Here is a 72,089-nt window from a genome sequence, read left to right on the forward strand (position 1 = left end):
TTAGTAGCCTTAATCTCCAGTGCAGCTGTTTTTGTAACCACTCCCCTTCGCTATAGGAAGTCACGTGTCTTACCATCTTATACCGGTTATAGATTCTCGTTCTATGCTGACCACTTTGAAAGGTGCCAGTCTCTGGAAGAAGCTGAAGAGTTGTGACTATTGCAGCTGTAGTGTTTAGCTGCATTGAAGGAGCTTGAAATGTTTTCCTTCTTGTCTATTTTTCCTCTGTCTGTCTCCCCTACCTCGTGTTGTATTATTGTAGGGGTGAGACTAGTGTTCTTGCTGGCTTTCTCACTAGCCAGGGTGAGTTCAGGGTTGAGTGAGGGCCTAGGCATGTGACAGCGATGCGGGAAGGACCCATATAGAGATGTTAGGGAGCATAGGGTACAGATTTTGGTTAGTGGCAGGAGGTGTCCCCTTTCCACATCGCCAGGACCTTCCTTCCATACTATGCTTGTTGTTACACTCTGCGCGTCTGTATGCCCTGGTGTGACAAAAACAAGACTCAGACCAATACGTTATGCTAAAGTTGGAGGATTCTTATAAAATTATCACTGCTGATTCAACAAATTTTGCGTAAGTAAATAGTACAAGCAAATACAATAAACTTTGTAATATATCTTATCAGAGAAATATGTTTTGGTATCCATTTATGAGCCTCTTCCCCCCTCATTGCCTCCCCTCTGCCTAAATTTATTGCTCATTCTGAAAAAGAAAACAAAGAAGCTCAAATACATTTTGGTCAAAATAAGATGGGCCTTCAGTTCAGCCTAGATTACTGATGACTTAAAGGGAACATGTCAGGTCCAATATGCACCCATAACCACGAGCAGTTCTGGGTGTATATTGCTAATCCCTGCCTAACCGTCCCTGTATAAACTAATAGTGTTGAGCGGTCTGTCTCTCTCTCTCTCTCTCTCTTCTCTCTCTCGTCCCCGGATTCTACTCCCCATTGACATATATGTGTCACGCTCCCCGTGTCCCAGCACCACTCCTTACCCACTGATCCAATCCATGTGTCCACCAGTCATGGCTGCCGCTCCCGCTCCTGCTCCCCTGAGTCCTGCTCCTGGTCTCAGGAGTCTGACTTTGAGTATTGGCCTCAGGATTCTGTATAGGACCGGGCCGCGCCCACTCTCCTGGTCTTATAGGCCCAGCACACCTGCAGCAGGAAATGACATGAGGCTGTGCTGGGTATATAAGACTTGCCTTTCCATAGGGGCGGGGCCTGATCAACGTGTCCTTTAGCTTGTCTTTAGAGCTAGATGCTCAGGTCCCCTTGTGCTCTCTCCTGTGACTGTTTGTTTGTTGCTACCGGGTACCTGTGCCTGTTTCCTGCATTATCCCATAGAACTCCGTGATCCTGCTGACCCGGTTATAACCGTCCCGGCCACGTCAGTGCTCCGGCTGCCGTGTACTCTGCCACCTGGTGGCGTACTCGGTCCAGTGGATCCACCTCCTGGGCCCACCAGTCCTCCCGGCCGTGACAGATTGATCAGGCCATGGATCCCGCTGGAGCACAGACATCTGAGCTGGCCGAACTACGCCAGGAACTGGTGCAACAGCGTGACACCTTACACCGCATACTAAAGTTCCTGACGTCTGTGGACCACCGGTTGTACACATTACAGACTGCCGCCTCGTCTCGGTCCACGCAGCAAACGGTGTCCGGATCTGAACCTGCTGTCTCCGCAACCTCGCAACTTCGCCTCGCTGCTCCGCCTCGCTATGCTGGGGACCCCAAGAACTGCCGGGGGTTTTTGAACCAGTGCTCCCTGCATTTCAAGTTACTTCCTCATTTGTTTGTCTCAGACCAGGCTAAAGTGGCATTCCTGATGTCACACTTGGAAGGCGAAGCTCTAGCCTGGATTAACCCCCTGTGGGAGAATGAGGATCCAATGATCACTAACATCCGGGACTTCTTGCACGCTTTCCGAAGTACATTCGATGAACCCGGACGTACCACCACAGTGACTTCTTCGCTCCTCCGGCTACGCCAAGGGACCCTGACCGTCGGCCAATACGCCATCCAGTTCCGCACACTCGCCTCTGAGCTGGGCTGGAACAATGAGGCCTTGACGGCGGCCTTTTGGGAAGGACTCTCTGGCCGCGTCAAAGACGAGCTTGCTGGCCGTGACGTTCCACGCACCTTGGACGCCTTAATATCTTTAGCCACCCGGATTGACCTCCGTTTCCAGGAGCGAACCAAAGAGGTATTCCGGGAGAAGCTACCACCCCGTCACGCCTTGTCCCCGCAGAGGCCTACCGCCCCTTTGCCCCTGCCCTCCTGTGACATGTTCCCGGAACCCATGCAAATAGACCGGCTGAGCCAAGCCGAGCAACGCCGCGCAGAGCGACTCGCCCGGGGCCTGTGTTTCTACTGCGGAAGCGGTTCTCATCTGCTCCGCTCTTGCCCGGAGAGACCAGGTAGACCCCAAGTCCAAGGGATGGTGGGAACCGCCACCCTTGGTACCGGAATTCCTTCAGTCCCGGTTACACAGACTGTCCAGGTCACGACCGAGAAGACCCAGTTCACGGCGGAGGCTCACATTGATTCGGGAGCAGCGGCTAATTTCATCCGACAAGCTACCGTGGATCGTTATCGGATACCGGTCATCCCGCTTGCAAAACCCCTCTGGTTCGCCTCCGTGGACGGAAAACAATTATACGAACCTGTCCGGTACACCACCGAACCCGTGAGACTTTGTATTGGTACCCAGCACACTGAGACTATTGCGTTCTACGTCATCACGAGAATGACTCCTGCGCTCCTGCTGGGTCTGCCCTGGCTGCGACTACATGACCCTGACATCAGTTGGCGCTCTGGGGCAATCTCTCGCTGGAGTCCCTCGTGCCATGATACCTGCCTACAGCCTGTTCCTCGGTCCCTGTCACCTGACCCTATCATGGCACAAGAAGAGGAGAATCTGACGCAATCCAGCGTTGTACCACAGCCCCTGGCACCTGACCCTATCATGGCACATGAACAGGGGAATATGACGCAGTCCTGCGGTGTACCACAGCTCCTGGCACTTGTGCCTGTGGTGCCGCCAGAACCGGAAGTGACGACGCTCTCCAGCGTCGTTCCACCGTCCTTGACGATTGAGACTCTGATGCCAACGGCTGCCGGGGATGAGTCCCTTTCCTGTGTCCGGTCCGAGACGCCCGGGCCGGTTGTCCACGCTGCCAGTCCTGTTTCTGACGGTCCTCCTCTTCCCGTTGCCCCCGTTGCCACTGCTGGGAGATCGGCTAAGCGCCGTGCCGCTAAGAAGGCGGTACGGGGTCAGCGGTCCTTCCCCGCCTTTGCGTTGGGTCCCGATCCGGTGTCTCGATCCGGGGTGCCCCTGGGGTTCTGTGCTCGGAGGGGGGGGCTTAGAGGGGGGGGTACTGTCACGCTCCCCGTGTCCCAGCACCACTCCTTACCCACTGATCCAATCCATGTGTCCACCAGTCATGGCTGCCGCTCCCGCTCCTGCTCCCCTGAGTCCTGCTCCTGGTCTCAGGAGTCTGACTTTGAGTATTGGCCTCAGGATTCTGTATAGGACCGGGCCGCGCCCACTCTCCTGGTCTTATAGGCCCAGCACACCTGCAGCAGGAAATGACATGAGGCTGTGCTGGGTATATAAGACTTGCCTTTCCATAGGGGCGGGGCCTGATCAACGTGTCCTTTAGCTTGTCTTTAGAGCTAGATGCTCAGGTCCCCTTGTGCTCTCTCCTGTGACTGTTTGTTTGTTGCTACCGGGTACCTGTGCCTGTTTCCTGCATTATCCCATAGAACTCCGTGATCCTGCTGACCCGGTTATAACCGTCCCGGCCACGTCAGTGCTCCGGCTGCCGTGTACTCTGCCACCTGGTGGCGTACTCGGTCCAGTGGATCCACCTCCTGGGCCCACCAGTCCTCCCGGCCGTGACAATATGGGGCCGAACTCCGAATCGGATCCGGACTTCTTTCTCAACCCGCCGGGTAGCCGCTGGACCCGGATTTTTCCCTATCCGCTCAACTCTATACACTAACATAGATAAAGAGATCTTTTAAAAAAAGTATTTCTGAAGATCTTATATCGTATGCTAATGAGCGAGGGGACTAGTCCCAAAGGCGTTGCTTCACTTACTAGTCAGCCCAATTAGCATGTTAGTACACCCCTATGGGCGTGCTAATATGCTAATGAATGCGCAGCGTCACAGGATGAGCTCACTCACCTCTCCGCTGCCCGACGTTAAATTTTGTCTCAACGCGCATGACCCTGGAGTTCCGGGCGAGCGCACTATGAAGCCGGGTGTACGCGTCCCGGCTTCCAACTGAAGTAGTGCTCATGACCCAAACTACGGGGTCATGCGTACTGAGCTGAAATCCAGCGTCAGGTGGCAGAGAGGTGAGTGAGGTCATCCTCTGACGCTGCACATTCATTATCATGTTACCACACCCACAGGGGTGTACTAACTTGCTAATGGAGCCGACTAGCAAGGGAAGTAACGCCTTTGGGACTAGTCCCCATGCTCATTAGCATAAGATAAAAGATCTTTAGAAATACTTTTTTCTCAAGATCTTTATCTATACTAGTGTATACAGGGACGGTTAGGCAGGGATTAGTAATATGCATCCAGAACTGCTCGTGTTACTGGGTACATATTGGACCCAGAACCACCTTTCTTTGGAGATGGGAAGGAAAGGAGTAAGAGAACAGGCAGGAAGAGATTGTGCTGCTGCTTTCTAATAAGCATTTTATCTCATCCCAAGGCTGGATTCACAGCTGCACTGCTCCTTACTGATGAATAATGTCCTCCATGCAGCTTCTTCTGAACATATGCAATAAATAGACAGAACAACAGGGACCCCTTGTCTGGAAAACATCAAAGTAACCTAGTCTCTACCCACCAACGCAAAATCAGCTAAAAATTAAAGATGGAGTCTGTAGAGGTAGACACTTGTGAAAAATGCAAACTAATGGGTGGGAATATTGGAACTTCTCCTGTAGACTAATATGACTACCAATTCTGAACAGTCACCTACAATTAGAGGAACGTGTTAAGTACATTGTTTCCCCGAAACTAAAGGGGACTTTACACGCAGCGATATCGCTAGCGAGCGAACCCATCCCCGTCATTTGTGCGTCATGGGCAAATCGCTGCCTGTGGCTCACAATATCGTTCAGAGCCATCACACGTACTTACCTGCCTAGCAACGTCGCTGTGGCCGGCGAACCGCCGCCTTTCTAAGGGGGTGGTTCGTGCGGCGTCACAGCGGCGTCACATAGCGGCCGCCCAATAGGAGCGGAGGGTCGGAGATTAGCGGCCGTAAACATCCCACCCACCTCCTTCCTTCCTCATTGCCGGCGGCTGCAGGTAAGCTGTGTTCGTCGTTCCCGGGGTGTCACACGTAGCGATGTGTGCTGCCTCGGGAACGATGAACAACCTGCGTCCTCAACAATCAACAACTTTTTGAAAAAGAACGACGTGTCAACGATGGACAATAAGGTGAGTATTTTCCATCGTTAACACTCGCTCGTTGGTGTCACACGCAACGACGTCGCTAACGATGCCGGATGTGTGTCACAGAATCCGTGACCCCGGCGATATGTCGTTAGATACGTCGTTGCATGTAACGGGGCCTTAAGACCTTATCTTATATTATTTTTTTCCCGCAAAACAGGTTCCAGGGCTTATTTTTGGGGTAGGGCTTATTTTTGAGGAAACACGGGTTGGGGGTAAGTTTACACCCCAAAAAAGCAGACCCTCTCCAGAAGAATCTATGCCCATAATAGCTATGAACGGTGCTGAAAAAGGGGTGTTAGCTTTCTGTACAGTGCTTTTTGGGTTTGGTAGCTATTAGTTGTTGAAAAAAGCAAACCTCACTAAGGGGATTCTCTCCTAGGCATCTATAATGAATACATTTCTGATATCGGATATTTTAATGGACATTTTGTTTAAAAGCAAATAGTGATTGGGCAGGTACAAGTTAAACAAGCTTTTTTTATTTGTTTTTTTTAAGCAAACTTTCATGTTTAAACCATTGAGAAAGTGACATCTAGTGGCCAAAACAGTCATCAGCAATTAGCCGCCAGTAGACAAAAAACCCACCAAAACATGATTATTACAAGTATACCGAAACATTTCTGATGACTATTGTTTGTAAAATAATCAGGGCTGAATGATGATGCACTGTGCAAATCTGACCTTTGGTGCTCCCATCACATTGTTCATTTCACTTAGTTTACACAGGACATCTGCTTGGACAGGAAAACTGATTGAGGACTTTTCTGCTGTTTTTTTAAAATGAAGGTCTTTTCCCCAAAATACGCAATAGCAATTTGTTTTAATTACTTCTTTTTTCTTACATTTTTTCTAATTTTGTTCTCGTCTTTTCTGATGTGGTTTTTGTGCCAGCTAGACAAAGTGGATAGCAGTGTCAGCAGCCTCTTCCTACCTCTTCACTCTGGATATCTCCAATATATTATTAGTCAGACAGGGTAGATAAGCAATGTTAGCAGCCTCTTCTTACCTCAGCACCCTTGGAATCTCTAGTATTAGAGCAGATAGACATGGTAGACAGCAGTGTGAGCAGCCTCTTCTTACCTCGGAACCCCTGGAATATTCAGTATTAGAGCAGGTAGACATGGTAGACAGCAGTATGAGCAGCCTCTTCTTACCTCAGCACCCTGGAATCTCCAGTATTAGAGCAGATAGACATGGTAGACAGCAGTGTGAGCAGCCTCTTCTGCCCTTAACACTTCTGGAATCTCCAGTTTTCGGTATTAGAGCAGATAGACAAGGTAGACAGCAGTGCAAGCAGCCTATTCTTACCTCAGAACCCCTGGAATCTTCAGTATTAGAGCAGATAGAGATGGTGGACAGCAGTGTGAGCAGCCTCTTCTTACTGGAGATTCCAGCGGTGCTCAGTTAAGAAGAGGCTGCTCACACTGCTGTCCACCATGTTTATCTGCTCTAATACTGGAGATTCCAAGGGTGCTGAGGTATTAGAGCAGATGGACATGGTAGACAGCAGTGTGAGCAGCCTCTTCTTACCTCATCACCGCTGGAATCTCCAGTATTAGAGCAGATAGACATGGTAGACAGCAGTGTGAGCAGCCTCTTCTTACTTCAGCACTCCTGGAATCTCCAGTATTAGAGCACAATAGACATGGTAGACAGCAGTGTGAGCAGCCTCGTCTTACCTCATCACCCCTGGAATCTCCAGTATTAGAGCAGATAGACATGGTAGACAGCAGTGTCAGCAGCCTCTTCTTACCTCCTCACCCCTGGAATCTCCAGTATTAGAGCAGATAGACATGGTAGACAGCAGTGTCAGCAGCCTCTTCTTACCTCAGCACCCCTGGAATCTCCAGTATTAGAGCAGATAGACATGGTAGACAGCAGCGTGAGCAGCCTCTTCTTACCTCATCACTCCTGGAATCTCCAGTATTAGAGCAGATAGACATTGCAGACAGCAGTGTCAGCAGCCTCTTCTTACCTCATCACCCCTGGAATCTCCAGTATTAGAGCAGATAGACATAGCGGACAGCAGTGTGAGCAGTCTCTTCTTACCTCAGCACCCCTGGAATCCCCAGTATTAGAGCAGATAGACATAGTAGACAGCAGTGTGAGCAGCCTCTTCTTATCTTAACACTTCTGGTATCTCCAGTATTTGATGAAATAGACATGGTGGACAGCAGTAACCAGTAACCAGAGCCCAAATTCAACTATTATATTTGCATCCACTATAACTACTCATCTGGTTCCTTTAAACTAAAACACACATTTTTGGACAATAATTGCATTTGGGGCCGGCTTATCTTACTGCTATTCTATACAAGTACTTAATTAAGAAATCAAGTTTAAGGCCCAATTTACAAGTCCATATTTCACATATATGCTCTGTGTTTCTGACCGATAGAACACATGCCCGTTACAGTCTACGGGCAGGATCACATCTCTTTTTTTGCAGACTAATTACCATAAAAAATTGCATTATTATTATTATTTTCTTCCTTTTTTTTTTTTTTTGCAGAAGAGAAAAACGGATGCCGCACTGATGGAAAACTTTGGCACATGGTCCAAAAATGGATGAAAATCAAATCCTGAAAAATGATGAAAAACAATCTGGATGTCTGAATGAATCCTACAGTAATGACTAACCGCAGAACGCTGACTGTGCATTTTCCATATTAAATAAGTTATTGAAGGAAACTTTAGGAAACGACTGGGAACAGATGACATATCTGCCCTTTGTGGATAACGACTCTTTCTCTACCTCCTTGAGGAATAATTGGGTATTGTAGGTGAATATCTATTTACTGCGAGTGCACCAAAAGCGTCATTGAGTGATTTTGGCACGGTACCGTGGGAAGTTGGCTCGCGTGCCGTGCATACTCAATCCACTCAACCGTAGAATGGAACATTTTCCTTCTTCCAGATCACTGCTCCTCCAATCAATTTTGATTTTAAAGTGACCCCGACCAGCCCTCCCATCAATGTTCTTCCACTACACTATGCAGGAGGTCTGGGGAGGACCGGAGATTACGTATTGGAAGATATCAGATACGCAGAGGACACAGATTATGAGCAGATTTGTAGGGCAATGTTAGTAGTGTGAACTGGATATGTTGGATAATTTGGAGCCAACGAAGGGATTTGCGGTGGCGTAGCGAGGAGGTGGATTAAGGCGGTTTACACGCTGCAACATAGTTAGCGATAACACCCTCCCCCGCCGTTTGTGCGACATTTGGAGATTGCTGCCGTAGCGAACATTACGCTACGGCAGCGTCAAACGCACATACCTTTTCAACAACGTCGCTGTGACCGCCGAACAATCCCTCCTTCAAGAAGGAGGTTCGTTCGGCGTCATAGCGGCGTCACTAAGCGGCCGCCCAATAGCAGAGGAAGGGCGGAGATAAGCGGCCGGAACATGCCGCCCACCTCCTTCCTTCCTCATTGCCGGTGGACGCAGGTAAGGAGATGTTCGTCGTTCCTGCGGTGTCACACATAGCGATGTGTGATGCCGCAGGAATGACGAACAACCAGCGGCACGCACCACCAACGATATTATGAAAATGAGAGACGTGTCAACGCTCAACGATTTTTGACGTTTTTGCGATCGTTGATCGTCGCTCCTTGGTGTCACACGCTGCAATGCCGCTAACGGCGCCGGATGTGCATCACTAACGACATGACCCCGATAATATATAGTTAGCGATGTCGCAGCGTGTAAAGCACCCTTTAGTTGGGCAGCAAAGTTAAGGACGGACTAGAGAGGTGCAAGAATGATAGCAGGGAGGCCACAGAGAAGGATATTGCAGTAGTTGAGGCGAGAGATGATGAGGGCATACACTAACATTTTAGCAAATTCAGGGTTAAGGAAAGGATGTATTCTGGACATATTTTTTTTTTAAGTTAGAAGTAACAGGACGTAAAGAAATCTTGGCTGTGTGGTTTTAAAGAGGTTTTCCTCTACTAATGTAACCCTCTTTCATTTGTGTGGCGCCCCTGAGGCTTCCGTCGCCACAGGAACATTGCACCCCAGCCAGAGGTGTGATGTCCCATTCTGGGTAAGGAAAGGAGTGAACGCCGGTACTCAGGCAAATCTACACTACACCCATTGTTAGGTACACACTGGGACCAGGGACAGTGGCAGCAACCCTCCCATGCTGCCTGCTGGGAGGGGCCGTAAGACCCATCCCTGCTCCTATAGGGTACAGCTTAGCAACTGGGGAGGTGGGAGGAGCCACCAGAGAGCAGACAGAGAAAGGAAGGTCAAGTTTAGTTAGTTGAAGTTGGAGAGTGAGAAAGTGAGGAGAAGAGGAAGGAGTTCTGCGGAAGGCAGAAGGGTGGAAAGAGTTGTGCTCTAGTCAGACAGGAGCAAAAGAAAGAAAGAGACGCTTCCTGGTGAAGATCCTGGGACTCAGAGAGTCCAGGTGACACCAAGTAGAGAGAAGAAGGGATTCCAGGGCCACAGATAGCTTTTGAGTTGGTGGCCTGTTCCAAAGGAAGATCGGTGGAGGGATCAAGCTGCATCAGGGGACGGTCCCTAGAAACCGGAGGAGTGAAAAATCATCTCCAACAGTAAAAACCGAGGCCCAGGGAAATCTGCAAGCTCCCCAGGCCACAGCCCACAGCAGAACCTTTGGAAAGGGGGCAGAAAACCGACATGCGAGCCCCTGGCCCGGAGGCTGTAGTGGAGGCCGAGCCAGGTTCATCCTACAAAGGCAAGGCTTAAGGAGACAGCTGAAGACAGAGACACTTTAGAACAGGGTACCGGCTTTCATTCCAAGATCTACCCGGGATTGGCGGAGGTCCCTGATAGTGGGTCCCAGCCGCCCAAAAAGCACCAGTGTGCTGCAGCCCAGGAAATGTGAGTAAAGACCTTGGAATTGCACCCTCTGGTGTTGTCTCAGTTATTGTCGCCTGCATAGACTTCCATCACTCCACTTCAGCACCAACTGTTGCCCCGGGGTGCCGCTGTGGGGAGCAGGACCATCCAAGCTGCCATTCCATCAGCCCCAGAGGCCCCATACAGCAGCGGCGGCTTAATAGCCGCAAACCACAGGTGGCGTCACGACATCCATAAACTTTATTCACCAGCCCTATTTAATTGACACCCACCAGGGCCACGGAGTCGGGCCCCGCCACCACTGACGACCCCCGGACTAGTCCGGCCCGGCACCGGGTGTCCCATAGCCCTGGGGTGGGCGATTCATTTCTCCTTACTATTCCTAACTAACATTTTCACAATTTACTTCTGTTACATACCTTGCTCCTGTAAGTTTATCTCTCTGTGCCATGTATATACCTTTACTGATGTTCTAACTCTGATCCTACTAGGTCAAAAATAGGGCCTCTAATGGTGATGACAGGCTGTGCTGCCGGTAGACACAAGGTACCACTCCAGGACAGTCCCTGGGACTGCAGCAGTTGACAGGAGGGCGAGACAGAGGTGTAGTCAGATGGTCTAAGGTCAGGGCAGGAAGCACAGGGTTGGAGCACAAGGCCATGGTTAGGAGAGGAGAGGTCAGTCAGGTCAGGTATTCAAGCTGGGTCAATACCGGAAGAATCAAAACAGGTCTACGCAAGAACTGAAGACTATTATGGCAGCAAACTGACTAGAAGTGGTGCGAGTTGTCTAAAATAGACCCTGCTCACCCGGGATAGGTCAGGGAACCTAATTCAATACACAATAGGGATAAATTCTCACAGAGGCCAGCCATGCCCCTAAGGGAAAATAGAGGTTACAACAGAAGCAGCAGTGCAGAGCAGTGCTGCAACAGGCACCTCAGTGGGGACACCTAGCACGAGGAGCAGCCACATGGTGAGCATGGTGGGTGGGGCAGCGCTGAGGAGGTATGTGAGTTGCCACCATGACAATTACATGGCTCTGGGTGGTATCACAGATGATGGACATTAGATACATGGCTCTGGGTTATATCACAGATGATGGACATTAGATACATGGCTCTGGGTTATATCACAGATGATGGGCATTGGATACATGGCTGTGGGTTGTGCCATACAGGGTGGCATTAGATACATGGCTCTGGGTAGTATCACAGATGATGGTCATTGGTTACATAGCTGTGGGCTGTATTACACATGATGACATTAGATACATGTTTCTGTATTCTATTACTCACGATGGGCATTAGGCTACTTTCACACATCAGTTTTTTGGCATCAGGCAAAATCCGGCGTGTGCCTGATGCAACGGATCCGGCGCAGAATATGCAAAAACAGATGTGCCGGATCCTTTTTTTTTTATGGATCCGGTATACCTGATCCGTCAAAAAACGGATCCGGCGCATCCATTTTTGCATCCGTTTCATCCGTTTTGGGTTTTTTTTTTGCTGGATCCGCTTTTTACAATACATTGGAGCATGCTCAGTATAAAAAAAAGGATCCGGCGGCTGCATCCATTTTTTGCCGCATTACGCCGGATCGTCCATACGCTTCCATTGTAAATCACGCCGTATGATCCGGCGCAATGCGTTTTTTTTGTCAGTGACAAAAAACATTACAAGAGACGTTCCATCCGGCCACTGCATTAGCCAATTACGACGGATCTGGCAAAAGTCGGATGCAACGCAAGTCCATCAGGCACAATCCGTCGCTAATACAAATCAATGGGGATAAAATGGATCCGGCGCCGGATCCGTTATATCCGTTTTTTTCCGGATTGTGCCTGATGGAAAAAAACTGATGTGTGAAAGTAGCCTTAGATACACGGCTCTAGGTTGTACCACACATGATGGGCATTAGATACACAGCTCTGGGTTGTATCACACATGGTGGCATTAGATACATGGCTATGTGTTGTATCACTGATGATGGGTATTAGATACACGGCTCTGGTTTGTATCACACACAGTGGTATTAGATACATGGCTATGTGTTGTATCACAGATGATGGGCATTAGATACACGGCTCTGTTATGTCAGTGTAAACCTCCTTCAGATGTCTCAAAATATCTCAGTTTTTCAACGTCTCAGAAAGCTCCGTCTGCACATGGCCCTTGTGCCTTCCACAGTGCTGATCTCGAGTACCACAAAGACCAGATATGAGAAAAAGCAAAGGATTCCAGGGTACAAATGTTCACAATCAGCGGCTACTGGCGCAAATAACAAGCTGATTGGTGGGAATGCCTGATTTCAGTCCCTTATATTGATGACCTGTTCTGTGGATGATTGGAAAACCCCATTAATTCATGATGAAATCTATTGGATATACTGAGGGTGCCATGACTTCACAGCAAATCTACATGCGAAGATGACAGCAGCGTCCTGTGTCAAAAGCAACATAGCTGTCACGTTGGGGCGTGGGAACAAATGGCATGTGGCACAACAGGAGGGGTACAACAGGGAAGATGTAAAGGAAGGCCCTGGCCATAGGGAGAGGAGAGAGAGATCACCATCTCACTTTCATCTGTAGCTAATTTCTGAGCTATCTAACAGCCTAAACCAGGTCCTTTCTCCCATGTGATATCATGTGCCTAGGCCCTGGCTGACCCTGTACTAGCCATGGCTAATGAGCAGGCCAGCAAGACACTAGTCTTACTACTAATGAAAAGATAACACACTGGAGGGGAGACAAACAGGGAAACATGAAACAATAGAACTCAAAATCTTCTCCAGAGATGGAGATCCACCGCGTCCACTGGAAAGTTAACAACAGCTTTCACCAGAGACAGCTTCTTCACAGGTCAGCATAGAATGAACTATCACTGGCATATGGGAGAGCCAGGAGTGAGTTTAAATAATGAAGGAGAGGGGCATTAAGGTGCAGCAGCTGACATTACAGCTAAATGGAATCTCAGAAGAATCAACAAAAAGTCCTTAACCCTTTAAGCTCCACATGCAGTTAAATCCACTCATGACTTTTTAACCACTGATAATGCAACCGTCTCAGCCAAACGTGACACAGTGGTGACAATAGTAGTGTCGCGGGCGGAGGGGACGCGCTCACCACGCTCGGGTCCGGGGCTTCTGCTGCTGCTGCTCGGTGGCTCAAGCGGTGGGCCGGACCCGGGGACTCGAGCAGCGCTCCTCGCCCGTGAGTGAAAGGGGGATGGTTGGTTTGGGGGGAGAGTTCGTGACACCACCCACGGGACGTGGTGATGATGGCACCACCGCTGCTGGTGACGGGGATCCCGGGAGAGATGGTAGGGAGCAGCGAGGATGTTGTTCCCTCCATGGGTAGGGGGTTGGTGATCCCGGGGCCCGGTGGTGTAACAGGGAGGCTGGATGGCTGGGGTGCAGGGTTGCAGGGACAGCACGGCGCGGTGCCGGACGGCACTGGTGTACTCACTCAGGCAATCAACGATAGAGTCTCTGGTAAACCAACGGCCGGATGGACGGGTCCCGCAGCCGGCTGTAGTGTTGTTGTGCTCTCCCCGGACGGCCGATGGTGGCTGTCTTTCCCTGCACCTTTTAGAATGTTCTGACTCCTGTATTTGCCCACCGGTAGTCTGCTCCCCGGCGTATAGGTGCCATAGGAGCCCGCTTTGCCCGCAGGCACTGGCCCTTGGATCTCTAGCCTGTGGCGGTGGCTGTATATCCTCACGGTGTGGACTTTTGCCTTCTGTCGGGTCTTGGTTGTTGGGAAACCCCTGGGGTTCCTGTCACACTCGGATTTGACTATTGTCGGCGGCTCCAAGCCTGGTCGGGGTCCGATGGCCCTGGCTGTGTGCTTAGCTTCACTCCGCTCCCCGGTTCGGCACCAGTGGGCCACCGCCCAGCCCCGGTCCTACGGCTCTGCAGAGTTCCACTAACTCCTGCAGACGGCCACCACCGTCTGCCAACCTTGCGGTCAGTGCCTGGGCTCCGACCCAGACACTTGTAGTTTCTGACCTCTCACTTTCACCTCCTAAACTCATCTACTGCTTTTCCCGCCTCCAGGCCTGTGAACTCCTCGGTGGGTGGGGCCAACCATCTGGCTCCGCCCCACCTGGTGTGGACATCAGACCCTGGAGGGAGGCAACAAGGGTTTTTGGTTGACTGTTGTTACTGTCTAGGGTGGGGGGGGGGGTGTATGGTGTTATGTATGATCCACTGGGTCCGGGGAACCCCTCGAGCCGTACCGTAGACCCCGGATCCGAGCAGCGCTAGCTGCTGGCACGAGGGCGGCACACGAGCGTCTTGAGCAGCCCCCTGCCGTGGTCTGTACCCCGCCCGCAACACTACCATCTATATATGTGCCATATTTAATATACCACAAATGAATGATAGGTAGCACAATGTCTAATGAGCTCTGCAAATGTTCTCCCCCGTTCACACACACATTCCCCGCATGAACTCGTCTACATCTGCCCCAAGGTATCAACCAAATAAGGCGGAAATATTCATGAACTAAATCCAATCAAATATATTAATACTGTAAGGGCTGTTTTATTTTCAGAATAGTAAAGTAATATTAATTTTAGAGACTAGAAATATAAGGAAAATATCCAGAGTTGGAAGCAGCTGCTCCATGTTTAGTGGTTCAGCCCCGATTGTGACATCACCCATGTGTAGCCACGCCCCCTGTGATGTCACAGTTGGATTTCAATTGTTATGTCACGGAATCTTTGGGTATAATGAGGGATGTTACAGAGCGAGGCTTTGTCTGGAGATTCTCATTGTGTGCTGCGCAGTAAGTGATATTCCTCCAGGCTGAAATGCTGTTTAGGCTACTTCTAATACTGACTGTGCTATTAGTATCTGTGGAAGAAGCTCCCATCGATTACAATCAGTCAGGAGCGCAGAACAAGATCGCTGCAGGTAAGTACAGTAGGAGGTTTTAACTAATTTTTAGTAGGTTCCTCTCCACCTATAAAGTGGAGGGGTTGTAATACAAAAAGAAGCATTAGACTAAATAGGGACCCAACATAAGAGATACGCCTTGACGTTGGCTTTTAGGCTCACATAAAATTGTCTTTTTTTTATATGTTAAGTATCTCAAGTTTTATATGCATTTTCTTAGCAATATTCCTATGTTTATTGCTCACATATCTTAGCATTTCAGAGTGCAACTGTCATTCTTTGTGATAATATATCTCATGTTCAGTATGCACCTATTCACACTTGCATGTTAGGAAGTGCCATCAGTCTTTTTACCTACATAAATAAGGGGCACATTATTTGTGTAATGAGGATCCATCATTGCTCCAGTCATACTCAGCCTATAGCAGTGACTACTTATCCCCTGATCAGGCTCATGTTGTAGCATTAATCCTGTGTAATGTTATGACCAGAGATTCAGATCCGAGACTAGAAATATAAGGAAAACATCCAGAGATGGAAGCAGCTGCTCCATGTGTAGTGGTTAAGCCCCAATTGTGACATCACTCATGTGTAGCCACGCCCCCTGTGATGTCACAGTTGGATTCCAATTGTGATGTCACGGAATCTTGGGGTATAATGAGGGATGTTACAGAGCGAGGCTTTGTCTGGAGATTCTCATTGTGTGCTGCGCAGTAAGGGATATTCCTCCAGGCTGAAATGCTGTTTAGGCCACTTCTAATTCTGACTGTGCTATTAGCATCTGAGGAAGAAGCTCCCATCGATTACAATCAGGAGCGTGGAACAGGATCCCTGCAGGTAAGTACAGTACCGGATATACACTCACTATGGGGTTAACCCCTTCCCTCCGCAGACAATTTTCACTTACATTTTACACTGCAATAACAGTATTATCTGCACAAACCTCCATAGAGCAGAGATATCTTTCATCTAGGGACATAATCCTATAGAAGGTCAACATCAGTATAACAAAAAGTCTTGTAGGGCGGATTACTCCAATATTTAAGCCTACACATGACCAAGGCGCTTAGAAAACACCCACAAATATTAAAATACAAATATAATATTACTTGACAATATTAAACTATATATCCATTAAAAGAATAAGATCTTTATAGAGGATCAAGTAGAGTTTGGATCACATAGCAAATATTATCCATAGATACACATACAGTGGCCAAACTAGAGTCCAATGGGCCCCGGTGAAAAATTTGGACTCGTTCCACCCCCTCCAAGTTGTCAGATGTATGGGCCCTTGTAGCTTTCTAAATCCTATAAAGACATGAATTGCCAACCCCCCACCCCTTGATCATGTAGTAATGTCACCAAACATGTACTACTGTCCCCAATCCTGTATTACTGTCTCCCATCCTGAGCCCCTTCCTGGTAAATATGCCCCCCACGAGGTATATATGTCCCCATCCTGAGCCCATTAATGGATAATATGTCTCTCATCAGGGTCGTAATGAGCGTGCTCACAGTGGTCGTACCATGCCCAGGCCCGAGGGTGGAGGGAGACAGCCGACCCAACACCTATTATTGTGATATAAAGAGATTATTAAATTAAATCATGGTGACATCAGCTGGGATAAATAAAAAGTGCATTGTGCTAGTGCAAATGCTAATAAATTAGTAATGAATCGGTGAAGTGTTACAGCAAAGGTCAGAAAGAAATATAGGAATAGTGATATGAATTAATGTGCAAAATGTATCTAATATATAAAGCTGAATATGTATGTGTGTGTGTGTGTGTGTGTGTGTGTGTGTGTGTGTGTGTGTGTGTGTGTGTGTGTATGTCCGGGATTGGCATCTGCACCGTTGCAGCTACAGCCACAAACGTTTGCACACTCACACTTTTAGACCCCGAGAGCGTTATAGGCTATGATTTGAGGGGCAATTTTAACCCCGCGCTTTACAGTTATTCACCAAAAAACCTGCCTCCATTAAAGCGAATGGAGCTGGGAGCCACAGTGCAGCCAGAACTTCAGAAGAATGCGCAGCCACGCCCTTAAATTGAATGTTGGTGTGTCACAATGCAGCCAGGGAAAGAGACAGACACAGACAGGGAAAGAGGCAGACACAGACAGGGTAAGAGACAGACACAAAGAGACAGACACAGACAAAGAAACTGACAGGGAAAGAGACAGACAAGGAAAGAGAGAGACAGGTTAAAAGACAGTCACAGACAGGTAAAGAGACAGACACAGACAAAGAGACAGAGACAGACACAGGGAAACAGACAGACAGGGAAAGAGAGGGAAAGAGACAAACAGGGAAAGAGAGGGAAAGAGACAGACAGGGAAAGTGACAGAGATAGATAGACAGACAGGGGAAGAGATTGAGACAGACGGAGAAAGAGACAGAGACAGTCAGAGACGCAGATAGGGACAGAGACAGGCAGACAGGGAAGGAGGAGACAGCCAGAGAGACAGACAAAAATAGATGGGGAAAGACACAGACCTTGACAGAGACAGAGGGGGAAAGAGACAGAGAAATAGAGACAGACAAGGAAAGAGACAGACAGAAACAGGCAGACAGGGAAAGAGACAGACAGGAAAAGACACAGACAAAGAGACAAAGAGACAGACGGGGAAAGAGACAGACCTGGGAAAGAGACAGAACTAGAAAGAGACAGATGGGGAAAAAAACAGAGAGAGACAGACAAAGAAAGAGACAGACAGAGACAGACAGACAGGGAAAGAGACAGACCTGGAAAGAGACAGACCTGGAAAGAAACAGACCTGGAAAGAGACAGACAGAGCACATTACTTGGCCAGTTTAGTTAAATCTGTGTGGAATATCTGTGGTGTTGAAATATATGTTGTGAAATGCTTCTATTAGCTTAGTTTTTTCCTTTTAATAATTACATTTCTATTTGTTTTGTGGTTTTTGTGTGCAGAATACATTTTTGTTAATACATTTTGTTAACAGCAGTTATTAACCCGGGCGAAGCCGGGTAGTACAGCTAGTAATATATATGATAACTCAACATTATATTATACAATTACCTGGTAATACATACATGTAATAATATAATAACAAGGATTACATGCAATATTGAAAGAAACCGTTCGTAGCAAAAATAAAGAAAATAAATATTGATGAAAAAAAGTATTGAAAATCTTATAAAAACTAATGTTTAATTTAGTCATGTTTAGTCAAAATTCTTAATGTTTCTGCAGAAAATTCAAGAATGGCTCACTGAGTTACAGCAATGAATGAAGAATACAGAATGAAGTGACGACTCCGCTACAACTCCATTACATGGCGGCTACCATGTTAGGATCAGGCAACCTGTGAGTAAGGCTGCTTTCACACATCAGTTTTTTGGCATCAGGCACGATCCAGCGAAAAAACTGATGCAACGGATCCGGCAAAAAAATGGATCACTTGCATCAGTTTTTTCCATCAGTTCCTTCAGTTTTTTGACAGATCCGGTGTGATTCTGAGCATGCTCAGTTCAAAAAAACAGATCCGACGTCTGGATCCGTTTTTTGTCGCATTACGCCGGATCCGGTGTCCATAGGCTTCCATTATAAAACACGCCGGATCCGGCGCGATCCGTTTTTTTGCCGGACACAAAAACGTTCATTTTAACGTTTCATCCGGCCACCAGACAAGTAAATTTTGCCGGATCCGGCAAAAAACAGATGAAACGCAAGGCCATCCGTCACAATCCGGCGCAAATGAAAGTCTATGGGGGAAAACCGACGCCGAATCCGTTTTTTCATGTTTTTGCCGAATTGTGCCTGATGGCAAAAAAACTGATGTGTGAAAGCAGCCTAAGCAAGAGGAGGCAGATTCTGGGCTCGGTCTCTGCTCTCACCAATGGACATGACACCTACTGGGGTCCCTGTGCTGCAACACTAAGGCTATGAGCGCACGTTTCGTATTTACATGCAGTTACGCTGCGATCTGCACCGCACCGTAACTGCATGCGTCCTGCGTCCCCAGCATAATCTATGAAGATTATGCAGGAGACGTGCGCACATGGCGTCTTAGAGTGCAGCGCTTTGGCTGCTGCCCGAAGCGCGCGTTCTAAGAAGTGACATGTCACTTCTTGCCTGCGCTCTGCCTGCAGTCCCCGCTCTGTCTATGCGAGGGGCTGCAGTCAGAGTGCATGGAATCGGCTTTTTTTCATTACGGACTGTTTCTGCAGCGATTTGAAGCGCACGTGTGCTGTTCAAATCGCTGCAGAAATTTCTGCAGGGACAGTGCGCACATAGCCTAACTGCCAAAAAGTCGTCGTCAGAGGACGTCGGCATACACGTAACTAGTGGTTGCATGACAGTGACGTCATGTACCATGGTGCGCTGGCTACAGAGGACGCCGCACAGTGTGTGAGTGGAGGGAGGTGAGTAGAATTTTTTTTTTTATGCGTTAGAGACAGAACTGGGACTGTATTTACTAGGATGGGTCCAAGATGAGAACATATATACCAGGATGCAGGACAGATATACCAGGATGAGGACATATATACCAGGATGGGGGACAGATATACCAGGATGGGGGACAGATATACCAGGATGGGGGACAGATATACCAGGATGGGGGACAGATATACCAGGATGGGCCTAGGATAAGGAACATATACTTTATACCAGGATGGGTGACATCTATACCTGGATGGGCCCATAATGAGGAACATATAAATATACCAGGATTGGGCCTATGATGGGGACAAATATACCATAATTGGGGTCATACATACCAGGATAGGCCTTGGGACATACATACCAGGATTATTATTATTGCGCCATTTATTCCATGGCGCTTTACATGTGAAAGGTATATCCTCATCTTGGGCCTATTCTGGTATATGTCCCCAGGATGGGGTCACATACCAGGATAGGCCCAAGATGAGGACATATACCAGGATGTGGAACATATAAATCAGGATAAGGACATATATACGAGGATGGGAAATATATACCAGAATGAGGAACATACATTCCAGGTTGGGAGACATATATACAATGATAGAAAGCATATATACCAGGATGGGAATATATTTACTAGAAAGGGGCCTAGGATGGGAGACATATATACCAGCATAGTTGCCCAGTTTCGGGGACATTAGTACAGGATGGGGACAAAACTACATAATGAAGGTGCAATGTCCTTATAGGATTTAGAGTACTACAAGGGTCTATACATCTCACCAACTTGCAGGGAGAAAAGGGAGGGGAAAACACCCAAATTTACATCAGGGACCATCGAACTCCACTGCAGAAAAGTGACTTGGGCCGGTTTCACATTTGTGTCGTTTTGACGGAAACTGAATCCAGCACACATGCAGTACAGATCATTCATTTACAGTGGAAGCGTGACACCATGTGGACATATGCGGTTGTGTATGAAGCACATAACCACATGGTGTCGCGCTTCCAATGTAAATAAAGGATCTGTACTGCATCTGTGCTTTATTCCGTTTCCGTCAAAACGACGCAAATGTGAAACCAGCCTTACCTGCTGCATGAAGAGACAGATTCCTGGTTCAGTCTCTGCGCTCACCCATGGATATGACACTTACCGGACTTTCCGCAGTCAGATGTGTTCACTGAGAAGTAACTTACCTGCTGCATAAAGAGGCAGATTCCTGGTTCGGTCTTTGCACTCACCCATTGATATGACACTTACTGGACTTTCCGCAGTCAGATGTGTTCACTGAGAAGTGATTTTCCTGCTGCATGAAGAGGCATATTCCTGGCTCGGTCTTTGCGCTCACCCATTGATATGACACTTACCGGACTTTCCGCAGTCAGATATGTTCACAGACATGTGATTTTCCTGCTGCATGAAGAGGCATATTCCTGGTTCAGTCTTTGCTCTCACCCATTGATATGACACTAACCGGACTTTCCGCAGTCAGATGTGTTCACAGACATGTGAGTGATTTTCCTGCTGCATGAAGAGGCAGATTGCTGGCTCGGTTTCTGCGCTCACCCATTGATATGACACTTACCGGACTTTCCGCAGTCAGATGTGTTCACTGAGAAGTGACATACCTGCTGCATAAAGAGACAGATTCCTGGCTCGGTTTCTGCGCTCACCCATTGATATGACACTAACCGGACTTTCCGCAGTCAGATGTGTTCACAGACATGTGAGTGATTTTCCTGCTGCATGAAGAGGCATATTCCTGGTTCGGTCTTTGCTGTCACTCATTGATATGACACTTACCGGACTTTCCGCAGTCAGATGTGTTCACTGAGAAGTGACTTACCTGCTGCATGAAGAGACAGATTCCTGGCACGGTTTCTGCACTCACACATGGATATGACATTCACCGGATTTTCCGCAGTCAGATGTGTTCTCTGAGAAGTGACGTTCCTGCTGCATGAAAAGGCAAATTCCTGGCTCGATTTCAGCGCTCACCCATTGATATGACACTTACCGGACTTTCCGCAGTCAGATGTGTTCATTGAGAAGTGACGTTCCTGCTGCATGAAGAGGCAGATTCCTGGCACGGTTTCTGCGCTCACACATGGATATGACATTCACCGGATTTTCGGCAGTCAGATGTGTTCACTGAGAAGTGACGTTCCTACTGCATGAAGAGGCAGATTCCTGGCTCGGTTTCTGCGCTCACCCATTGATATGACACTTACCGGACCTTCCGCAGTCAGATGTGTTCACAGACATGTGATTTTCCTGCTGCATGAAGAGGCATATTCCTGGTTCGGTCTTTGCTGTCACTCATTGATATGACACTTACCGGACTTTCCGCAGTCAGATGTGTTCACTGAGAAGTGACTTACCTGCTGCATGAAGAGACAGATTCCTGGCACGGTTTCTGCGATCACACATGGATATGACATTTACCAGACTTTCCGCAGTCGGATGTGTTCACAAAGAAGTGACGTTCCTTCTGCATAAAGAGACAGATTCCTGGCTCCGTTTCTGCGCTCTTTTATTGATATGACACTAACCGAACTTTCCGCAGTCAGAGGTTTTCACAGAGATGTGATTTTCCTGCTGCATAAAGAGGCATATTCCTGGTTCGGCTTTTGCTCTCACCCATTGATATAACGCCTACCGGACTTTCCGCAGTCAGATGTGTTCACTAAGAAGGGACGTTCCTGCTGCATAAAGAGGCATATTCCTGGTTCGGCTTTTGCTCTCACCCATTGATATAACGCCTACCGGACTTTCCGCAGTCAGATGTGTTCACTGAGAAGTGACGTTCCTGCTGCATGAAGAGGCATATTCCTGGTTCAGTTTCTGCGCTCACCCATGGATATGACACTTACCGGACTTTCCACAGTCAGATGTGTTCACAGACATGTGATTTTCCTGCTGCATTTAGAGGCATATTCCTGGTTCGGTCTTTGCTCTCACCCATTGATATGACACTAACCGGACTTTCCGCAGTCAGATGTGTTCACAGACATGTGATTTTCCTGCTGTATGAAGAGGCATATTCCTGGTTCGGTCTTTGCTCTCACCCATTGATATGACACCGGATTTTCCGCAGTCAGATATGTTTACTGAGAAGTGACGTTCCTGCTGCATGAAGAGGCAGATTGCTGGCTTGGTTTCTGCGCTCTCCCATTGATATGACACTTACCGGACTTTCCGCAGTCAGAGGTGTTCACAGACATGTGATTTTTCCTGCTGCATTTAGAGGCATATTACTGGTTCGGTCTTTGCTCTCACCCATTGATATGACACTTACCGGACTTTCCGCAGTCAGATATGTTCACTGAGAAGTAACTTTCCTGCTGCATGAAGAGGCAGATTCCTGGCACGGTTTCTGCGCTCTCCCATTGATATGATACTTACCGGACTTTCAGCAGTCAGATGTGTTCACTGAGAAGTGACGTTCCTGCTGCATGAAGAGACAGATTCCTGGCACGGTTTCTGCGCTCACACATGGATATGACATTCACCGGATTTTCGGCAGTCAGATGTGTTCACTGAGAAGTGACGTTCCTGCTGCATGAAAAGGCAGATTCCTGGCTCGGTTTCTGCGCTCTCCCATTGATATGACACTTACCGGACCTTTCGCAGTCAGATGTGTTCACAGAAATGTGATTTTCCTGCTGCATGAAGAGGCATATTCCTGGTTCGGTCTTTGCTGTCACCCATTGATATGACACTTACCGGACTTTCCACAGTCAGAGGTTTTCACAGACATGTGATTTTCCTACTGCATGAAGAGGCAGATTCTTGGTTCGGCTTTTGCTCTCACCCATTGATATGACGCTTACCGGACCTTCCGCAGTCAGATGTGTTCACTGAGAAATGACGTTCCTGCTGCATGAAGAGGCAGATTCCGGGCTCGGTTTCTGCGCTCACCCATTGATATGACACTTACCGGACTTTCCACAGTCAGATGTGTTCACAGACGTGTGATTTTCCTGCTGCATGAAGAGGCAGAGTATATGCTCGCTCTCTGCTCTGACCCATGTATATGACATGTACTGGACTTTCCACAGCTAAGCTTACTCACTACACAAGTGATGTACCTGCTGTATGAAGAGGTAGATACTGGGTTCAGTCTCTGCTCTCAACAATCCACAGCCCAAGGGAAGGGCTCTCCTTTAGCCATGGTTCCCTAGAGGTTTCCTCCATTGGGGGTTTTTCCTCTCCTGAGTGCTGAAGGACGACTCTTTGTGAGTCAAGGGCCCATCGTCACCAGGGCCACATTTAAGATTATTTCCCTGACTTCCCAATTATACAACTTAAATAAAGTTAACAAAGAAGTCGGTATATATCATGTTTATCTGAGTCATTTTTGGATCTGCACAGTATAGCAGAGAATATACATAGCAGTGGACTATGCTGTGCTGTCATTACCATCACAAACAGCTGCTTGTGATCCTGTTTCCTCATACACATGTAAACTATGGTACAAGAGATGTGCTTAAAAACAATATAAGCCCCCTCTTGTGAGATATATATATATATATATATATATGTATATATGTATGTATATGTAGATCGTATGACATTGCTAATGCATTTCTGTAGAGAAAGTTCTGGAGCATTGCCCAATTCATATATAGTAGGTGCTGGCTGCGTTATACAGCTGGCGCCTGCTTATAGCAACCTGATTTAAATTGCTGCTTCTTAACCACAAACAATTCTATTATCCCCATGGTGTATCATATACCAATATAAACTTTATCTTGCCCCACAAAAAATATGCCTTCCCATACATTATCATCAGAAAAAAAAAAATAAATAAAAAAAACTGGATAAATGGTGATAAAAAGCAAACAGTTTTTAAAAACAAAACTAAAAGGAAAATAAAAAACCCCATAGAGGTATGTAATCACAAAACAACAAAACTATTTTTGTGTCCAATAAAGGCTTAACCCCTTCGCCCACCGGTAATTTTACATTTTGGGTTTTCTTTTACTTATACTCGGTCCTTCGACAGGATCTGTCAGCACAGAATGACTGTTCAAACCAAGAATGAGTGATGGGTACACCTTTGGGGTGGCCAAACATTTAAATGCACCTTCCCACCCATCTCCACTCCCCCACTTTATACTGACAGGGAAAGGCTAAAGGGTGCTTTACACGCTGCGACATTGCTAGAGATTGCTAGCAATGTCGCGAGCGATAGCACCCGCTCCCATCGTTCGTGCGACATGTGGTGATCGCTGCTGTAGCGAACAAATATTGCTACGGCACAGTCACACGCGCATACCTGTTCAGCGACATCGTTGTGACCGCCAAACAATCCCTCCTTCAAGGGGGAGCTGCGTTCGGCATCACGGTGACATCACAGCGGCGTCACTAAACGGCCGCCCAATAGAAGAGGAGGGGCCGGAACATGCCGCCCACCTCCTTCCTTCCTCATTGCTGGTGGACGCAGGTAGGATGATGTTCGTTGCTCCTGCGGTGTCACATACAGCGACGTGTGGTGCCGCAGGAACGACGAACAACCTGCGGAATGAAAACACCAACGACATTATGATTAGGAGCGATGTGTCAACGATCAATGATGTTTTTGCGATCGTTGATCGTCGCTCCTAGCTGTCACACGCTGCGATGTCGCTCACGACGCCGGATGTGCGTCACAAACACGGTGACCCCGACGATATATCGTTAGCGATGTCGCAGCGTGTAAAGCACCCTTTAGATAGATGGAAAACAAGTAGGTGGGAAAGTGCACTGAACTGTTTGGCCTCCACAACGGTGCACCGAGCGCCTGTGCTTGAGTTCAGTCATTCTGTGCTGACAGTGGATTTACTGTGTGAACTTTTTCCACATTTAGGCGCAGATTAATACATTTGCGCTTGTTATTTTCGACTTTTTAGTCTTCTCCACCCATTTTTTTGATTGTGCTATATTCATCTCTTCATTTAAAACTTTTTTTAAAGTTTATTGTGTTTGCTTATGTGGGTGGAATTTAGAGGTCACAGATGTTTCCTTAATTATCATTTGAATTAAAAAAATAAAAAAAATAAAAAGCACCCAATCCCCTCAAATGATGAATAGGGGCCATAGTTTCAACAAGTCATTCAATAGTTTACATTTGCCATTTAATATTTTGGGGTTATTTTGAAGATTTTTGCATATAGCATCTTTACAAACTTGTCTGAATGGGATGCAAATGGGTCCAAAATATTTAACACATGGATGGACAATAAGGAAAGCCTCTGAATAATAAGGTGTGGGAAGAGCTGCCAAGATGAACAGCCTTTACTTCTGCAACCCAGCTCTTTGTGTAGGAAACATTCGCTGGATTTGGCCATATTTTGTTATGCGGGAACTACAGGAGACAGGACTAGTGTACGGTAACCAATGAGAAATAGGTATAAAGCAAATTTTAAAGAAGAAGTTATCCACTACCCTAACTATTCATCAATCGTGCTATTATGTGCTACCAAATGCATCCATACTCTTATTATAGTAATATAAACCTTTTATCATGCAGATAGCTGGCAGACACAAAGTGATGCTACCTGCAGCTCTGATGTTTTACATCCATCACTTCCTCTCCGCAGGCTTACTGTGATTTAATACTATAAATTCCATCATGCTATGCAGTAGCCTGTGATTCAGCACTTAGCATGCCTCCACCATTCTTTACCCTGCACTGTTGAAGATATTGGGAGATACCAAGTGTCAGAGCAGCCCAGGGTAGGTACCAGTCCAATTGGCAATGGTCAGAAGACCAGTACAGCCCTGTCACAGTTTAAGCAATTTTCTGTGCTTTTCAACTGTCCACATCAGTGATTGGATTAACGAAACCCTTTGCTTTTGAAATGCAAATTGCAGCAATTCAGTAGCAAAGGTGTCAGCCCATCCTGTTTTTTGATGAAAGCAGAATGGCAGCTTAGCTTGTGTGAGGCAGACTAATTGTGTCTTAAGGACACATGCTCAGTCAAGCGGTCATTCAGGAGCCTATGATGACTTCCTTTCATTTGGTCTGAGTTCTAGACCGGAAAAAGTAGTATCAGAGGAGGAAGAAGAATCTGCATAACAATCCAGTACTATGTGATCCCTGCTAAGATGTGCTCATAGAAACTATACATCTAATACAAGTATATTACAAAAGGTATTGTTTAGAAGAACTATGTTATATGGCAATGGGGTGGAAAAAGTAGTAGAAAACGCCTTTAATACTAAAGTCCCAGAGAGGGGTCATTTAGCATGTTTACCATTGGAGCTGGAAATTCCTGGGACTTCTAGTGTTAAAGGACATTATCTGACCAAAAAGTGAATCCAGTCTTGAGCTGGATCTCGGATCACATCTGGACTTGCACACGGGGTCAGTGGAGCAGGAGACAGCAGCCATATTAGCGCAGTCTATAGCAGCACAGATTTGGAGGTACAAAAGGTTTCACAGATTATTTATTCACTTTAATAATGACAAACTTTAGAATTATCACAGTGCTGCTTTATTTTACTATAAAATATTTTTTTTTGTTTCCAAAGACATTTTACAGATTGAAATTTGTCTGACTAACATATATACAAATATGTGAACACAAGCGACGGGGACTTGTCTTCATATGACAGGAACACAGGGCAGAGCCGGGATCTTGGTACAGTCTCTGAAGGCACTGGTGTATGGAAGCCTCACACTTCCACGTGTCTCTATGGCACAGAGCTCCCCCCTCCCCCACCCTATGCTGAACAGGAGGATATACCGTATCACCACCCACATACAATGATGCTATTCAATTAAAGAAAAAGGATTGTGCATTTATAAAGGATTGAGAAAAGTGTTGTCTCTATTGATCCTCTTAACCAAAGGTGGCTCCACAGTTGGGACATCTTCGTTGCCTCAAAGCAAAACAGAACAGGATTCCAATTGGGAAGAAAAACACGGCACAGAAAATCCCCAGACAGGTGAAGGAGTCCTCCAAAACGCCAACCCTGGGGCAAACCAAAACATAAGACACAATGTTAGGTTGTATAGAAGATAAAGACTATTATATTACAATGCACAGTCCATCAGAAGGTTAAAAAATACAATATATACTAGGCAGACACGATGCATTTGTAGCACCCAGGGATATGGGGTACTCAGTTCCAGGCAGTGTACGTCTTGGGAATGTCACGGTGGTGGCCGTTACCCGGTTCCGTGCCCTGGGCTCTTTTTCTAATGGGGATATTTACAGGGGGTTGGTGAATAAAGTTTATTCTTGACGCCACTTGCGGAGTTCTGGCTAAGTGTAGGGAGACGCCGCTGCAAAATGTCTCTACTGGGGCTGATGGTATTAGCAGCTTGCATGGTAGTCCCTCCGCAAGTAGGGTATTGCCCCAGCGGCTGTATGGTGCGGTGGGCATCAGAAGAAGGAGTCCAGACAGGTATTCAGTGCAACTGGTTTACTCACTTGGGATGTTAACTGGTTGCCCGAGGTCGGCTGGTTTCGCCTCCAGATTCCCTTTGTCTCAGTGCCAGTCTGGTTCTCTGGTACCTTCTTCCCCTGCACCTGTCTCTGGTAAGTGGGTCCCCATGGTATGGAACACTGGGGTTCCCCGGTCTATGGTTGTCCATTTCTGTCCGCCTGACAGTAGTCCCTGTGGGGGTTGGAGTCTCTGGTCCTGTTCCCGGTTCTCCCTTTGCTACTGAGTCTTCAGATTCTTTAGGATCAGCAAGGTCCTTGATGGTCCCCTTTGCTGTGCAGGTGTTAACAGGTTGGCTTGAAGCTCTTTCCTGTCCTAGGGTCCTGTACCCCGTCGGTGCGTAGTTCCGGGAGTATTCCACCGACAACTACTCTCCTGGGTACCAGATCACCGTCAACTGAAGTCAGGACGTTGCTCAGTCACACCTTTACACTTCCACTGTCCCTGTTCTCTACTGACTACTGTCTTCCCGACTACTCTCTAGTCTGCCCCTCCCACCTGGTCAACTGGTGGACTGGAGTGGCTCCACCTCTAGGCGGCCATCCATTGGTCCCACCCTAGGTAAGTACCATTGTATGGGGGGGTTGTTGGGGAAAACTGGGTTTTTGGTATTACCGGCACTGGGATCTGGGTCCCTAAGGGGGTAGGCCCTGCATCCTGGTGGGGATGCAGAACCTTGTAGCACCCTGAGGTGTTCAGGGTTGCTAAACGTGTGGAAATAAAAAAATCCATCCTAAGAGTAACTGTCGACAAAACATTTTACTCGTCAAGGGGACACATCGGAAGTTTTAATCATCTGATCCAATATCTGTATCGGTTTGGGTTGATAAGCAAAGATGCACATGAAGAAGAAAACAAGTAACATGCTACAAGAAAAAGCTTTATAAGAGATGTAAAATATTTGTGCTATGCAAGACTCCATGAATATTTTGCAAATTTTCACAACATTTTCGTTCAGCTTGGATCAACTGGGAGGGACAGGGATATGGTGACCGCTGCTCGTCAGATTAACCGAGGTCAGTGGCATTTATTACACCACAAATCTTATTCCAGTCTCTGACTGGAGTAATATTTGTGATTAGGTACACTAAGACGCACGTCACTTCGCACCTCGCCCAATTCATTAATAGGCTAGGATGCACTGTTTAAGAATTTGGCGCAAACACTGTGTGGGAGTGTAAAGTCCAGCAATCCCATTCACCCAGCTACACTGTTACCTAACCAATTTTTTGGGCATAATATAGGTTTTCGAGAACCAAGGTTCCCACTTTTGTGTCAATATATAAAACATTTCATGGGGCGGAGATGAATAGTTGTTCCTATTTTATCATTCAGTAACTTGATCACCTGATCCTAAAATCCCCGAATTTGAAGCTCCAGAGAACGTATAGAATGGACCGTGGATCTGCAAAATCACTCATTTATTCTCTATAGTGGGGATGTAAGTGTATCGAATTTCAGCACAAATCACTTCTCTCCTCCAATTTCTCTGTATATTAAACGCTTCTTTTAAAAAGGGAAAACGTCAGCAGTAAATCACCCCCCAAAACTATATATATGTGCATGTAGCTCTTTCAAAGACAAGTCCAGCAATATCTTTACATGGCCGTTCCATTCCTCTGTAAACCGAGAAATCAGGGTTTGAATAAATATGCAAATGAGGCTGAAAAGCTATGGTAGATCTGAAGCCTCCACCACTCCAGCTCTATTCCCAACCCTGCATTGCCGCCTCCTATCCTAATCAAGGAAACAAAGTCATGCTATGCCCAGGAGGTCACCACAAAGAGAAAGATAGATGAGGAGGACTGTTTAATACCAATTCTAAAATTTGAGTCTCATGGCTCAAAACACCTGTTGTGAATTTTGCCATTAAGTTCCTTGTTACAGAACAGCGAGTTGTGCAAAAAGTCCTGAAACATTGAAAAGTTGGACGTGTGCAGTCAAAAGTTTAGAGGTGGTCACATTAAGTTCCCCTGAAAACGTTAGAGGGAAGGTTAGAATCATTCTAAAATTTCACCAGAAACCAAATATTCCTAACTTTCTGTGAGTAGTGTATATGGGACAAGGGACAGGAGAAGTTGAAAATACAAAATAACTGGAGACGAGGGAGCTAGAGGCCATCTATATAAAATCTTATCAGTAATGACTGCCTTCTACCTCCGCAACATAAAAATATGTCTTCACTGAATACAGATTTTATCTATGTATTAAGAATAGTGATGACTGTTCATCAGCTTGGGTGCTCGTAACTAGTGATGAGTGAGCACTACCATGCTCAGGTGCGCAGTACTCGTAACTAGTGATGAGCGGGCACTACCATGCTCAGGTGCTCAGTACTGGTAACTAGTGATGAGCGGGCACTACCATGCTCGGGTGCTCAGTACTCGTAACTAGTGATGAGCGGGCACTACCATGCTCAGGTGCTCAGTACTGGTAACTAGTGATGAGCGGGCACTACCATGCTCGGGTGCTCAGTACTCGTAACTAGTGATGAGCGGGCACTACCATGCTCAGGTGCTCAGTACTGGTAACTAGTGATGAGCGGGCACTACCATGCTCAGGTGCTCAGTACTAGTAACTAGTGATGAGCGGGCACTACCATGCTCAGGTGTTCAGTACTGGTAACTAGTGATGAGCGGGCACTACCATGCTCAGGTGCTCAGTACTAGTAACTAGTGATGAGCGGGCACTACCATGCTCAGGTGCTCAGTACTGGTAACTAGTGATGAGCGGGCACTACCATGCTCAGGTGCTCAGTACTAGTAACTAGTGATGAGCGGGCACTACCATGCTCAGGTGCTCAGTACTGGTAACTAGTGATGAGCGGGCACTACCATGCTCAGGTGCTCAGTACTAGTAACTAGTGATGAGCGGGCACTACCATGCTCAGGTGCTCAGTACTGGTAACTAGTGATGAGCGGGCACTACCATGCTCAGGTGCTCAGTACTCGTAACTAGTGATGAGCGGGCACTACCATGCTCAGGTGCTCAGTACTCGTAACTAGTGATGAGCGGGCACTACCATGCTCATGTGCGCAGTACTGGTAACTAGTGATGAGCGGGCACTACCATGCTCAGGTGTTCAATACTCATAACTAGAGATGAGCGATGTTCGGAGCGAACTGTTCGCCAATTTCAAATTCGAGTTGTTTTGGCCGATGTTCGAGTCGTTCGACGAATTCGAATGATTTGCTTGACGTTCGACAGTTCGAGTTAACGTTCAATAACGGTTCGATCACCAAAAGCGTGGCTTTTCACAGTATGACTATGTGCGCACATTGTGTATTTGCATGCGTCCTGCATCCCCAGCACAATCCCTCTCTCTTTCCTACTCACCGATCAGCTGCACGGCTGTCACAAAGCTCCAGCGGCTTTTCCTCTTGAAAACGGCTCATTATTCAATCTGGTATTCCCTGCTTCCCCCGCCCACCGGTGCCCATGATTGGTTGCAGTGAGACACGCCCCCACACTGAGTGACAGCTGTCTCACTGCAACCAATCACAGCTGCCGGCGGGCGGGTCTATATCGGGCAGTAAAATAAATAAATAATTAAAAAAAAATCTGCAGTCCCCCCAATTTTGATACCAGCCAAGATAAAGCAACACGGCTGGAGGCTGGTATTGTCAGGATGGGGAGCGCCACGTTATGGGGAGCCCCCCATGTGGCGCCCTGGACAAGCCAGGGGCCACAGGTAACAACACACACACACCCCCACCCCCAGCAGTTCACAGCAGACATCCCCAGTGACACTTGGTTTCTTCCTCGGGCTCAGACAGACACACAAGGTGGGCGGAGTCAGGAGATGGAGATGCCCACCCAGGAGTTTAGCTGGCCTGAGGCAGGAAACAAGCGGAGACAAGTCCAGGCAGAGAAAGAGAGAGGAGGTCTGCAGGGAGACAGAAGCAGACAGGGGCCTAGGTTGGAGCCTAAGGCCCCCGTGCAGAGAGTGAGGCAGATGGTAGTGGCCGTCTGCGAGAGCCGGGAAGACAGTTGGTGGAACCGTAGGTAGCTGGGGCTGGGCGGTGGCCCACCGGTACTGAATCAGGGAGCCAGCTGGAAACCGGATTGCAGGAGGAGCGTGCTCGGAGGTGAAAGAGAGGACTTACATTACCAACCTGGGGTCAGGGGAAAAATACCGCAGCCGCCTGTGGGACCCGTCCATCCAGCCGTGTCTTTTACCGAGAACTGTGTCATCATTACCGGCTGAGTGAGTACACCCGTGCCGTGCGGCACAGCGCTGCCCCCGCGACCCTGCACCTCTCCAGGCCCCGTAACCTGCCTGCCAGCTCCAAAACCCTCCACGGGCCCCGGGACCACCAACCCCCCTACCCACGGAGGGGACATAACAACTACGCTGCTCCCAGTCATCGCTCCCGGGATCCCCGTCCAGAGCAGCGGTGGTGTCACAACCTCACCACAACCGTGGGTGGCGTCACGGACAATCTCCCTTACCTAACCCCCTTTTTACTGTGGAGCCTGGGATTACAGACCGGGTCACGCCACCGTGATACCCACAGAAGTGACCTCGTGGCCCGGATCTGAGTACCCCTTATCCACGGGCGACACACCCCACCCTAACAATATCAGCCAGCAGCTGCCCGGAATTGCCACATCCATTAGATGCGACAGTCCCGGGACTCTACTCGGCTCATCCCAAATTGCCCTGGTGCGGTGGCAATCTGGCTAATAAGGAGTTAAATGGCAGCTTATAGCTGCCATTAAGTCCTAGGTTAATCATGGCAGGCATCTCTCCGAGATGCCTTCCATGATTAACCTGTAAGTGAAAGTAAATAAACACACACAACGAAAAATCCTTTATTTGGAATAAAAGACAAAAAAACCCCTCTTTTACCACTTTATTGATCCCCAAACACCCATCTAGGTCCGAAGTAATCCACACGACGCTTTCAGCTCAGCTACATGAAGCTGACAGGGAGCGCCATAGAACATGACCGCTCTGTGTCAGCTCCATGTAGCAACTGAAGTGAGCCGCGCTGTCACCGGAGACTTCACACAGGTAGTGCCTGCGTGTGTGCGGGGATTATGATGAGTGCGGTAGTGCCGTGGTGTCGGTCTCTCTCTCTCTCTCTGGGGTGCCATGACTTCACAGCAAATCTACATGCGAAGATGACAGCAGCGTCCTGTGTCAAAAGCAACATAGTTGTCACGTTGGGGTGAGAGAACAAACGGCATGTGGCATAACAGGAGGGGTACAACAGGGGAGATGTAAAGGAAGGCCCTGGCCATAGGGAGAGGAGAGAGAGGTCACCATCTCACTTTCATCTGTAGCTGATTTCTGAGCTATCTAACATCCTGAAACAGGTCCTTCCCCCCACGTGCCGTCATGTGCCTGGGCCCTGGCTGACCCTGTACTAGCCATGGCTAGTGAGCAGGCCAGCAAGACACTAGTCTTACTACTAATGTAAAGACAACACAAGGGAGGGGAGACAAACAGGGAAACAGATACAATAATAGAACTCAAAATCTTCTCCAGAGATGGAACTCCACCGCGTCCACTGGAAAGTTAACAACAGCTTTCCCCAGAGACAGCTTCTTCACAGGTCAGCATAGAATGAACTATCACTGGCATATGGGAGAGCCAGGAGTGAGTTTAAATAATGAAGGAGAGGGGCATTAAGGTGCAGCAGCTGACATTACAGCTAAATGGAATCTCAGAAGAATCAACAAAAAGTCCTTAACCCCTTAAGCTCCAAATGCAGTTAAATCCACTCATGACCTTTTAATCACTGATAATGCAACCGTCTCAGCCGAACGTGACATAGTGGTGACAATGGTAGACAGCAATGCAATACGGAGAGGCCGGCATCAGAACATAGATCAGGTTCTGGCTGGGCCCCTGTGCAGATGAAGCAGCTGTACATGGGGGTGCCTGCCCCTGTGTCTGACACAACCTCATTTTTTTACACAGACCTTTGCAGATTTCACATTTATCATATTAGTTATCTAATGAAATCAAGTTGTCTGACAGTGCAGCGACTGTTAGGGGTACTTTGCACGCTGTGACATCGCTACTGCGAAATCGTCAGGGTCAAATAGTAAGTGATGCACATCCGGCGCCGGTAACGACGTCGCAACGTGTAAAGCCTAGAAGCACCGATAAAAGATCGCAAAAGCGTCGAAAATCGGTGATCTGTGTAGCGTCGGTCATTTCCATAATTTTGCTGCAGTGACAGGTACGATGTTGTTCCTGCGGCAGCACACATCGCTGTGTATGAAGCCGCAGGAGCGAGGAACATCTCCTACCTGCGGCCGCCGGCAATGAAAAAGGAATGAGGTGGGCGGGATGTTTACTTCCCGCTCATCTCTGCCCCTCCGCTTCTATTGGCCGCCTGCCGTGTGACGTCGCTGTGATGCTGCATGACCCACCCCCTTAGGAAGGAGGCGGGTCGCCGGTCAGAGCGACGTCGCAGGGCAGGTAAGTGCGTGTGAAGTTGCCGTAGCGATAATGTTCACTATGGCAGCTATCACAAGATATCGCATCTGCGATGGGGGCGGGGAGTATCGCGCTCGGCATCGCTACAATCGGCTAGCGATGTCGCAGCGTGCAAAGTACTCCTTAGAGGAACCTGTCAGCTGATGCATACGGCCCAAACCTCAGGCAGGATGAATTATTCTCTGAAATGATCCAGGGAAAATATAGTTGTAAGTGTGTTGCGGGTGACAGAAAGTGATGTGGTGAAGTGTTTGGCTGCGCAAAATGCTCACTGACTTTCTATTGTTCCTGCTGTTAGTATTCAGTGTATTAGGTAGCTTTCCTGCTGGGTTTTCAATTCTTCCCCTTTTGGACCCAGCAGAGCTTTCCTTCCAACCAGATGCTGATTATCAGTATTCTCCATGTGTTTAAATACTCCCATCTTCCCTGGAATTGTGCTGATGATATTATTTTGCTCTGGTTGCAAGCAGGCGACTTGTACTCATCTGAGGTATTGTTGCTGAACGTCTACCTGAGTCTTCTGTGAATAAGTAGTTCATGCTTTTTCCCCCGTGTGTCCTCCTTGTGACTTTTCTAGTGTTTAGTGGGGCTTACAAAGAGCTTATCCCACCCATTCCCTACTTAGGGTCCAGCACTAGGCAGTACCTAGGGTCAGGTATCTGACTCGGCGCATAGGTGCGGAATATATCTAGGGTGGTGAGGGACCCCAGGAACCAACGGTAGTTTTGGTCAGGGGTCACCATCTTCCCTCTCCTTAGACACAGGGTTTCTCCTGGATCATTTCAGAGGGAAATATACCCGGCTGCAATCATGAAGCCAGACTTTACCATGCTTGGGGCAGCATCAATCCGGTGACGGGTCAGGATGGCTTTACAAACAAGTAAGTATGTCAGGCTTGATGACAGCGCCCTCTTGTGGATAATGCTTATATTACTGTAAAGTACACACAGGATGTGATGTGTGATTTCTCATTACTTCCTGGGCTGTAGCTTTTACATTCATTGTCTCTGAATGTATACATGTTTCTACACTGCTCTTATGTAATTAGTCATATCCTGGTATCTGGCAGAGGTTGTACCCGGGCTTGGCACACATGGCACATTTATTGTACCCTATGTCTAGAGCTATTGTGACGCCCTGACAAAATCAGGGTGTCACAGATGACTGCACCCCTCTTCTGGTGCAGGAATCCCTCCTCTTTGGTTCTCCATCACAAACCCCATTCTGGTGCACAACACCAGCCAGCAAAGCCTAGTAACCCCACCATGACAACAGGGACACACCAGTGGGCGGGGCCAAGCGGATGGTGACGCCCACCTAGGGGTTCTGAGGTGTGACGGGAGGGGCCAGAGACAGTTGAGTGAAGACACAGAAAGTGACAGAAGTGGAGAGAGGAGTGTGAAGTGACAGGGTAGTCAGGGGTTGGAGCACTACTGACAAACTGACTAGGTGGCAGTCGGCAGACAGGGCCACAGGCGACAGAGATCCAGTCGCGGGAGACCTTAAGTGGACCGGGGCAGGGTTGTAGCCCGCCGGTAATGACAGCGGGATTCCAGTCCAGAGACCGTGCACGACAGGGTATCTGAACCCTAGAGCAAGGACAGCTTTACGCACCTTACTTATTGACCAGCTGGGGACAAAATTTCAGGTCTTGTCCCACAGGAGGCCCAGATAGAGCTAGACGTTAGCCCAACACGGGGATAGGGCTCCGCAATTGCCTGCTAAGATGCCACGGGTCAGTTCTTGCAGGCCACAGCTCCCACGGACAAACATACCGGGAGTGGACTTCCCCGTTCCAAGCGGAGTAGTCAAAATCAAGGACACAAACACTAAGTGCAGGAGGAAGGGACCCCTGTTTGCTGTACCAGGGTGCGGGATCCGAACACACCCGCCGGAGGTCACCGGTCACTGGCAATTTGGTTTACTATCTGGACTCTGTGTGAATTGATTCAGGAACCGTGAGTACAGCAACACCACCCGGTCCAACCCTGCAGATTCCGCTCTGCAGCACCATCCCACCTGTATTGGGGGCCCGGAACAACACCTCCCCTACCCGTGGAGGGGAAAAATCCAGCTGCCCCACTCCATCGGTCCCGGGCATCACCTCCAGCGGTAGCGGCGGTGTCACCAACAATCACCGCACACCACGGGTGGCGTCACTGACAAAACCTCCCCTATATAATAACCCCCCTTTTCACTTGCGGGCGACGGACGGGTGCTCAGGCCCAGATCCGGCTTCCCCTCGAGCCACTGCAACGACGCCGGATCCGAGCGTCTCGAGCAGCCCTCCTGCCGTGGTCTGTCCCCCGCCCGCAACACTATCATCTATCATCTATATATGTGCCATATTTAATATACCACACATGAATGATAGGTAGCACAATGTCTAATGAGCTCTGCAAATGTTCTGCCCCGTTCACACACACATTCCCCGCATGAACGCGTCTACATCTGCCCCAATGTATCAGACAAATAATGCGGAAATATTCCGGTACTGGAATCAATTCTAAAAAAACTAGCGGCTTTATTGTGTTTAATATTAAAAAATATAGATTTTACCAAATCAAATATATTAACACTGTAAGGGCTGTTTTATTTTCAGAATAGTAAAGTAATATTAATTTTAGAGACTAGAAATATAAGGAAAACATCCAGAGATGGAAGGAGCCACTTTATGCTCAGTGGTTCAGCCCCGATTGTGACATCACTCATGTGTAGCCACGCCCCCTGTGATGTCACAGTTTGATTCCAATTATGATGTCACGGAATCTTGGGGTATAATGAGGGATGTTACAGATTGAGGCTTTGTCTGGGGATTCTCATTGTGTGCTGCGCAGTAAGTGATATTCCTCCAGGTGGAAATGCTGTTTAGGCTACTTCTAATACTGACTGTGCTATTAGTATCTGTGGAAGAAGCTCCCATCGATTACAATCAGTCAGGAGTGCAGAACAAGATCGCTGCAGGTAAGTACAGTAGGAGGTTTTAACGCCTTATTAGCAGGTTCCTATCCACTTATAAATTGGAGGGGTTTTAATACAACAAGAAGCATTAGAGTAAATAGGGACCCAACATAAGAGATACGCCTCGACGTTGGCCTTTGGGCTCACATAAAACTGTCCTTTTTTATATGTAAAGTATCTCAAGTTTTATATGCATTTTCTTAGCAGTAATGCAAAATTCCTATATTCATTGTTCACATATCTTAGCATTTCAGAGTGCAGCTGTCTTCTTCTTTGTTATAATATATCTCATGTTCAGTATACACCTGTTCACACTTGCATGTTAGGAAGTGCCATTGATCTTTTTGCCTAAATATATAAGGGGCACATTATTTGTGTAATGAGGATCCATCATTGCTCCAGTCAATTCTAATAAAACTAGTGGCTTTATGGTGTTTAATATTAAAAATTATAGATTTTACCAAATCAAATATATTAATAGTGTAAGGGGCTGGGTTTATTTTTTTTATTTTTTTTTTGTACAAAAAACAGTAAAGTAATATTAAATTTTATGGAAGTAGGAAGAACAGATAATGGTCCTGGTGGCCAGTGAAAAAAATACATAGTAAAAGATGTTTTTACATTATATCTATAATATGGATTCCCATAAAAAAAAAACCGTATTTATTGTGACAGTTGATCCATCAGGTCCTACATATGTAAGGAATCAGTAAACAGACAGCTGCACTCTAAAATGCTAAGATGTGTTAACAAAGTCTCTTTGTTTGGATTATGGGGTCATGCCTTCTGATTGAGCACTCCTCCTCATCAACCTTAGGTGATATTAATTCTTTATTAGCAGATTTCTATCCGACCATAAAATGGAGGGGCTATTTTAACCCAAAGAAAGACATTATAGTAATTAGGGGCCCAACATTAGAGATACGCTTTGACGTTGGCTGTTGGGCTCACATAAAACTGGCCTTTTATATGCTAAGTAAATAAATTTTTATGTTTTTTCTTACCACTAATGCACGGTAATATTCCTATATTCATTGTGCACATATCTAAGCATTTCAGAGTGCAACTGTCTCTTTATTTGATTACAAAGAAAAAGAGGTATACCAATGATGGGATCACCAGACAAGATATATAACAAAATACAAAATCTTTATTAGTAAAGCACATGAACAGCACATGGCCACACATTGGTTAAACAGGACACACAACTATTAAAAACATTTAAAAAGCCAAACAGACATAGGTGCTAAGTCAGAACCCTATAATCATAAATTGAATATTGTATTAATAAATTTCAGAAACATACCCCCTGCAAAGATAGCAAATATCAGAACGTGACCAGGATTAGAGGTAGTAATTACATATACTCCCCTATAGGAGATACCAAAAGTGCCAATTTATAGTTTTAGACAATAAATGTCAGGTTGTAAACAGATGGTCACAATAAAATCCACACTTAGAGCATAGATGTACTGCTGTCCAGATATTCTATCAGCCCGAGGGCACACTGAGATCGTACAAGGCACCACTATGGGTATATTGTATATTCCAATTAGTAAATAATCTATTAAGTAACAGTACAGATGGTAACACACTATGCAAGTAAAAGGAATTACCACAATTATCAGTCCTAAGATACAATAAGGTCATATAAGACACCACTCAGGGTGTATAAGACATCCCAATGATAAACATGATGATATACTATGCAGACATAGCTACATATACTTAAACAGTATCCAATATGTCTCACAGGGGTGTAGGTGCACCAGGGTCATTGGGGCCCCCCTTTTGCCCTGAGGAAGCCACTTTTTCAAGCGGCGATACGCGTGGGTTGGGGTAACCACGCCAGGACCCTTTTCTCCTTGCATTATATATTTGACTGGGTAAATGTATTGACACTCGCCCATGGTCTCTCTTTTTTCAGGAAATTATGATTTAGTGTTTATACTATAAGTGCCGTTGATCAGCCTTCTTAGTATCCACCGGTCCTCCACAGTCAGTGACCCTGGTGCACCTACACCCCTGTGAGACATATTGGATACTGTTTAAGTATATGTAGCTATGTCTGCATAGTATATCATCATGTTTATCATTGGGATGTCTTATACACCCCGAGTGGTGTCTTATATGACCTTATTGTATCTTAGGACTGATAATTGTGGTAATTCCTTTTACTTGCATAGTGTGTTACCATCTGTACTGTTACTTAATAGATTATTTACTAATTGGAATATACAATATACCCAGAGTGGTGCCTTGTACGATCTCATTGTGCCCTCGGGCTGATAGAATATCTGGACAGCAGTACATCTATGCTCTAAAGCTGGCTTTACACACTGCAACATCGCAAACGACATCGCTGTAACGTCACCAGTTTTGTGACGTTACAGCGACCTCCCCAGCGACATTGCAGTGTGTGAAACCTATCAGCGACCTGGCCCCTGCTGTGAAGTTGTGATCGCTACAAATCGTTCAGGAACATTCCTAGGTCCTTTGTTTCCCGCTGTGCAGCATGATCGCTAGCAAGTTTCAGTGTGTAAAGGGGACTTTACAGCGACTCCGCGGCTCTGTCTGTGTAGCGTCCTGATTAGCGGTCACCGGTGAAGGATTCACCGGTGACCGCTAATCCCCCGAGTGACTGAAGTGTCCCCTCCTCTCTCATACTCACCATCCCCGATCACCGGCGCTGCATGGCGTTCACTCTGCTCCAGCGGCTTTTCCTTTTTTGAAAAAGCCGGCCGCTCATTAAACAATCTCGTATTCCCTGCTTTTCCCCGGCCACCGGCACCTATGATTGGTTGCAGTGAGACACGCCCCCACGCTGAGTGACAGCTGTCTCACTGCACCCAATCACAGCAGCCGGTGGGCGTGTCTATACTGTGCAGTAAAATAAATAAATAAATAATTAAAAAATCCGGCATGAGGTCCCCCCCAATTTCAATACCAGCCAGATAAAGCCATACGGCTAAAGGCTGGTATTCTCAGGATGGGGAGCTCCACGTTATGGGGAGCCCCCCAGCCTAACAATATCAGCCAGCAGCCGCCCAGAATTGCCGCATACATTAGATGCGACAGTTCTGGGACTGTACCCGGCTCTTCCCGATTTGCCCTGGTGCGTTGGCAAATCGGGGTAATAAGGAGTTATTGGCAGCCCATAGCTGCCAATAAGTCCTAGATTAATCATGTCAGGCGTCTCCCCGAGACACCTTCCATGATTAATCTGTAAATTACAGTTAAAAAACACACACACCCGAAAAATCCTTTATTAGAAATAAAAAACACTAACAAATTCCCTCATTACCAATTTATTACCCACAACAAAGCCCTCCTTGTCCGGCGTAATCCACGGTCCTCAAGCGTCGCATCCAGCTCTGCTGCATGCAGGTGACAGGAGCTGCAGAAGACACCGCCGCTCCTGTCACCTGCACGCAGCTAATGAAGAGAGCCGTGTGATCGGCTGAGCTGTCACTGAGGTTACCTGGATCCAGCGGTGGATCCAGCGGTGGCCGCGGGTAACCTCAGTGACAGCTCAGCTGATCGCGCTACTCACCGCCGCTCTGGTCAGCTCCACGCAGCAAATGAGGTGAGTAGCGCGATCAGCTGAGCTGTCACTGAGGTTACCCGCGGCCACCGCTGCATCCACCGCTGGATCCAGGTAACCTCAGTGACAGCTCAGCCGATCACACGGCTCTCTTCATTAGCTGCGTGCAGGTGACAGGAGCGGCTGTGTCTTCTGCTGCTCCTGTCACCTGCATGCAGCAGAGCTGGATGCGACGCTGGAGGACCGTGGATTACGCCGGACAAGGAGGGCTTTGTTGTGGGTAATAAATTGGTAATGAGGGAATGTGTTTGTGTTTTTAATTTCTAATAAAGGATTTTTTCGTGTGTGTGTGTGTTTATTTACTGTCACTTACAGATTAATCATGGAAGGAATCTCGGGGAGACGCCTGACATGATTAATCTAGGACTTATTGGCAGCTATTGGCTGCCAATAACTCCTTATTACCCCGATTTGCCAACGCACCAGGGCAAATCGGGAAGAGCCGGGTACAGTCCCAGAACTGTCGCATCTAATGTATGCGGCAATTCTGGGCGTCTGCTGGCTGATATTGTTAGGCTGGGGGGCTCCCCATAACGTGGGGCTCCCCACCCTGAGAATACCAGCCTGCAGCCGTATGGCTTTATCTGGCTGGTATTAAAATAGGGGGGGACCGCACACCAGATTTTTTAATTATTTATTTATTTACACGGCACACAGAGCCGCGCGGCATTAAATGAAGTCGGGTGAAGTTCGACCAGCTAGTCGCTCTGCAGGTCCGGATCGCTGTTAGGTCGTTGGCCAGGTCTGCCTGTTTGACAGCTCACCAGAGACTTTGTAGCGATCCCGGCTAGGTTGAGATCGCAGGTTGGATCGCTAGAAAGTCTCAGTGTGTAAACCCAGCTTAAGTGTGGATTTTATTGTGACCATCTGTTTACAACCTGACATTTATTGTCTAAAACTATAAATTGGCACTTTTGGTATCTCCTATAGGGGAGTATATGTAATTATTACCTCTAATCCTGATCAAGTTCTGATATTTGCTATCTTTGCAGGGGGTATGTTTCTGAAATTTATTAATACAATATTCAATTTATGATTATAGGGTTCTGACTTAGCACCTATGTCTGTTTGGCTTTTTAAATGTTTTTAATAGTTGTGTGTCCTGTTTAACCAATGTGTGGCCATGTGCTGTTCATGTGCTTTACTAATAAAGATTTTGTATTTTGTTATATATCTTGTCTGGTGATCCCATCATTGGTATACCTCTTTTTCTTTGTAATCAGTGTTTTATAGTATACCGTTAGATCCCAGTGGGTGGTGCCCATCCTCCTTTGGTTTCAATTTGTCTCTTTATTTGATATAATATACCTCATTTTCAGTATGCACCTGTTCACACTTGCACGCTAGGAAGTGCCATCAGTCTTTTTACTTAGAATATGGGGTCATGACTTGTGATTGAGCACTCCTTCTCATCAGCCTTAGGCAATTTTAATTTATTAGCAAGTTCCTATCCACCCATAAATAGGAGATTTTTCTAACCAAAAAAACAGAGGCACTAAAGTGGATAGGGACCCAACATCAGAGATATGCCTTGACGTTGGCTGTTGGGCTCACATAAAACTGCCTTTTTATATGCAAAGTATCCCATTTTTTATGTATTTTCTTAGCAGTAATGCAATATTCCTATATTTATTGCTCACATATCTTAGCATTTCAGAGTGCAACTGTCATTCTTTGTTATAATATATGTCATGTTCAGTATGCACCTGTTCACACTTGCATGTTAGGAAGTGTCATCAGTCTTTTTACCTACATAAATAAGGGGCACATTATTTGTGTAATGAGGATCCATCATTGATCCAGTCATACTCAGCCCATAGCAGTGACTACTTATCCCCTGATCAGGCTCATGTTGTAGCATTAATCCTGTGTAATGTTATGACCAGAGATTCAGATCCGAGACTAGAAATATAAGGAAAACATCCAGAGATGGAAGCAGCTCCTCCATGCTTAGTGGTTCAGCCCCGATTGTGACATCACTCATGTGTAGCCACGCCCCCTGTGATGTCACAGTTGGATTCCAATTGTGATGTCACGGAATCTTTGGGTATAATGAGGGATGTTACAGAGCGAGGCTTTGTCTGGAGATTCCCATTGTGTGCTGCGCAGTAAGGGATATTCCTCCAGGCTGAAATGCTGTTTAGGCCACATCTAATCCTGACTGTGCTATTAGCATCTGAGGAAGAAGCTCCCATCGATTACAATCAGGAGCGCGGAACAGGATCCCTGCAGGTAAGTGCAGTACCGGACATACACTCACTATGGGGTTAACCCCTTCCCTCCGCAGACAATTTTCATTTTTGCGTTTTTTTTTCTAATCCCCTTTATCCAAGAGCCATACACTATTTTTATTTTTCCATCCACGCAGTTGTATGAGGGATTTCTTTTTTGTGGGACAAGTTGTAGGGATAAGTGACCAAAAATCTAATTTCTGGCATTTTTTCTCATTACGGAAGTTACCAATTTGGATAATTAATTTTATACTTTGATAGACCGAACTTTTCATTTCTTTATTGTTAACAGTGGGGATGGGGGAGGGGCTGATTTATACTTTTATATGGTTTTTCTGTGTATTTATTTGTTAGTCCCTTACAAAAATTGAACTTCTGATCACTTACATTTTATACTGCAATAACACAGTATTATCTGCACAGATATCCATAGAGCAGATATATCTTTCATCTAGGGACATAATGCTATAGACATTCCCCATCAGTATAAGGAAAAGTCTTGTAGGGCAGATTACTCCAATATTTAAGCCTACAAATGACCAAGGCGCTCAGAAAACACCCACAAATATTAAAATACAAATATAATATTACTTGACAATATTAAACTATATATCCATTAAAAGAATAAGATCTTTATAGAGGATCAAGTAGAGTTTGGATCACATAGCAAATATTATCCATAGATACACATACAGTGGCCAAACTAGAGTCCAATGGGTCCCGGTGATAATTTGGATTTGTTGCACCCCCTCCAAGTTGTCAAATGTATGGGCCCTTGTAGCTTTCTAAATCCTATAAACACATGAATTTCCTACCCCCCACCCCTTGATCATGTAGTAATGTCACCAAACCTGTACTACTGTCCCCATCCTGTATTACTGTCTCCCATCCTGAGCCCCTTCCTGGTAAATATATCCCCCACCGAGGTATATATGTCCCCATCCTGAGCCCCTAATGGATAATATGTCTCTCATCAGGGTCGTAATGAGCGTGCTCACAGTGGTCGTACCATGCCCAGGCCCGAGGGTGGAGGGAGCCAGCCGACCCAACACCTACTTCAGCTAGATGTGCATCCGAGGATGCACACTCAGCTGAATTATATTGCGGCAAACAACCATTGGGTCCCTGCACTGCAATACACACCACCCACCATCAGCCAAACAGAGGCTGGCAGCTGATGTTGGCATGTCATGCATTGACGTTTCATGGGCCCCATCCTGGGCCCCTTCCAGGTATATATGTCACCCATCCTAGGCCCCATCTTGGTATATAACTCCCCATCCTGGTATGTCTCCCATCCTGGTATATATGTCTATCATCCTGGGCCCCTTCCTGGTAAATATGTAGCCCATCCTGCTATATATATCCCTAACCTGAGCGCCTTCGTGGTAAATATGTCCCCCATTTTGGTACATACACCCTCATTTTGGACCCCTTCTTCTAACGCATAAGAAAACAAAAACAAAAAACAAACATCATACTCACCTTCCCCTCTTTCTACATCGCGTGGCATCCTTATCTAACTTCCTGCACTCATCACTGGCGTACGTCAGGAGAAATCTCTCCATGCTGGGGGTGGTTTGAGGGCTTTACTGGTGGCGTAATATTCTGGGACTAGTGCGCAGGCGACATCATTAGCCATTTTTATGAACTCCTTGGGAGATGCCATATTATGGTGATATAAAGAGATCATTAAATTAAATCATGGTGACATCAGCTGGGATAAATAAAAAGTGCATTGTGCTAGTGCAAATGCTACTAAGTTAGTAATGAATCGGTGACGTGTTACAGCAACGGTCAGAGAGAAATATAGGAATAGTGATATGAATTAATGTGCAAAATGTATCTAATATATAAAGCTGAATGTGTGTGTGCGTGCGTGCGTGCGTGCGTGCGTGTATGTCCGGGATTGGCATCTGCACTGTCGCAGCTACAGCCACAAAATTTTGCACACACACTTCTGGACCCCGAGAGCGTTAAAGGCTATGTTTTGAGGGGCAATTTTAACCCCGCGCTTTACAGTTATTCACCAAAAAACCTGCCTCCATTAAAGCGAATGGAGCTGGGAGCCACAGTGCAGCCAGAACTTCAGAAGAATGCGCAGCCACGCCCTTAAATTGAATGTTGGCGTGTCACAATGCAGCCAGGGAAAGAGGCAGACACAGACAGGGAAAGAGGCAGACACAGACAGGGTAAGAGACAGACACAAAGAGACAGACACAGACAAAGAGACAGATTGACAGGGAAAGAGACAGACAGGGAAAGAGAGAGACAGGTTAAGAGACAGACACAGACAGGTAAAGAGACAGACACAGACAAAGAGACAGAGACAGACACAGGGAAACAGACAGACAGGGAAAGAGATGGAAAGAGACAGACAGGGAAAGAGACAGACAGGAAAAGAGAGGGAAAGAGACAGACAGGGAAAGAGAGGGAAAGAGACAGACAGGGAAAGTGACAGAGATAGATAGATAGACAGACAGGGAAAGAGATTGAGACAGACGGAGAAAGAGACAGAGACAGTCAGAGACGCAGATAGGGACAAAGACAGGCAGACAGGGAAGGAGGAGACAGCCAGAGAGACAGACAAAGATAGATGGGGAAAGACACAGACCTTGATAGATACAGAGGGGGAAAGAGACAGAGAAATAGAGACAGACAAGGAAAGAGACAGACAAAAACAGGCAGACAGGGAAAGAGACAGACAGGAAAAGACAAAGAGATTGGGAGATAGACGGGGAAAGAGACAGACCTGGGAAAGAGACAGACCTAGAAAGAGACAGACGGAGCACATTACTTGGCCAATTTAGTTAAATCTGTGTGGAATATCTGTGGTGTTGAAATATATGTTGTGAAATGCTTCTATTAGCTTAGTTTTTGCCTTTTAATAATTACATTTCTATTTGTTTTGTGGTTTTTGTGTGCAGAATACATTTTTGTTAATACATTTTGTTAACAGCAGTTATTAACCCGGGCAAAGCCAGGTAGTACAGCTAGTAATATATATGATAAATCAACATTATATTATACAATTACCTGGTAATACATACATGTAATAATATAATAACAAGGATTACATGCAATATTGAAAGAAACCGTTAGTAGCAAAAATAAAGAAAATAAATATTGATGAAAAAAGTAATGAAAATCTTATAAAAACTTATGTTTAAATTAGTCATGTTTAGTCAAAATTCTTAATGTTTCTGCAGAAAATTCAAGAATGGCTCGCTGAGTTACAGCAATGAATGAAGAATACAGAAGGAAGTGACGACTCCACTACAACTCCATTACATGGTGGCTACCATGTTAGGATCAGGCAACCTGTGAGTAAGGCTGCTTTCACACATCAGTATTTTGGCATCAGGCACGATCCGGCAAAAAAACTGATGCGACGGATCCGGCGAAAAAACGGATCACTTGCATCAGTTTTTTCCATCAGTTCCTTCAGTATTTTGACAGATCCGGTGTGATTCTGAGCATGCTCAGTTCAAAAAAACAGATCCGACGTCTGGATCCGTTTTTTGTTGCATTACGCCGGATCCGGTGTCCATAGGCTTCCATTATAAAACGCGCCGGATCTGGCGCGATCCGTTTTTTTGCCGGACACAAAAACGTTCATTTTAACGTTTCATCCGGCCGCCAGACAAGTAAATTTTGCCGGATCATTTACTTGTCTGGCGGCCGGATGAAACGTTAAAATGAACGTTTTTGTGTCCGGCAAAAAAACGGATCGCGACAGATGAAACGCAAGGCCATCCGGCACAATCCGGCGCTAATGAAAGTCTATGGGGGAAAAAACGTATCTGGCGGCAACAGACGCCGAATGCGTTTTTTCATGTTTTTGCTGGATTGTGCCTGATGGCAAAAAACTGATGTGTGAAAGCAGCCTAAGCAAGAGGAGGCAGATTCTGGGTTCGGTCTCTGCTCTCACCAATGCACATGACACCTACTGGGGTCCCTGTGCTGCAACACTAAGGCTATGTGCGCACGTTGCGAATTACATGCAGTTACGCTGCGATCTGCACCGCAGCGTAACTGCATGCGTCCTGCGTCCCCTGCATAATCTATGAAGATTATGCAGGAGACGTGCGCACGTGGCGTCTTAGAGCGCAGCGCTTCGGCTGCTGCCCAAATCGTGCGTTCTAAGAAGTGACATGTCACTTCTTTCCTGTGCTCTGCCTGCAGTCTCCGCTCTGTCTATGGGAGGGGTTGCAGTCAGAGTGCATGAAATCGGCTTTTTTTTTTTCATTACGGACTGTTTCTGCAGCGATTTGAAGCGCACGTGTGCTGTTCAAATCGCTGCAGAAAATTCTGCAGGGACAGTACGCAACGTGCGCACATAGCCTAACTGCCAAAAAGTCGTCGTCAGACGACGTCGGCATACACGTAACTAGTGCTTGCATGACAGTGACGTCATGTGCCATGGTGCGCTGGCTACAGAGGATGCCGCACAGTGTGTGAGTGGAGGGAGGTGAGTAGAATTTTTTTTTATGCGTTAGAGACAGAACTGGGACTGTATTTACTAGGATGGGTCCAAGATGAGAACATATATACCAGGATGCAGGACATATATACCAGGATGAGGACATATATACCAGGATGGGGGACAGATATACCAGGATGGGGGACAGATATACCAGGATGCAGGACAGATATACCAGGATGGGGGACAGATATACCGGGATGGGGACAGATATACCGGGATGGGGACAGATATACCAGGATGGGCCTAGGATAAGGAACATATACTTTATACCAGGATGGATGACATCTATACCTGGATGGGCCCATAATGAGGAACATATAAATATACCAGGATTGGGCCTATGATGGGGACAAATATACCATAATTGGGGTCATACATACCAGGATAGGCCTTGGGACATATATACCAGGATTATTATTATTATTATAGCGCCATTTATTCCATGGCGCTTTACATGTGAAAGGTATTTCCTCATCTTGGGCCTATTCTGGTATATGTCCCCAGGATGGGGTCACATACCAGGATAGGCCCAAGATGAGCACATATACCAGGATGTGGAACATATAAATCAGGATAAGGACATATATACGAGGATGGGAAATATATACCAGAATGAGGAACATACATTACAGGTTGGGAGACATATATAGAATGATAGAAAGCATATATACCAGGATGGGAATATATTTACTAGAAAGGGGCCTAGGATGGGAGACATATATACCAGCATAGTTGCCCAGTTTCGGGGACATTAGTACAGGATGGGGACAAAACTACATAATGAAGGTGCAGTGGGGGAAATTCGTATGTCCTTATAGGATTTAGAATACTAAAAGGGTCTATACATCTCACCAACTTGCAGGGGGAAAGGGAAGGGAAAAGACCCAAATTTACATCAGGGACCATCGAACTCCACAGCAGAAAAGTGACTTGGGCCGGTTTCACATTTGTGTCGTTTTGACGGAAACTGAATCCAGCACACATGCAGTACAGATCATTCATTTACAGTGGAAGCTGTCACCATGTGGACATATGCGGTTGTGTATGAAGCACACAACCACATGGTGTCGCGCTTCCACTGTAAATAAATGAACTGTACTCCATCTGTGCTGGATTCCGTTTCCGTCAAAACTACGCAAATGTGAAACCGGCCTTACCTGCTGCCTGAAAAGGCAGATTCCTGGTTCAGTTTCAGCGCTCACCTATGGATATGACACTTACCGGACTTTCCGCAGTCAGATGTGTTCACAGACATGTGATTTTCCTGCTGCATGAAGAGGCATATTCCTGGTTCGGTCTTTGCTCTCACCCATTGATATGACACTTACTGGACTTTCAGCAGTCAGATGTGTTCACTGAGAAGTAACTTACGTGCTGCATGAAGAGACAGATTCTTGACACCGTTTCTGCGCTCATACATGGATATGACATTTACCAGACTTTCCGCAGTCAGATGTGTTCACATAGAAGTGACGTTCCTGCTGCATAATGAGACAGATTCCTGGCTCGGTTTCTGCGCTCACCCATTGATATGACACTTACCGGATTTTCCGCAGTCAGATGTGTTCACTGAGAAGTGACGTTCCTGCTGCATAAAGAGACAGATTCCTAGCTCGGTTTCTGCGCTCTTTTATTGATATGACATTTACCGGACTTTCCGCAGTCAGATGTTTTCACTGAGAAGTGACTTACCTGCTGCATGAAGAGGCAGATTCCTGGCTCGGTATCTGCGCTCACCCATTGATATGACACTTACCGGACTTTCCGCAGTCAGATGTGTTCACAGACATGTGATTTTCCTGCTGCATGAAGAGGCAGATTCCTGGCTCGGTTTCTGCGCTCACCCATTGATATGACACTTACCGGACCTTCCGCAGTCAGATGTGCTCACAGACATGTGATTTTCCTGCTGCATGAAGAGACAGATTCCTGGTTCGGTCTTTGCTCTCACCCATTGATATGACACTTACTGGACTTTCAGCAGTCAGATGTGTTCACTGAGAAGTAACTTACGTGCTGCATGAAGAGACAGATTCCTGGCACCGTTTCTGCGCTCATACATGGATATGACATTTACCAGACTTTCCGCAGTCAGATGTGTTCACATAGAAGTGACGTTCCTGCTGCATAATGAGACAGATTCCTGGCTCGGTTTCTGCGCTCACCCATTGATATGACACTTACCGGATTTTCCGCAGTCAGATGTGTTCACTGAGAAGTGACGTTCCTGCTGCATAAAGAGACAGATTCCTAGCTCGGTTTCTGCGCTCTTTTATTGATATGACATTTACCGGACTTTCCGCAGTCAGATGTTTTCACTGAGAAGTGACTTACCTGCTGCATGAAGAGGCAGATTCCTGGCTCTATATCTGCGCTCACCCATTGATATGACACTTACCGGACCTTCCGCAGTCAGATGTGTTCACAGACATGTGATTTTCCTGCTGCATGAAGAGGCATATTCCTGGTTCGGTTTCTGCGCTCTCCCATTGATATGACACTTACTAGACTTTCCGCAGTCAGATGTGTTTACTGAGAAGTGACTTACCTGCTGCATAAAGTGACAGATTCCTGGCTCGGTTTCTGCGCTCACACATGGATATGACATTTACCAGACTTTCCGCAGTCAGATGTGTTCACAAAGAAGTGACGTTCCTGCTGCATAAAGAGACAGATTCCTGGCTCGGTTTCTGCGCTCTCCCATTGATATGACACTTACCGGACTTTCCGCAGTCAGATGTTTTCACTGAGAAGTGATTTACCTGCTGCATGAAAAGGCAGATTCCTGGCTCGGTTTCTGCGCTCACCCATTGATATGACACTTACCGGACTTTCCACAGTCAGATGTGTTCACAGACATGTGATTTTCCTCCTGCATGAAGAGGCATATTCCTGGTTCGGTCTTTGCCCTCACCCATTGATATGACACTTACCGGACCTTCCGCAGTCAGATGTATTCACAGACATGTGATTTTCCTGCTGCATTTAGAGGCATATTCCTGGTTCGGTCTTTGCCCTCACCCATTGATATGACACTTACCGGACCTTCCGCAGTCAGATGTGTTCACAGACATGTGATTTTCCTGCTGCATGAAGAGGCATATTCCTGGTTCGGTCTTTGCTCTCACCCATTGATATGACACTTACCGGACCTTCCGCAGTCAGATGTGTTCACAGACATGTGATTTTCCTGCTGCATGAAGAGGCATATTCCTGGTTCGGTCTTTGCTCTCACCCATTGATATGACACTTACCGGACCTTCCGCAGTCAGATGTGTTCACAGACATGTGATTTTCCTGCTGCATTTAGAGGCATATTCCTGGTTCGGTCTTTGCTCTCACCCATTGATATGACACTTACCGGACTTTCCGCAGTCAGATGTGTTCACTGAGAAGTGACGTTCCTGCTGCATGAAGAGGCATATTCCTGGTTCGGTCTTTGCTCTCACCCATTGATATCACACTTACCGGACTTTCCGCAGTCAGATGTGTTCACTGAGAAGTGACTTACCTGCTGCATGAAGAGGCATATTCCTGGCTCGGTTTCTGCGCTCACCCATTGATATGACACTAACCGGACTTTCCGCAGTCAGATGTGTTCACAGACATGTGATTTTCCTGGTGCATGAAGAGGCATATTCCTGGTTCAGTCTTTGCTCTCACCCATTGATATGACATTAACCGGACCTTCCGCAGTCAGATGTGTTCACAGACATGTGATTTTCCTGCTGCATAAAGAGGCATATTCAAGGTTTGGTCTTTGCTCTCACCCATTGATATGACACTTACTGGACTTTCCGCAGTCAGATGTGTTCACTGAGAAGTAACTTACCTGCTGCATGAAGAGACAGATTCCTGGCACCGTGTCTGCGCTCATACATGGATATGACATTTACCAGACTTTCCGCAGTCAGATGTGTTCACTGAGAAGTGACTTACCTGCTGCATAAAGAGACAGATTCCTGGCTCGGTTTCTGCGCTCTTTTATTGATATGACACTTACCGGACTGTCCGCAGTCAGATGTTTTCACTGAGAAGTGCTTTACCTGCTGCATGAAGAGGCAGATTCCTGGTTCGGTCTTTGCTCTCACCCATTGATATGACACTTACCGGACTTTCCACAGTCAGATGTGTTCACAGACATGTGATTTTCCTGCTGCATGACGAGGCATATTCCTGGTTCGGTCTTTGCTCTCACCCATTGATATGACACTTACCGGACCTTCCGCAGTCAGATGTGTTCACAGGCATGTGATTTTCCTGCTGCATGAAGAGGCATATTCCTGGTTCGGTCTTTGCTCTCACCCATTGATATGACACTTACCGGACTTTCCGCAGTCAGATGTGTTCACTGAGAAGTGACTTACCTGCTGCATGAAGAGACAGATTCCTGGCACAGTTTCTGCGCTCACCCATTGATATGACATTTACCGGACTTTCCGCAGTCAGATGTGTTCACAGACATGTGATTTTACTGCTGCATGAAGAGGCATATTCCTGGTTCAGTCTTTGCTCTCACCCATTCATATGACACTTACCGGACCTTCCGCAGTCAGATGTGTTCACAAAGAAGTGACGTTCCTGCTGCATGAAGAGGCAGAGTATATGCTCTCTCTCTGCTCTGACCCATGTATATGACATGTACTGGACTTTCCATAGCTAAGCTTACTCACTACACAAGTGATGTACCTGCTGTATGAAGAGGTAGATACTGGGTTCAGTCTCTGCTCTCAACAATCCACAGCCCAAGGGAAGGGCTCTCCTTTAGCCATGGTTCCCCAGAGGTTTCCTCCATTGGGGGTTTTTCCTCTCCTGAGTGCTGAAGGACAACTCTTTGTGAGTCAAGGGCCCATCGTCACCAGGGCCACATTTAAGATTATTTCCCTGACTTCCCCATTATACAACTTAAATAAAAAGTTAACAAAGAAGTCGGTATATATCATGTTTATCTGAGTCATTTTTGGATCTGCACAGTATAGCAGAGAATATACATAGCAGTGGACTATTCTGTGCTGTCATTACCATCACAAATTGCTGCTTGTGATCCCGTTTTCTCATACACATGTAAACTATGGTACAAAAAGATGTGCTTAAAAACAATATAAGCCCCTTCTTGTGAGATATATAGATATATATATATATATATATATTAGATGTATATGTAGATCGTATGACATTGCTAATGCATTTCTGTAGAGAAAGTTCTGGAGCATTGCCTAATTCATATATAGTAGGTGCTGGCTGCGTTATACAGCTGGCGCCTGCTTATAGCAACCTGATTTAAATTGCTGCTTCTTAACCACAAACAATTCTATTATCCCCATGGTGTATCATATACCAATATAAACTTTATCTTGCCCCACAAAATATATGCCTTCCCATACATTATCATCAGAAAAAGGAAAAATAAAAAATAAAAAAAACTGGATAAATGGTGATAAAAAGCAAACCGTTTTTAAAAACAAAACTAAAAGGAAAATAAAAAACCCCATAGAGGTATGTAATCACAAAACAACAATAAAACTATTTTTGTGTCCAATAAAGGCTTAACCCCTTCGCCCACCGGTAATTTTACATTTTGGGTTTTCTTTTACTTATACTCGGTCCTTCGACAGGATCTGTCAGCACAGAATGACTGTTCAAACCAAGAATGAGTGATGGGTACACCTTTGGGGTGGCCAAACATTTAAATGCACCTTCCCACCCATCTCTGCTCCCCCACTTTATCTGAGCATTTCTCTGTCAATCAGTATAGAAGGAAAACAAAAAGATGGGAAAGTGCACTTTACTGTTTGGCCTCCACAAGGGTGCACCGAGCGCCTGTGCTTGAGTTCAGTCATTCTGTGCTGACAGTGGATTTACTGTTTGAACTTTTTACACATTTAGGCGCAGATTAATACATTTGCGCCTGTTATTTTCGACTTTTTAGTCTTCTCCACCCATTTTTTGATTGTGCTATATTAATCTCTTCATTTAAATTTTTTTTTAAAGTTTATTGTATGTGTTTGCTTATGTGGGTGGAATTTAGAGGTCACAGATGTTTCCTTAATTATCATTTGAATTTAAAAAAAACAAACAAAAAGCACAACCACCCATCCCCTTAACCCCTTTAGGACGAAGCCAGTTTTGTACTTAATGACCAGGCCATTTTTTGCAATTCTGACCAGTGTCACTTTATGAGGTCATAACTCTGGAACGCTTCAACGGATCCCGGTGATTCTGACATTGTTTTTTCGTGACATATTGTACTTCATGATAGTTATAAATTTAGAACGATATTTTTTGCTTTTATTTGTGAAAAAATCGGAAATTTGATGAAAATTTTGAAAATTTTGCAATTTTCAAACTTTTAATTTTTATGCCCTTAACCCAGAGAGTTATGTCACACAAAACAGTTAATAAATAACATTTCCCACATGTCTACTTTACATTAGCGCAATTTCTGAAACAAAATGTTTTGGGGTTAGGAAGTTAGAAGGGGTCAAAGTTCATCAGCAATTTCCCATTTTTTCAACAAAATTCACAAAACCATTTTTTTAGGGACCACATCACATTTGAAGTGACTTTGAGAGGCCTAAGTGACAGAAAATACCTAAAAGTGACACCATTCTCAAAACAGCACGCCTCAAAGTACTCAAAACCACATCCAAGAAGTTTATTAACCCTTCAGGTGCTTCACAGGAACTAAAGCAAAGTGGAATGAAAAAAAGCAAAAAATAAAATTTTACCTAAAATGTTGCTCTACCCCAAATTTATTCACTTTTAGAAGAAATAACACAACAAAATGAACCCCAAAACTTGTTACCCACTTTCTTATGAACGCGCCAATACCCCACATGTGGTCAGAAACCTTTGTTTGGACAAATGGGAGGGCTTGGAACAGAAGGAGCAATATTTGAATTTTGGAAAGCAAATTTGGCTGAAATAGATTGCGGGCACCATGTTGCATTTACATGTCCGCCAAGGTACCTAAACAGCAGAAACCCCTTACAAGTGACACCATTTTGGAAACTAGACCCCTTAAGGCTTCTATCTAGGGGTATAGTGAGCATTTTGGATACACAGGTACTTCACAGATTTTGATAACGTTACGTTGTCACATTGAAAATTTTCATTTTTTTCTCAAAAATGTTGCTTTAGCATCAATTTTTTCACTTTTTCAAGAGGTAATTCCAAAAATGTGACCCCAATGTTTGTTACCCACTTTTTTATGAGCGCGGTGATACCTCACTTGTGGTCTGAAACCTTTGTTTGGAGAAATGGGAGGGCTTGGAACGGAAGGAGCAATATTTGAATTTTGGAAAGGAAATTTGGCTGAAAAAGATTGCGGGCACCATGTCGCATTTGGAGGACCCCTAAGGTACGTAAACAGCAAAAAAACACCACAAGTGACCCCATATTGGAAACTAGGCCCCTCAAGGAATTTATCTTGATGTTTGGTGAGTACCCTGAACCCCCAGGTGCTTTACAGAAGTTTATAACGTTGAGCCATGAAAATAAAAAAATAAAAATTTTACCACAAAATTGTTACTTCAACCAGGTAGCTTTTTTTTTCACAAGGGTAACAGGAAAAAAATCACCATGAAATTTATTGCGCAATTTCTCCTGAGTTTGTTGATATCTTGTATGTGGTGGAAATCAACTGTTTGGGCACACTACAGGGCTCAGAAGAGAAGGAGTGCAATTTGACTGCAAAATTGGCTGGAATCAATAGCGAACGCCATGTTGCATTAGGAGAACCCCTGAGGTGCCTAAGCAGTGGAGGTCCCCCACAAGTGACCCCATTCTGGAAATAAGACCCCTCAAGGCTTTAATCTAGGTGTATATTGAGCATTTTGAATACACGAATACTTCACAGAATTTGATAAGCTTAGGTTGCCATATTGAAATTTTCATTTTTTTCACAAAAATGTTGATTTAGCGACACATTTTTCACTTTTTCAAGAGGCAACAACAAAACGTGTACCCCACAGGTTGTTATCTAATTTCTTGTGAGCGCAGGGATACCACATATGTGGCCAAAAACCTTTGTTTGGATAAATGGGAGGGCTTGGAATGGAAGGAGCACCATTTGAATTTTGGAAAAGTTGAAGTAAATTGCGCGCACCATGTCACATTAGCAGGGCCCCTTGGGCACCTATACATCAGAAACCCCCCACAAGTGACCTCATTTTGGAAACTGGACCCCTCAAGGATTTTATTCAGGAGTATAGTAAACATTTTGAATCCACAGGTACTTCACAAAACTGTTGCTGTAGCAAAAAATTTCTCACTGTTAAGGGGGCTTTACACGCTGCGACATCGCTAATGCGGAGTCGTTAGGGTCACGGAATTGGTGACGCACATCCGGCCGCATTAGCGATGTTGCTGCGTGTGACACCGATGAGCGATTTTGCATCGTTGCAAAAACGTGCAAAATCGCTCATCGGTGACATGGGGGTCCATTCTCGATTATCGTTACTGCAGCAGTAACGATGTAGTTCGTCGCTCCTGCGGCAGCACACTTCGCTATGTGTGACGCCGCAGGAACGAGGAAGCTCCCCTTACCTGCCTCCCGGCCGCTATGAGGAAGGAAGGAGGTGGGCGGGATGTTCCGGCCACTCATCTCCGCCCCTCCGCTTCTATTGGGCGGCCGCTCAGTGACGTCACTGTGACGCCACACGGACCGCCCCCTTAGAAAGGAGGCGGTTTGCCGGTCACAGCGACGTCGCCGGGCAGGTAAGTATGTGTGACGCATGTGCGCGATGTTGTGCGGCATGGGCAGCGATTGCCCGTGTCGCACAACAGATGGGGGCGGGTACCCACGCTAGCGATATCGGGACCGATATCGCAGCGTGTAAAGTAGCCTTTAGGCTATGTGGCCATGATCCAGCGACACGGCGTCTAGTACCCAGTGTCAGCCTCCTGCAGAAATGTGAGTGTTGTCCACGGGAGAACGCAGCTGCCCATGCCCACGATTTGGGTTCAGGCTGCTGTGGACTTTAGTTCTATTCTACCTGCAAAGAACACTCATCTCCGCAGCATAAATTGACATCCTGAGGCTCGGGAAGCTGCGCCACAGGTCGATTTATGCTGCGGAGAAAAGAAACACAGTGGGCACGGGATTTCTAAAAATCCTGCCACTGTGCTTCTACTGCACAACGCAGCGTTATGGACGCAGGGAAAACACTCTGCGCCCAAAATGTTGCAAACCCTGATTGTGGGCACACAGCGTAAAATGCTACAATGGATGAATGGATAGATGTCAAACATATATAACGTCCCACCCCCCTGCATATTCTAAGCTGGCGCCCTTTAGTGCCTTTCATGTGACACTAAAGGATGCCTAGCCTTGTATTTAGCCCAAAAAAAAAAAAAAATAATTAAAATAAATGACGTGGGGTCCCCCCTATTTTTGATAGCCAGCTAGGGTAAAGCAGACAGCTGTAGCCTGCAAACCACAGCTGACAGCTTCATCTTGTCTGGTGATCAATTTGGAGGGCTCCCCAAGCTGTTTTTTTTTTTTAATTATTTATAAATAAATAATTAAAAAAAAAAAACAAACGTGGGGTCCCCCCAAATTAGATCACCAGCCAAGGTGAAGCTGACAGCTGGGGTCTGGTATTCTCAGGATGGGAAGAGCCACGGTTATTGGACTCTTCCCAGCCTAAAAATAGCAGGCCGCAGCCGCCCCAGAAGTGGCGCATCCATTAGATGCGCCAATTCTGGCGCTTCGCCCCAGCTCATCCCGCGCCCTGGTGCGTTGGCTAACGGGGTAATGAATGGGGTTGATACCAGGTGTGTAATGTCACCTGGCATCAAGCCCAGCAATTAGTTATGTCACGGCGTCTATCAGATACCCGACATAACTAATTGACAGTAATAAAAAAAAAATTGACAACAAAAAAAAAATTTATTTGAAAAAACACTCCCCAAAACATTCCCTGATTGACCAATTTATTGAAAAGAAAAAAAAAAAAATCCACAATAATCCATTTGGATGTCCCACGTCGCCTCTGGACCTTCTAGAATATGGGGGACACGTTCAGGGAACGTATCCCCCATTTTCTAGGAGGGCAGACCCTCCATTTGAGGAGAGTGGGTGCAAAGAATCTGCACCCACTCTCCCCGGGTCACAGCTGCAGACTCTGTGCAGCAGCAGCCAGCGTCCTGAACACAGGAAGCTGTCATCTGCTCGGCACATGTGACCGGAGTCTGCAGAGAAGGAGCCGGAGGAGGGGGCCGCGGGGGATCAGCACTCCGGTATGTATGACACCGGGGGACACCAGGGGGAGGGTAGGGGGGGACCCGGCAGGGCCTAGGGAGCAGGTTTCTGTCGCATGTGTGATGGCACATACGACAGAAACCATAGGAACAGTGGAAATGTGGCCGGCGCGCTGCTGTGATCGCCGGTGCGCGCGGCCATCTTGGATTTTCGGGAGGGGGTTGGGGGTCGGGGGGGCACTTTGGGGACACCGGGGGACCGGAGGGAACCGGGAAAAAGATTTATCTCCCATCTGGCATGTTTGAACATGCCAGATGGGAGATAAATCATTTTTTACCGGCGCGGTCATTTACTATAACTTGATGATCGGTATACGGTGTATACCGGTCATCAGGTGAGCGGGGACCGGAAAAACCGGCCCGAATCATGATCTCCAGGGTCTCAGCTACCCCCGGCAGCTGAGACCCCGGAAATTTTCTGACTCTGGGGGGCGCTAGACCCTTTTTTCCGACCGCCGTTAAAAAGCGGCGGATCGGAAAAAGTACCCTTATTTACCGCCGTTAAAAGGCGTATCGGCGGTCGTAAAGGGGTTAAATGATGAATAGGGGCCATAGTTTCAACAAGTCTTCCAGTAGTTTACATTTCTTTGCAGTTTAATATTTTGGGGTTCTTTTGTAGATTTTTGCATATAGCACATGTCAGAATGGGATGCAAATGGGTCCAAAATATTTAACACTTGGATGGACAAAAAGGAAAGCCCCTGTATAATAAAGTGTGGGAAGAGCTGCCAAGATGAACAGCCTATACTTCTGCAACCCAGCTCTTTGTGTAGGAAACATTCGCTGGATTTGGCCATATTTTGTTATGCGGGAACTACAGGAGACAGGACTAGTGTACGGTAACCAATGAGAAATAGGTATAAAGCAAATTTTAAAGAAAATGTTATCCACTACCCTAACTATTCATCAATCGTGCTATTATGTGCTACCAAATGCATCCATACTCTTATTATAGTAATATAAACCTTTTATCATGCAGATAGCTGGCAGACACAAAGTGATGCTACCTGCAGCTCTGATGTTTTACATCCAACACTTCCTCTCCGCAGTCTTACTGTGATTTAATACTATAAATTCCATCATGCTATGCAGTAGCCTGTGAATCAGCACTTAGCATGCCTCCACCATTCTTTACCCTGCACTGTTGAAGATATTGGGAGATACCAAGTGTCAGAGCAGCCCAGGGTAGGTACCAGTCAAATTGGCAATTGTCAGAAGACCAGTACAGCCCTGTCACAGTTTAAGCAATTTTCTGTGCTTTTCAACTGTCCACATCAGTGATTGGATTAACGAAACCCTTTGCTTTTGAAATGCAAATTGCAGCAATTCAGTAGCAAAGGTGTCAGCCCATCCTGTTTTTTGATGAAAGCAGAATGGCAGCTTAGCTTGTGTGAGGCAGACTAATTGTGTCTTAAGGACACATGCTCAGTCAAGCGGTCATTCAGGAGCCTATGATGACTTCCTTTCATTTGGTCTGAGTTCTAGACCGGAAAAAGTAGTATCAGAGGAGGAAGAAGAATCTGCATAACAATCCAGTACTATGTGATCCCTGCTAAGATGTGCTCATAGAAACTATACATCTAATACAAGTATATTACAAAAGGTATTGTTTAGAAGAACTATGTTATATGGCAATGGGGTGGAAAAAGTAGTAGAAAACGCCTTTAATACTAAAGTCCCAGAGAGGGGTCATTTAGCATGTTTACCATTGGAGCTGGAAATTCCTGGGACTTCTAGTGTTAAAGGACATTATCTGACCAAAAAGTGAATCCAGTCTTGAGCTGGATCTCGGATCACATCTGGACTTGCACACGGGGTCAGTGGAGCAGGAGACAGCAGCCATATTAGCGCAGTCTATAGCAGCACAGATTTGGAGGTACAAAAGGTTTCACAGATTATTTATTCACTTTAATAATGACAAACTTTAGAATTATCACAGTGCTGCTTTATTTTACTATAAAATATTTTTTTTTGTTTCCAAAGACATTTTACAGATTGAAATTTGTCTGACTAACATATATACAAATATGTGAACACAAGCGACGGGGACTTGTCTTCATATGACAGGAACACAGGGCAGAGCCGGGATCTTGGTACAGTCTCTGAAGGCACTGGTGTATGGAAGCCTCACACTTCCACGTGTCTCTATGGCACAGAGCTCCCCCCTCCCCCACCCTATGCTGAACAGAAGGATATACCGTATCACCACCCACATACAATGATGCTATTCAATTAAAGAAAAGGGATTGTGCATTTATAAAGGATTGAGAAAAGTAGGATGTACAAATTGTTGTCTCTATTGATCCTCTTAACCAAAGGTGGCTCCACAGTTGGGACATCTTCGTTGCCTCAAAGCAAAACAGAACAGGATTCCAATTGGGAAGAAAAACACGGCACAGAAAATCCCCAGACAGGTGAAGGAGTCCTCCAAAACGCCAACCCTGGGGCAAACCAAAACATAAGACACAATGTTAGGTTGTATAGAAGATAAAGACTATTATATTACAATGCACAGTCCATCAGAAGGTTAAAAAATACAATATATACTAGGCAGACACGATGCATTTGTAGCACCCAGGGATATGGGGTACTCTGTTCCAGGCAGTGTACGTCTTGGGAAGGTCACGGTGGTGGCCGTTACCCGGTCCTGTGACCTGGGCCCTTTTTGTAATTGGGATATTTACAGGGGGTTGGTGAATAAAGTTTATTCTTGACGCCACTTGCGGAGTTCTGGCTAAGTGTAGGGAGACGCCGCTGCAGAATGTCTCTACTGGGGCTGGTGGTATTGGCAGCTAGTATGGTAGTCCCTCCACAAGTAGGGTATTGCCCCAGCGGCTGTATGATGCGGTGGGCATCGTAAGAAGTAGTCCAGACAGGTATTCACTGCAACTGGTTTACTCACTTGGGATGTTAACTGGTTGCCCGAGGTCGGCTGGTTTCGCCTCCAGATTCCCTTCGTCCCAGTGCCAGTCTGGTTCTCTGGTACCTTCTTCCCCTGCACCTGTCTCTGGTAAGTGGGTCCCCATGGTATGGAACACTGGGGGTCCCCGCTATATGGTTGTCCACTTCTGTCCGCCTGACAGTAGTCCCTGTGGGGGTTGGAGTCTCTGGTCCTGTTCCAGGTTCTCCCTTTGCTACTGAGTCTTCAGATTCTTTATGGTCAGCAAGGTCCTTGATGGTCCCCTTTGCTGTGCAGGTGTTAACAGGTCGGCTTGAAGCTCTTTCCTGTCCGAGGGTCCTGTATCCAGTCGGTGCGTAGTTCCGGGAGTATTCCACCGGCAACTACTCTCCTGGGTACCAGGTCACCGTCAACCCAAGTCAGGACGTTGCTCAGTCACACCTTTACACTTCCACTGTCACTGTTCTCTACTGACTACTGTCTTCCCGACTACTCTCCACAGTCTGCCCCTCCCACCTGGTCAACTGGTGGACTGGAGTGGCTCCACCTCTAGGCGGCCATCCATTGGTCCCACCCTAGGTAAGTACCATTGTATGGGGGGGGGGGTTGTTGGGGAAAACTGGGTTTTTGGTGTTACCGGCACTGGAATCTGGGTCCCTAAGGGGGTAAGGCCCTGCATCCTGGTGGGGATGCAGAACCTTGTAGCACCCTGAGGTGTTCAGGGGCGCTACACATGTCTGGAAATAAAAAAATCCATTCTAAGAGTAACTGTCGACAAAACGTTTTACTCGTCAAGAGGACACATCGGAAGTTTTAATCATCTGATCCAATATCTGTATCGGTTTGGGTTGATAAGCAAAGATGCATATGAAGAAGAAAACAAGTAACATGCTACAAGAAAAAGCTTTATAAAGAGATGTAAAATATTTGTGCTCTGCAAGACTCCATGAATATTTTGCAAATTTTCACAACATTTTCGTTCTGCTTGGATCAACTGGGAGGGACAGGGATATTGTGACCGCTGCTCGTCAGTTTCATCGAGATCAGTGGCATTTATTACGCCACATATCTTATTCCAGTCTCTGACTGGAGTAATATTTGTGATTAGGTACACTAAGACGCATGTCACTTCGCACCTCGCCCAATTCATTAAGAGGATAGGATGCACTGTTTAAGAATTTTGCGCAAACACTGTCCCAACAGCAATCCCATTCACCCAGCTACACGGTTACCTAACCAATTTTTGGGGCATAATATAGGTTTTTGTGAACCAAGGTTCCCACTTTTGTGTCAATATATAAAACATTTCATGGGGCGGAGATGAATAGTTGTTCCTATTTTATCATTCAGTAACTTGATCTCCTGATCCTAAAATCCCTGAATTTGAAGCTCCAGAGAAGGTATAGAATGGACCGTGCATCTGCAAAATCACTCATTTATTCTCTGTAGTGGGGATATTAGTTTATCGAATTTCGGCACAAATCACTTCTCTCCTCCAATTTCTCTGTATATTAAACGCTTCTTTTAAAAAGGGAAAACGTCAGCAGTGAATCACCCCCCAAAACTATATATATGTGCATGCAGCTCTTTCAAAGACAAGTCCAGCAATATCTTTACATGGCCGTTCCATTCCTCTGTAACCGAGAAATCAGGGTTTGAACAGATATGCAAATGAGGCTAAAGAGCTATGGTAGATCTGAAGCCTCCACCACTCCAGCTCTATTCCCAACACTGCATCGCCGCCTCCTATCCTAATCAAGGAAACAAAGTCATGCTATGCCCAGGAGGTCACCACAAAGAGAAAGAAAGATGAGGAGGACTGGTTAATAACAATTCTAAATTGAACTCCGAAATTTGAGTGAGTTTCATGGCTTAAACACCTGTTGTGAATTTTGCCATTAAGTTCCTTGTTACAGAACAGCCAGTTGTGCAAAAAGTCCTGAAACATTGAAAAGTTGGACGTGTGCAGTAAAAAGTTTAGGGGTTGTCACATTAAGTTCCCCTGAAAACGTCGGAGGGAAGGTTAGAATCATTCTAAAATTTCACCACAAAGCCAAATATTCCTAACTTTCTGTGAGTAGTGTATATGGGACAAGGGACAGGAGAAGTTGAAAATACAAAATAACTGGAGACGAGGGAGCTAGAGGCCATCTATATAAAATCTTATCAGTAATGACTGCCTTCTACCTCCGCAACATAAAAATATGTCTTCACTGAATACAGATTTTATCTATGTATTAAGAATAGTGATGAGCGGGCACTACCATGCTCGGGTGCTCGATACTCGTAACTAGTGATGAGCGAGCACTACCATGCTCAGGTGCTCAGTACTCGTAACTAGTGATGAGCGGGCACTACCATGCTCTGTACTAGTGATGAGCGGGCACTACCATGCTCGGGTGCTCGATACTTGTAACTAGTGATGAGCGGGCACTACCATGCTCGGGTGCTCGATACTCGTAACTAGTGATGAGAGGACACTACCATGCTCTGTACTAGTGATGAGCGGGCACTACCATGCTCGGGTGCTCGATACTCGTAACTAGTGATGAGCGGGCACTACCATGCTCTGTACTAGTGATGAGCGGGCACTACCATGCTCAGGTGCTCGATACTCGTAACTAGTGATGAGAGGACACTACCATGCTTGGTACTCGTAACTAGTGATGAGCGGGCACTACCATGCTTGGTACTCGTAACTAGTGATGAGCGGGCACTACCATGCTCAGGTGCTTGGTACTCGTAACTAGTGATGAGCGGGCACCTGAGCATGCTAGTGCTCCTCACTAATTAAGAATTTTGAGAATAAATGATCAAAAGAGAAGAAAGAAGCAGATTTCTCTGATGAGATATATTACAACATTTCTTACTTTCACATGTACTATCGATGAAATAAAAATTAAAACAACGGTTACTTTTTAAGGTGACTAAATCTTATCCAAGTAGTGACTGACACACACACACACACACGTTACTCCACTTTTAAAAACTAAGCTACAAAACAAGGCTAAATTCTGGAGAAAATAGTTGCCCTTAAGGACAATGTTTTCCCTCTTCTCAGATACTGGGTGTCACATGCTTTGCCTTTGACCTCCTGCTGCAAGAAAGATCTTAAAATAAATGCTTACTTGAAGTTTATTTACAAAGTTGTGTGAGTGCAGTGACCGCCTCTCACCACCAGGTGGTGCTATGAGCGGTCTGGTGCAGGCCGTATTACATTTTCTATTAGGCGGCATGTATTTGTGATTCTAATTACGGTATTTTTGATATTGGTCACTTTGGACCCACAATAATACAGTGGAACCTTGGTTTACGAGCATAATCCGTTCTGGGACTGTGCTTATAAACAAAGTTACTCGTCTAGCAAAGCAAGATTTCCCATAGGAAATAAAGGAAGCTCAGACAATTCATTCCACAACTTGTGCAATGTCCTATCCTGGTCCCCTATTGTGTCAACACACACAACACACACACACACACACAACACTTCTGTTCCATCTCCTGCCTCCCGGTTTTTGTAGTTCGCCAGTACAGAATGTGTATTGGGTAACCATCGCGACGATGGAGGAACTTCCGCTGCCAAAGCGCTGACGTTGAGCCGCTTGCCTCCGATTGGCCAGCGCGCTACCTTTGAGTAGCGGTTGACAGCGGAAGTTCCTCCATCGTCACAATGGTTACCCGATACACATTCTGTACCCGAGGACTACAAGAACCGGGAGGTCGGCGATGGAACGGAAGGTAAGGTGAGCATAATATGTGTGTGCGTGCTTGTGTGTGTGCGTGCGGACTGCAAGAGCGGGCCAGAACGCGGTTAAAGTATGGAACCGGAAGTGTGTGCAGTGAGTATTTGCTCGTACAGCAAAGCTTGCTCGTAAAGCGAAATACTCACAAACCGAGTTACTCGTAAAACAAGGTTCCACTGTATGTTGGATTAATAGTGTTGTGTACATCACAATACTGATGCACTACAGGGTGTAGCGGGGCCCTTTAAATTGTCTTGGTAGAGCTGGGGTGCCTGTCCAATTAGGGTGCACTTATAAAAATTTATATACTGCTGTGCAGCCACCTGATCGAATAGTATGGGCGTCATCAATAGGCTGTAAGCCAGACACTGTGCATCACACGTACCTGTGTGACTGGTGCCCTAAATATAGCCTGATCTGTGTGGCAGCCGTCCTCCCCATGAATGATAGTTATATGAGAGGATGTCTCAGTTTTTTGCACTTGTACTACCCCCATCTTTAAACATGGAGGCTGCTGCAAAAGGAAATCTGACAGCAGCATGATGTAGAGAAAGAGACCCCAATTCCAGCAATGTATCACTTAGTTTGGGGGTTCAGCAGCTGTGACACAGTAGCAGAGCTCAGAAAGCTAACCCGGCCCACACCACAGCTTTATGTGTACAGTGTAACCTCGCTTAAAGGGAACCTGTCACCAGTTTTATGGCCTACAAGCTGCGGCCATCACCAGTGAGCTCTTGTATACAGCATTCTAACATACTGTATATAAGAGCCCAGGCCGCTGTGAGAACATAAAAAACACTTTATAGTACTCACCTAAACTGGTCGCTGCGGTGCTGGTTGGCTCGGTGGGCGGCGCTGTTCTCTGGGACCGGCGCCTCCTCTCTGCACAGGCGCACTACAATACTTTGATGATCAAAGTGCGCCTGTGCAGGACCTCAGTGCCAGCGAGTGTGTATGACGTGGATGCGTCAAGCACATAGGCTTCAGAAGACAGAGGAGCAAAATGGCCGAGAGAGGAGGCGCCGCTCCCAGAGAACAGTTAACCCAGTTAGCGAGTTTTTCGCTTTACAAGCAAAGCTTCCTGTAAATTTGTAATTCTGTTTACAAGCAAGCTTTGCCGTACGAGCAAAATCCTCACCGCACACCCTTCCGGTTCCGTACATCCACCACGCTCTGACCTGCTCTTGCAGTCCACACATCACACACAAGCACGCACAAAACACACATATTATGCTCACCTTACCTTCCATCGCCGGTACAGGATGTGTATCGGTAACCATCGCGACAAGGGAGGAACTTCCGCTGCAAGACGCTACTCAAAGGCAGCGTGCTGATTAATCAGAGGTAAGCGGCTCCTGCCTTTGATGTCAGCGCTCTGGCAGCGGAAGGTCCAACATCAGTCGCGATGGTTACCCCATACACATCCTGTACCGGCGAACTACAAGATCCAGGAGACCGGCGATGGAACGGAAGGGGAGCATAATGTGTGTGTGTGTGTGTGTGTGTGTGTGTGTGTGTGTGTGTGTGTGTGTGTGTGTGTGTGTGTGTGTGTGTGTAGGGCCGTATTTACCATTAGGCACCCGTGGTCCCGTGCCTAGGGCGGCAGGATGCAGGGGGCGGCACCTTCTAGCAGTAAAAAATAAATTATTTTTTTTTTACACATTCATTAAATCCGTTGTATTTTCGGAGGGGGGAGAGGCGCACCTTTATTTATTTGTATCCGCATCAATTAAGACGCGAATGCAGACAAACTGCGGCGGCCGGGCACAGAGAGCAGATTTACCCCAGAACTGCCGGCGCCTGCACTTCCGGGGTCACAGGCGCGCCAATCAGCTCCTTCCTCTGTGCTGCGTCCAATGCTGTGTGGATTTCACATGCAGAGCTCACAGCAGGATGCCACAGAGGACGCCGCGATGGAAGCCGGTGTCAGAAGAGGATACTCACGTGAGCCAAGAAGATGACGGCGGGCCCTGGAGTAGGTAAGTGCTCGCAGAGCTGAAGATTCATAAGGAGCATGGGGGTGTCTCTAATGCAGACTGGAGATCTGCGTATGGGGTGGGGGGAGAGAGGCTGACGCTGGGGGGAGAGAGGCTGATGCTGGGGGAAGCTGGGGGGAAGAGAGGCTGATGCTGGGGGAGGCTGGGGGGGGAGAGAGGCTGATGCTGGGGGAGGCTGGGGGGGGAGAGAGGCTGAAGCTGGGGGAGGCTGGGGGGGGAGAGAGGCTGAAGCTGGGGTACGCTGGGGGGAGAGAGGTTGATGCTGGGGGGAGAGAGGTTGATGCTGGGGGGAGAGAGGTTGATGCTGGGGGGAGAGAGGTTGATGCTGGGGGGAGAGAGGTTGATGCTGGGGGGGCTGGGGGGAGAGGCTGATGCTGTGGGAGAGGCTGCTGGTGAAGGCGGGGGAGAGCGGCTGCTGCTGGGGGAATGGGAGAGAGGGGCCAATCCTAGAGACAGGACAAGGGTTGAGGGATAGTGCAATGACAAAATCGATGGCGGGGGAGTGTAAGGACTCAGAATGAGAGGGGGGCAGCATTGGGAGCTCATTATGGAGAAGGGGAAGCATGTGTGGGCACAGTATGGAGTGGAGCAATGTAGGGGAGTCAATATCAAGAGTGGGGTAGTGTGTGTGTGTGTGTGTGTGTGTGTGTGTGTGTGTGTGTGTGTGTGTGTGTGTGTGTGTGTGTGTGTGTGTGTGTGGTGTCTCAGCATAAGCGTTAGTGTGGTGGTCTTAGTATGAATGGGGCAGCATGGAGGTGTCATTATGAAAAAGAGAAAGGCAGCATTAGGAGCTCATGGAGAGGGGCAGCATGCATGGGACATTGTGAGGAGGGGGCAGCATGCATGGGACACTGAGGAGGGGGCAGCATGCATGGGACACTGAGGAGGGGGCAGCATGCATGGGACATTGTGAGGAGGGGCAGCATGCATGGGACATTGGGAGGAGGGGGCAGCATGCATGGGACATTGGGAGGAGGGGGCAGCATGATGTGAGGTCAATGTGCAGATCATATTTCATAATTGAGGAAGGTGTGGTGGGTATAATTTATAAGGGAGGGCAGTGTGACAGTCACAGTATATAAGTGGGGACGGTGTGGTGGGAATATTTTATACTCATGCTATGTTTTGATGTGCCTGTGGTGATCTCCATTGGAGGGGTTAGTGCCCTTTGTTTCTCATTGATACTTTTTCAAGTATTTTACAGAGTAGATCTGCCTTAAACAGATGTCGTGTGCGAAAACTCAGTGTTACGTTGTCACTACGGGGCGCAAAATACAGCCCTGCATACATACATACATACATACATACATACATACATACATACACATACATATACATATACACACACACACACACAGGGCTGTATTTTGCCTTCATGCTGCCCTAGGCACTTTAAGTGGTCACGCCCCTTAGTGACAACGTAACACTGAGTTTTCGCACACGACATCTGTTTAAGGCAGATCTATTCTGTAAAACACTTGAAAAAGTATCAATGAGAAACGAAGGGCACTAACCCCTCCAATGGAGATCACCACAGGCACATCAAAACATAGCATGAGTATAAAATATTCCCACCACACCATCCCCACTTATATAATGTGACTGTCACACTGCCCCTAATAAACTACACACTGCCCTCCCTTATAAATTATACCCACCACACCTTCCTCAATTATGAAATATGATCTGCACAGTGTCCCATGCATGCTGCCCCCTCCTCACAGTGTCCCATGCATGCTGCCCCCTCCTCACAATGTCCCATGCATGCTGCCCCCTCCTCACAGTGTCCCATGCATGCTGCCCCCTCCTCACAATGTCCCATGCATGCTGCCCCCTCCTCACAATGTCCCATGCATGCTGCCCCTCTCCATGAGCTCCTAATGCTGCCTTCCTCTTTTTCATGACACCTCCATGCTGCCCCATTCATACTAAGACCACCACACCAACACTTATGCTGAGACACACACACACACACACACACACACACACACACACACACACACACTACCCCACTCTTGATATTGACTCCCCTACATTGCTCCACTCCATACTGAGCCCACACATGCTGCCCCTTCTCCATAATGAGCTCCCATTGCTGCCCCCCTCTCATTCTGAGTCCTTACACTCCCCCGCCATCGATTTTGTCATTGCACTATCCCTCAACCCTTGTCCTGTCTCTAGGATTGGCCCCTCTCTCCCATTCCCCCAGCAGCAGCCGCTCTCCCCCGCCTTCACCAGCAGCCTCTCCCCCAGCATCAGCCTCTCTCCCCCCAGCATCAACCTCTCTCCCCCCAGCTTCAGCCTCTCTCCCCCCCAGCCTCCCCCAGCTTCAGCCTCTCTCCCCCAGCTTCCCCCAGCATCAGCCTCTCTCCTCCCAGCCTCCCCCAGCATCAGCCTCTCTCCTCCCAGCCTCCCCCAGCATCAGCCTCTCTCCTCCCAGCATCCCCCAGCATCAGCCTCTCTCCTCCCAGCATCAGCCTCTCTCCTCCCAGCCTCCCCCAGCATCAACCTCTCTCCTCCCAGCCTCCCCCAGCATCAGCCTCTCTCCTCCCAGCCTCCCCCAGCATCAGCCTCTCTCCTCCCAGCCTCCCCCAGCATCAGCCTCTCTCCTCCCAGCCTCCCCCAGCATCAGCCTCTCTCCTCCCAGCCTCCCCCAGCATCAGCCTCTCTCCTCCCAGCCTCCCCCAGCATCAGCCTCTCTCCTCCCAGCCTCCCCCAGCATCAGCCTCTCTCCTCCCAGCCTCCCCCAGCATCAGCCTCTCTCCTCCCAGCCTCCCCCAGCATCAGCCTCTCTCCTCCCAGCCTCCCCCAGCATCAGCCTCCCTCCTCCCAGCCTCCCCCAGCATCAGCCTCCCTCCTCCCAGCCTCCCCCAGCATCAGCCTCCCCCCATCCCAGCCTTCCACAACATCAGCCTCCCCCCTCCCAGCATCATACTCTCTCATCCCAGCCTCCCCCAGTATCAGCTTCTCTTCCCCCAAGTCTCCCCCAGTATCAGCCTCTCTCCTCCCACCCCATACGCAGATCTCCAGTCTGCATTAGAGACACCCCCATGCTCCTTATGAATCTTCAGCTCTGCGAGCACTTACCTACTCCAGGGCCCGCCGTCATCTTCCTGGCTCACGTGAGTATCCTCTTCTGACACCGGCTTCCATCGCGGCGTCCTCTGCGGCATCCTGCTGTGAGCTCTGCATGTGAAATCCACACAGCATTGGACGCAGCACAGAGGAAGGAGCTGATTGGCGCGCCTGTGACCCCGGAAGTGCAGGCGCCGGCAGTTCCGGGGTAAATCAGCTCTCTGTGCCCGGCCGCCGCAGTTTGTCTGCATTCGCGTCTTAATTGATGCGGATACAAATAAATAAAGGTGCGCCTCTCCCCCCTCCGAAAATACAGCGGATTTAATGAATGTGTAAAAAAAAAATTTATTTTTTACTGCTAGAAGGTGCCGCCCCCTGCATCCTGCCGCCCTAGGCACGGGACCACGGGTGCCTAATGGTAAATACAGCCGTGTGTGTGTGTGTGTGTGTGTGTGTGTGTGTGTGTGTGTGTGTGTGTGTGTGTGTGTGTGTGTGTGTGTGTGTGTGTGTGCGTGCGAGATGGCACAATAGGGGACCAGGATGGGACATTTAACAAGTTGCGGAAGGAATTGTCTGAATTGCAATGATTTCCTATGGGAAATCTTGCTTTGCTGAACGAGTAACTTTGTTTACAAGCACATTCCCAGAATGGATTGTTCTCGTAAACCAAGGTTCCACTGTATTTTGTATATTGGCAGTGAGCTGCTTATCATAGGAAGGGGCGTGGATGGACCAGGTCTCGCAAGGCACCTATGGGGAGATAAGGTATGCACACCAGTGACTATGTAAGGGGAATACATGGAATAGCAGAAACTGCTGTGTGAATACTGACTTGAAAAATCCAATAGCTATATGCAAGAGTGAAAATGTGAAAAATGGAATCTGCATTACTGCCATGAATATATGAATCAAGAGAAATTTAGCTACTGAATTGATCAATGCAATAGAGCCCCAACACTACGCTAAAGTATTTCTCTACGTTGGGGTCCCTAGCTTGTGTGTGTCCTCTCATGCAGTTAAAAAACTTACCGTGTATGGGAAGCTGAGACCCAGGCTATTTATGCGTTATTCCTTATTGTTAGTAGTTTTTCGTTTGTGAACCCTCCCCACACACACCTATTGCCAATCCACATCGTATATATAGCCTGGGTCTCAGCGTCCCATACACGGTAAGTTTTTTAACTGCATGAGAGGACACACACAAGCTAGGGACCCCAACGTAGAGAAATACTTTGGCGTAGTGTTGGGGCTCTATTGCATTGATCAATTCAGTAGCTAAATTTCTCTTGATTCATATATTCATGGCAGTAATGCAGATTCCATTTTTCACATATTCACTCTTGCATATAGCTATTGGATTTTTCAAGTCAGTATTCACACAGCAGTTTCTGCTATTCCATGTATTCCCCTTACATAGTCACTGGTGTGCATACCTTATCTCCCCATAGTGATGTTTTTTTAGGTTTTTGCACCCAGTTCAGACTTAGAATGGTGTTCCAAACGTTATTCCTTATCGCAAGGCACCTAGTCCGGCAGTGATAATCTCCTGCTGATAAAACACTCATTGTATTGAAACAGCACACAGCCCAATAAATGACATATATAAAGTTAGTGTTTCAGCCCCTACCTCATGCTGCCCTCAGATTACATAGCAAAAACCTGCTGACAAATTGGCTTTAATAAAAGATAGCTTTTTTTTTTTGTTTTTTAAATCCATTAAAGCCCTGGTCACAGGACAAAACGGAACCCCTGCACGGACAATATGGGTTTGCTTAGACCCACCAACATTATTTTACCTTTAAACAGTGCTCACATCCAGAAACAGCAGTGTGTGCATGTCATACGCATAATGCAAGCACTCAGATGATGAAAAAAGGAACACAGTGACCTCTTCCTCATGTCTGCTTACAATGCAATCCATCCGCACATCATATGATCATATTCTGACAGTATTCAGTACTGCCGTCTAGTGTGACTGATAATCTTACCATTCTCCTTCCCCCCACAAAAAAAAAAAAAAAAGACCGTCTATAATGCCCGAAAGAAATGCCCCTGTTCGTAATCCCCATCATATGGCGGACCTGCAATGCTCGCATTGGGGTGACAATATTTATATGCCCATTTGCAAGTATATCACAGTCGACGTGAAGGAAATACATTGTGTGGTGTATCGATGGGAAACTACCAATCATTGTAAGGGGTTGTCTTTATTAAGGATTATTCCTAAAATTAGGTGGGACGCCCACAACACAAGCACTGCGCTCTTCTATGCCCAGTAGTCTGACAGGTAAAGGAGCGG

The 72,089-nt window shown here is 46.8% G+C and overlaps 1 protein-coding gene and 1 long non-coding RNA gene across 2 annotated transcripts in view; both read right to left on the reverse strand.

Moving 5' to 3' along the window:
- Nucleotides 1-27,106: 27,106 nt before the first annotated feature.
- Nucleotides 27,107-49,104, reverse strand: LOC142246140 (uncharacterized). Its single transcript, XR_012724880.1, has 2 exons — nt 49,035-49,104; nt 27,107-27,603 (listed from the first exon to the last, which is right to left on the reverse strand). It is a non-coding gene; the product is annotated as an uncharacterized LOC142246140 (long non-coding RNA).
- A 10,902-nt stretch (nt 49,105-60,006) lies between these two features.
- BRI3 (brain protein I3) overlaps nt 60,007-72,089 on the reverse strand; it is a 23,851-nt gene continuing 11,768 nt past the window's right edge. Inside the window, exon 3 of the mRNA XM_075319165.1 lies at nt 60,007-60,517. Within this exon, the coding sequence (XP_075175280.1) occupies nt 60,385-60,517 (133 nt within the window). The 3' untranslated portion in view covers nt 60,007-60,384. The remainder of the gene's footprint in view (nt 60,518-72,089) is intronic.

This window comes from Anomaloglossus baeobatrachus, chromosome 7, assembly GCF_048569485.1.
Source record: "Anomaloglossus baeobatrachus isolate aAnoBae1 chromosome 7, aAnoBae1.hap1, whole genome shotgun sequence".
Classification (NCBI taxonomy): domain Eukaryota; kingdom Metazoa; phylum Chordata; class Amphibia; order Anura; family Aromobatidae; genus Anomaloglossus; species Anomaloglossus baeobatrachus.